Genomic DNA, 64,072 nt, shown 5'->3' with positions numbered 1-64,072 from the left:
ATACCGTTTATGAACATTGTTTACGTGTTTTTGTACTTTGACTGGTCCATGAACAGTGCCATAGGACCAGCTAAAAAAACGTAAACGCAGTTTCAACGCAGACACAGTGCTAAATGAACGCACACTATAATCAATTTTTGCTTCTCTTACAATATTAATGGGTTTCATTTTAACAAAAGAGTCACCAATAATGATAAAATGTTGTTGCACTATTTGCCTCATAAACTTGAGATTTATGATTATTCTATTGTTACAGAACCACCTAAATATATCATAAAAAGTGTTTAAAAAAAAGAAAATAAATGACAAATTTTAATGTGTTATTTATATGATTGTTCATTCATGATCAAGGATTTCAGAAAATCTCTCTTCATTTGAAGAATATCCAATTCAGTTGTGTAAAAATCATTTTCTTCCTCCCAACTATATGCAAGTGTTGTGTTTTCTGGATCACAACTCTTCACTTGAATGTGACCTCATATATTACTGCGCTTTTTTGGACATCAAAGTCTCAATTAGTTCACATTATGGGTCTGTTTAGATACTGTTTATTTGCTGAAAACTAAAAACACTGTAGCAAAATATTTTTAAAAAAAAACAAAATACCGTTTACGAACATTTACTCACATGTTTTTGTACTTTGACTAGTCCATGAATAGTGCCATAGGACCAGCTAAAAAAACGCAAACGCAATTTCAACGCAAACACAGTGCTAAATGAACGCACACTATAATCAATTTTTGCTTCTGTTACAATATTAATGGGTTTCATTTTAACAAAAGAGTCACCAATAATGATAAAATGTTGTTGCACTATTTGCCTCATAAACTTGAGATTTATGATTATTCTATTGTTACAGAACCACCTAAATATATCATAAAAAGTGTTTAAAAACAAAGAAAATAAATGAAAAATTTTAATGTGTTATTTATATGATTGTTCATTCATGATTAAGGATTTTAGAAAATCTCTCTTCATTTGAAGAATATCCAATTTAGTTGTGTAAAAATCATTTTCTTCCTCCCAACTATATGCAAGTGCTGTGTTTTCTAGATCACAACTCTTCACTTGAATGTGACCTCATATATTACTATACTTTTTTGGACATTAAAGTCCCAATCAGTTCACATTATAGGTCTGTTTAGATACCGTTTATTTATTAAAAACTAAAAACATGGTAGCAAAATATTTTTAAAAAAAACAAACGCAGACGTAGTTTCAACGCAGACACAGTGCTAAATGAACGCACACTATAATCAAATTTTTTTTCTTATTCGGCAAAGGAATCACAAATCCCAAAAAACTTTGAATTCTTCCAAATAGTCCCATTAAAATTTGAATAGGACACTATTTTGTTAACCCTACGATTCTTCGAGCAGTTCAACCTAGAATGGCTACAACTTGACTTGCACTACAATGCCAAAACTCCCAAAAGCATGGATTATTTCATCCTTGAAGTCCATATACTAACTTAATTCCTAGATGCTCGCCAGTGATGGAGCAACAGGCCATTAAAGATTACTGTCAACCTAAAATTCACACTATAAGTTATTTTCTTATGAGTCCAAGACTTTCAAATAGCATGTTTCACGAAAACCATTCAAAAATTATTAATCTTGCAGGTAAAACGATACGTATATATTTAGTTTCTTACCACTAATCTACTATAGTGAAAGTGTAATAAGCAATAGTTTATTAATAATTTAATACCATTGTCAATCAAATTCCTCAATATCCATAGTGATACTTCAGTTTGAAGACTTTCAAATAGCATGTTTCACGTTATAAACCAAACATGAATGATTGGTCATTGCTTTAAGCAATGACAGAGAAATTTTGGAGCACAAAATTTCTTCTCCTTTTTTGTGTCTTTAAGATGAACTTTCATTCTTTCTTCTCCTGATTCAGGAAAACCAGCTGCAAGAAATACTACCAGCTGAAGACTTTTGAAAATAGCATGATTCACGTCATGTACGATACAAGAACAATTATTAGTCTTTGTTTAAGATTATATAACATGGAAATTAGGACCCCGAATCTTTCTCCCTGATTTAGGAAGGAGACATGATGGTACCCCATAACGGGACAATTCCAAATGAGAAAGAGTAATGTCAAGAGATTAAACAATAAAAAAAATCGCAATCACTTGTTACAGCATTATGAGATGATTAGGTTTTGTTACTATAGACACGATGATAATTGTTCATCAAATCACAACATATTCAATAGTTGTAAAAAAAATAAAAATAAAATAAAAAACTGTTTTACCGAACTGGTAGACCGACTAGGTTAACAGAGAACTGGTCCAAATAAGGCCAGTTTTCAATCTCCTATTTGTTCAATTAAAAATAGCTAAATTTCGTTGTTGGCAAGACTAGAGGGTCCATAACATGTCCTAGTTGATATCAATTGGCCTACACAATTTTATTTGTCAAGATAGACAATTAATATATTTATATACAATTAAGACTAGATTTACTAAAGATTATTTATAATATCATCACAGTTCGTCTTCGATTGAACTTTAGTTCGACCTCAAAAACTTTAAATTTTTCTCTTTTTTCGGTTATTTGAATTGTCAGGTTTCAAAACCATGGAAAAAAAACATTGTGAAATGTTTGTGCAACTAAACTTATTAAGTTGCAAACTTCAGAATTACTAGTTTGTGTTGTGGTTCTTTTGAAACTTGATCAGATATAATCTCATGTAGCAGTGTGGTCCAAAACTTATGGAATGAAATATTATTGACCACAAATAATAGCAATACCTTCTCATTTATAGTACATGGCCTCATGTGTGTTTGTGCTTGGTATCCAAAGTCCAAACTAAGATCAAATCAGTGGATTTCAAGTTAGCTTAATTGGTAAAATCTCTTATTCTTGAATAAAAGACTTAGATTCAAATCTCACTTATACAAGAAATCAATTAATATATTGTTATAATGATAAAGATTAATCATTATGGATCACATACAATGCATTCAAATCTATATTATCTATAAAAAATAAATGAATAAAAACTGGATCAAACCCACCCAGAATTATCATAGCAACATTTTGGGTTTAAACCCAATAGTAATGGACATGATCATGAGAATGAGTACAACACTATTTTATTGCCATTTTAAATGCAATATTAAAGAAAATGCACATTAAAGCAATGCGTATTCTATTAAGAGTATGTTTGAATACTGCTTATTTGTTAAAAACTGAAAACTTATTACTGAAAACATTGTAAAAAAATAATTTTTAAAGATATGAATAGTGCTGAGGGGCCCAAAAATGCATAAGTATGGTTTTGCTAAGTTTGGTGGACCCCAAAATAACGCCAAATGCAAAGCTGATTCAGCTAGGCAAACGCACACTAAATCCACTAAAGGATTTCTTCCTACCTAGCCAACCAAAGACGCTAAAATTCTTTGGTCCCTGATGAATGCACCTTAATCAAAAAAATTTACACATCAGATTAGTTGAATTAGAAGAATTCTAGAATCTTATTGTTCCACTTTTGCCAAACCAAAAAGCAGTCTCGCCCATTCTAGAAATGTAATTTCTTGCTGGCTTAGCCATTTTTATTTAGGTCATGCAAGTGGTGAATCTACGTTAGTCTATGACTGAAAATGAATTGAGACCAATGATAAAAGACGCAACCTTTTTAAAAAATTATTCACTACTTTTTGGGGTGTAAAATGGTAAGTTACAACATTATTTTTACATAGTTTCGCCACTAATATTAGTGTAGATACACTAATCATAACATTTCAACTAGTAGATTTGTATAAAAATATATATATGAATTTTTTCATGTAATTTATATATATATATATATATATATATAATTAAAGTCAGGACTAGGTTCTAAATTGGATTTTAGTTTATGTCTAATTTTGCGTCATGTGTCCTATTTAAGTTTTTTCAATTTTTGTTATAGTTGAGTTAATATTGTGTAAAAGACAAAGAGTTTAATATAATTAAACCATAAAAAAATCAATTAAAAAAAAAGTAAACTCATGTGTATATCATAAAAAACTAAAGTAAAAAAATAAAAGAAAAAGAGAGTAAAACTCATTTATAACTTAAAAAATGTGTTAACTCTTACTCTAGGTATAATTTAAACCTATTTATATTTAATTATGATTATTTTTAATTGTACCGTTGATATCCACACAAGTTAGGCCTAATGAGAGAGAAAAAATATACCCACGGCCATCAAAGTAAGGTCATTGTTTTCTCAACAGAACACTCATGAAATTACGAAAAATTGTTTCCTTTTCTGCGGCCAAAGAAGAAAAACTTTAACTTACTTTCTAGTTTCGGATGATTACTTTTTGGTTTTCTTACAAACTTTTTTTTTTTTAATGAATTTTCTTATATACTATTGAGCTCAGAAACATGTGTGCCAATTAATTATTCTAGTCATTATGATTTTTTGTCTGTTTAACTTTAGTGTGGCAATGTCCAAGCATGCACTTAATTAATTACCATTATTAATTTCAGGAACCACGTTTTCCTCATTAAAATATTTTTTTATAATGTTTAAGATAAACCTCAAACTTCTTTATTGAATAATCCGCATGCAATTTTTATAATGTTTCAATTAGACAACCAAGAGGAATTTACAAAAAGGTATAAAGTATGTAAAAAGTTTATAAGTGGACACGTATTATTCTTCCAAATAAAATTTTCTCTATTTATTTCAAGTTAATGTTAAACGTTAGGCTGTTACTCAGACAAGATTATTCAAATCGAAATAGACTTCAGTTAACTCAAATTAATATAATATTTTGTTATTAAATATAATATTTGAGTTCAAATCTTACTTATACCAAGGAGAAACTCATTGATCATTGATGTATTAACCAAATGATAAAAGATAATTACTATAAAACAAACACTATAATTTTCAAATTATATTGTATCAGTCAAAAAATGATTGTTCAAACACTAGAAGGAGCATTATGATCATAACTCCATGAAGCATTTAATTGAACCATAAGAGTAATTCCCACTCTTCAATTCCATCATTCATTAGGGGCTTCTTTCCTCACTATAATATCACAAGGGATGTTCACAAAACTTCAAAAAACCAAAACTATTTTATTTCTCCTATTGTCCTAGATACAAAAATCTCAAGATTCTTGAGTAGAAGTCACTTCTTTTTTCTTCTTTTTTTGGATAATCTTGAGTGAAAGTTACTTTCTTTCTCGAAATGGACAAATTTAAATATCTTATGCTTCTACTTTGTCCAACAAAAAGGACAGACTTCCCTATCCAAATATTTATCATGGTTTGGAAATAGATTAGCCAGATTAATTTGCCGTCAATGAAAAGCAATTCAATTAGGACCCAAGAAAACAAAAACAATGTTTATCAAATTTTATTGGGCTTCATCTTAGTTTGGGTTCTCTAAAGCCATGTTCTTGTTAAGACTGTACGGCCTACTAGTGCTCATTGTTTCAGCCACTTTAAATCTAAAAGCCCAACATGATGGGCTCTTGGAAAGTGAAAGCCGTGTTCACTTCTGAAGAATGGACTATGGATAGGATTCACAGATTTAAGTCAAATAAGTTGTTGTAATGTTAGTCAACTAAGTAATTTTCAACCTCTATTGGGTGTGTTTGTATGAGCAGTAAGAAAACTGTGTTTCAGTTTAAGTCAAATAATATTACCGTGTTTAAGTTTAAGTCAAATATTTTTTTTAATGTTTGTCAACCAAATAATTTTCATCCTCCTATTGGGCATGTTTGTATAAGCTATAAGAAAACTATGTTTTGAGTTTAAAATGAAAGTTTGTAAAAAAATTACGAAATTATGGTTGTAAAGCAGAGTTTGGGTTTTAAAAAAGCTATTTTAAACTCTCAAAATGCCTAACCAAATAAACCCATTATGTGAAGTAAATCAAGGATTGGTGTTTAAATAATTAGGTTCTCCATATAAAAAAATCGAACCCACTTATAATATATGCCAATTTTCAAACCTCTCTGTCTCCATGCTTAAACAGAAGGCATATGCACATAGAGACTATCATGGCTAACGAGAGACTGATTTTAAATTCGTATAATCATGCTCCTAATCTGTCAAAGTGACCCAGTTTACAACAACAATACAGAGCAGCACGTGGTTGCAATTTTTCAACATATAGAAATTGTAAGCTCTATGTCATGGAAAGGTGGGTGTGCATAAGTAAATGTGTAAACTGATTACCATTTGTGGGCAAATTTTGGTAAATATCCTGTTTTCTAAGGCACACAACAATTTTGGTTCTTAAAAACTTTGACCATTTTCCAATTCAATCTCTAGAGTTTCAAAAGTAGAAATTAAATTCTTAAAGTTTGTAAATTGATTCAATTTGATCCTTAAAATTTACCTCATTTCCTCATTTTCCAAGTGCAGTAGGCCTTCCTAATCACCCATAAATTATGACCTAAACAACGGGCCTTGATAATCCATTGACTCTGTCCAAGTTAATGAGTAAACGTCCTTTACTGAGTATGCTTTCAAGTCTTGTCTATGGTGAATTTTGATGGAGCTATCAAAGAACGAAATAGCTTTGTGGCTGTGGTGAGTAGAGACCATAGAGAGAATCTTATTGAGGCATGGACAGAGCAAATTAGCCCTAAAAGTTCTATTCTTGGTGAAGAAGCAACTAGATGTTCTATCCATAGAGCAGCAGCCAGGGGATTTAACAGCATAATTATTGAAACATCAAAACTACAATTGAGGATATTCTTAATTTGGCGAAATCTTTTTTAAATGTAAATATCTCTTTTGTATATAAAGAAAGAAGATACGTAATGTGTCTGCCTATCTTTTAGTCCAGTGAGTTGTACTTTTATTCTAGACTGGGCCGATTCTCATCTCCACCCTTTTGTCTCAAATTGTCCAGACGTTCGATAGAGATGGTCGTAAGCCCAGTTTCTTTGGTTCTCTCTACATTTGCTTGATCAATAAAGTTTTATTCAGAAAATTTATAAAAAATAAAAATCAGCCTACACAAATTATTGCAACTTTGAAGGTAGTATCCGGTGCTGTAGGCCCAAATAAGAAGTCAATGGGCAGTGGCAGTAAAACCAATAATTTTGGGCCTGTCGTTTTACTTTGTTTGCAAATAATTTTTGGCTTGACTAGTTTGATCTAGCCAAAGAAGTGGAAGAGCCCCAAGTCATTACAGATGAAAGTTTAAAAGAAAGAAGAAAATAGCATTCTCAAGCTAAACCATTGGCTAAAACAGGAAGAAACCATAAATAAGCTCAGCTCATTCTTTTGATTTAACCAAATTCGAGCCAATTTTGACTAAAATTAATCCTGTTCCTACTGATTATCTAGTGGGCAATCCATATGTTTGAAAGCCAAAAAATTTTACCCAAATTGCCATGCATTCTTACCTAAAGTTGGATTGAGTGGATCCATTTTCACTTTGAGCCCATAACTTCTTTTGTTTCCAAGGAGAAAAAAAAATGAGAACTGAATGATCAGACTCTTTATTGAATTGAAACTATGGTCACCTTGTATTTTCTAAAGAAAAAACTATGGGATAGAAAAAAATTTAATATAAAAGTTATAAGTCGATGTGTTTGAAAAGTTATGTAAAGTCACAAGTATTACATTTTCCAATTCCATGGGTTTGATATCCAAAACTTAGAACCAATAGATATCATACATTACATTTGACATAAGCATGTATAGTCACATCAATATTTATTGCCAAATTGATAGTCAAATTTGTAGTATTTTGTTACTCGTGCATAAATAATATATATATATATATATATATATATATATTTATTTATTTATTTATTTATTTATTGTGGGGATAAAGGAACCGAGTATGAGTATTGGGTTGTAGGCCATGTCCAAGGATGTCAAGGAACCCAAGAATGATCAAACAATAAGATAAGCATGTGAGTTAACGAACCGAGGACAAAGACAAATAGTGATGAGCAAGTAATATCTCTTGAGGAGCCAAGCCTCCTTGGTAAGAGTTGTAGAGGGTTGGAGCCCGGCCACCTAGAAAATACTGTGTAAGAGGCAACCATGCTTTTAAGGATAAGTTTCAGATAAATGAATCAATGGTGAACTAAGAAACATCTTAGAAGAATGTTGCTACCACCACATTAAATATTTTGCACCTAATCATCCGGTCGCATTTATGTGGAAATAACACTAGAACATGGATATTTAGTCTTACAACTACGCACAACGCTTCTAGGCTAGTTCGATGGAACAAGCAGCCAAGAAATCATCTACATAATCAACAAGTGGAAGGCTAGGATAAAGTGAAAGAAGAAGATTATATAAGGGGATGGCCTCCATGAAAGAAGGGGCATGTAATCTGCAAAGAAAAAAAAAACTCTTTGTACTTAGAAAAAGTTGAAACAAATATAAGAACGCATCTTCCTCAGATTTGACCAAAGAGTGTTTTTCTCTTCAAATTGAATTTCTTAATCATTCTAGCATGAAACCAATTTACTATGACCCATGCTTGATTCATTAAGTCTTCACCTGTAAAATTCATTCTCTGACAAATCTATTATTATGGGCTTGTTGGGCCATCACTCACTTCTTTTGGGCTGAGTGTTTAATTTTGGTCCATATATATATCCTCTATGCATATATCTATAAAAATACATAGATACATATTAAGAGGAACGTTAAATTCATAAGCGGTATTAGCCTTTTGGAGTCAGTGATATAGTTTTGTATATTAACTATTAGAAATGGTTATCTCATATATTGTTTGTATGAATAACTTGAGCAGTCCAAATAGGTCCTTCATTATGTATATCAATCACCAAATTAACTGAATATATCCGAATGAATAGTTAGATACTTGAAGAAATTTGAACACTTTTGCTTGTCAAAAAAAAAAATATATTCATTATTTCCAAGTAATATTCACCACTCTTACCTAAATAATAAGTTTTATTATTGAGCCGTACTATTATATGAAAGAAAGAAATATTATGTTAAAAATATTGAATAACTTTCCCTTTTGGAAGATATATCAAATTCAGATTTCAACTTGTGGAAAAGCATTTAATTTGAACCGATCGAATTTAAATATGTCAGTGTGATAATTATTTAAATATGTCAGTGTGATAATTATAACTTTAGTTCGAGGCTTCGAGCTTGGTTTTTTTTTTTTCCTCTCTCTCTCTCTCTGTGGGAGAACTCGGTAATTGTGAACAATGTTTTATAGTATATGTTTTTTGGAACTTATAATTTTTAAGATATTTTATAGGATGGAGATAAAGCTTAAAGGAATATTTAACTAGCCTCATCTCTGAATGAGTCATGGCCAAGAATAATAGACTTGTATATAACATGATATTATGATCTTGCTTGTCTAACCAGAAAAAAAAAAAAAATATATATATATATATATATAATATTATATATATACCAGGATCTTTCATGACGGAAGAATTTAATTATCATCAATATTCTTATTGATTGATTCATTAAAAATCATTATTATTTTATTGTACGTGTCTACCTAATAGTTCCTGGTCCGAATTCATTGTTCCTTTTAAAAAGGGTAGGGATAGTGGTTGATTAAAGAAATAAGCAGTTTGGAATTTATATATGATATCAAATCTAGAGCATAAACGAAGACAAGTTCAAAACAACGGATTTGAATTTGGAATTCCTAATGATGGACTTGGGTCACAGACTCACAGAGACTATAATCACAGCACTGTCAAAAAGTTTCCTCATTCCTCCTTTTCATCAAAAAGTTAAATGAGGTTGCTTTTGCTTGCATACCAACTTTCCTGGTTGACTCTCAATTAGAAGTTAGAACAAGTCTCTTAACCAATAAAAAATTTAGAACTGGTCTTCTTCCAGGGAAAATGATTCAATATTTGGAGAATAATGCTCACTCTTTACATTTCATTGGTAATGTTTATAATGAATTTAATTAGTGAGATTATTTAAGAGAAAAAAATATTAATATTATTCTTAGAAGTGTCCCAAGGACACATATTAAGACGTAATAGATTTTTTTATTTTGAAAAAGTTTTAACTTATAGTGTCCCAACGACACATATAATGAGGTTGCTTTTGCTTGCATACCAACTTTGGTGGTTGACTCTCAATTAGAAGTTAGAACAAGCCTCTTAACCAATAAAAAATTAAGAACCGGTCTTCATCCAGGGAAATAATTCAATATTTGGAGAATAATGCTCACTCTTTACATTTCAATGGTAATGTTTATAATGAATTTAATTAGTGAGATTATGTGAGTGAAAAAAATATTAGTATTATTCTTAGAAGGGTCCCAAGGACACATATTAAGATGTAATGGATTTTTTTTTTTTTTTTTTCAATTTCAACTTTTAGTTTTTGCTCCTGATGATAGTTCTTTATCATCAAACCAAGATATCAATCAGTTTTTTAGTGTAAGCGGTGATTGAACCATAAATCTTTTATTTAATTATTAGAAACTTTACCAATTAAGCTAATCGAAACTCGCAAAAAATAATTAATTTTCAATTATGAGTTGCAATGCATCTTTTTCAAAAAGAAAAATACACTTGTCAATAATTCACTAAATTGCATACTTTTTTCTTTTTTTTTTGTGTGGAGAAAGTTTGCATGCACAAATTCATTACGGAAATTTGTGTTTTTTGCTTTTATTTTATACTATATGTTCAAATTTTAGCCTTCTTTTTTTTGTTGAGAAATTGTATAAAAATCAGTATTTAATAGACTAATAAATGCACCTAACTAGTTTGCTGATAACATCTGTTAGCAGATAGCCTTCTTTTTTGTGAACGACAAATAGCCTTCTTTAGACTTAAGGGAATATGGAATATGACACTTACTTCATGCATTTAATTATGGCCCCAACTGGCGTCTCAAAAGTCAAAACTCAGAAGTAGTTGATGTAAAAGCTAATTAGTGCTCTTTCAAAAACAAAACCAAAAAAAGCTAATTAGTGCAGTACTAACTACTAACTACTAACCAATAAATTAAGCTTCCCAAAGTAAATGTAGAACACAAAAAAAATATAAGGATGATGTATAGGTTTTAACTTATAAGCTGTACCATAAGTGATGCCAACTTGCATGCCTAGATGATGATCTAGAAGCCAGTTTGAACTTTGAATTGGAATATGTGATATCTTTTCCCCATTTTAAGCTTTGTTACCTTACCTACAGCACATGATAATGCTAAAAAATTGTAATATATATAGATGATTGTGACTTGAGTATATATATGACCTTGTAACTTGGATCAGCAGTAAAAATAATATATTCATCTATAACCTAAATTGTAAATAATTTTAGATTATTTTTTAATAGTTTGAAGTTGAAAATTTATTGATAGATGCTAAGAAAAATATAAATTATTTCACATAAAGTTTACAAATTGATGTGGTAATTAAAAAAAAAAAGTTAATAAGGAACTTGATTACCAAGTCCTTTTGTGATCTTTTTGTAATCAAATTTATACAGTAGTTAATAAGAAAATTCCAATGATCCAACCGCATTAATTAGACTTCATAGCAACATGTTGTGGTTAATAAGAAATCTGCGAGAGAGAGAGAGAGAATTACAAAAGTTCCTTTAATTTCCCAGCCATGGCCTATTATAAGATTCTCCATAAGTAAGATTTACATTTCTCTTCCTATATATAATTCTCCACCAACATTATTGTTCGTACATGCATACAAAAAATTGATACTTTTAACATATATATATATATAGTTGGTAGCTGGGAAAGGCATTATTGTACATGCTCATTTCACTGTCATACATATTAATTCAAAATGACTTAATATTAAAGCAAACAAAAGAAGGTTGTAGAGAAAGCAACAGAAGTAAATGAACCTTGGAGATTTTCACATGGTGAGTGTTCGAGGGCGATCTGAACCAGGCAAATAAGGATAGCTATTGAAAGAAACTCCCATGACTGGCACAGCAAGTGAGGCTTCCAAGAGAACCCTATGGTGGAAAATCTCAAGGGTTGCACTGGCTTCCTTCATATCTTTAATCATATTCTTATAGTACTCCTTGAGTTTCTTCAACATTATCCTGTACCGCAACTTGAGCCACCTTAGTCTCATCCTCCTGAATATTTTGGCTAGGTTAAGCACTCTCCTAGGCTTCTTATTCCCTCCTAGGCGGACCGTCGGTAGTTTCCGTCGCCGGAGGGGGATCCGGGCACGCGGCCGGAACCGCCAAATTGGGTTGAGATGGGTTTGGCTTGGGTTTGGATTGAGAGGTTCATGATCTTGAGCCATGTGACACTATGTGTTTGAGAGAGAGAGAGAGAGAGAGAGGGAGAACAAAAGATGGGGGTGATAACTTATGGAGAATTAAAGATGGTTACGTTGACAATTTAAATGAGAACAAAAGAGCATCTTTGGGTATGTGGGCCAGTTGAGAGGGGATTGAGATTATATATTATGGAATTAATTAAGTTGTGTAGTTATTTTGTGCTTTACAGGTTACAAGAACATGTAAGGGGAAGAGTAGGATCAGTAGATTGCTCGTGGAATTTGGGCTAGCAAGGTGCCTAGTTTATAGTGGAAAAAGAATCCCAATTTTTTCAATATTTTTTTTCACTATTATTTGTTGTGATTAGCACATAATAAAATTGGTGTTAATGTTCAGCACAAATGAAAGTGATATTATTTTAATCATAATCTAAAGATTCTTAAGTGTTAATCTAAAGATTCTTTATGAAAATTTGTGTACATGGCATGCATCATACTCCCAAAATAACAGCAAAACTAATTTCCCCCCCCCCCCCCCCCTTAGGTTTTTGGATTGCCTTTGAGGCAAATTTTCAAAAAAATAAAAAATAAAAAGACCTCTTCTTGTTTTGAATCTAATTCTATGAAGTGGTCAAAAATTCTTATCCAAAAACCAACAAGAAAAGGAAAGAAATAATCTAGGAGTATCCATGATTACAAAATGATATATATATATATATATATAATTTTAATAGATACAATACAATTTCAACCTATGCTGTTCACTCCAAAATGAATGCTTTCTATCATCATGCCATAACATGAATCAATTTTTTGGGATTTTATTCGACAAAAAAAAAAATAGAAATCACTAATTGAGTGACTTGGAACTTACCATATCATTTTCATATAATGATTAGAAAACCCACTAATTGAGATGATTGGTATTTATTAGTAAGTAGATAATGCTAATGATTAGCAAATATTATAACAAGGTTTTTTAACTTAGTATATGTATAATCAAGACTATCCTGGTCAAGTGACATTATTTAGTTTTTTCAATGTAGGAAATTTGGATTCAAATCCTCATTCCTCGCAGTTTTGAAAACATTGGAATAAATAGGAATAGGTGACTCTGTGCCCATGCTATTAACCCTTTACATTGTATTAACACAATTAAAATGTGACTAGTAACAGAGTATTTTTATCCTTTTTTTGTGTCACAGTGTATTTTGCTTTAAGTTCCAAACAATTGACTAGTAGATTTACAATTGTTATTTTCTCTTTAAGGTTTGAGAATGTATCCCCTACAGTTAATATATGCATCCAGCCAGTATATAATAATTGGTGAAAAACTCACGTGGTGAGGCTCCCGTGCATATATACTCATTGTATGAGATAACTCTTCCTAAGGTTTAGAGTTTTGAAATCACATGTCAAAGTTTGTCCAAGGTTTAGAGATACATTGGCCTATTAGCATATGTTTAAGAATGATCCTTTTATTTATATGTGTAAGTCAAGTCTCCAACTTGTATTATTATTAGTAGGGTTTAGCCTACTATATATATACATGTTAAGGTTCAATGTAATAGGATTTGTAATACATTTTTATATATTAAAGATGTATAGTAGTGGATTCCAGTTAGTTTAACTGGTAAAGTCTTTCATGGTTGAATAAAAAATCTGAAGTTCAACTCCCGCCTACATCAAAAACCGACTGGAGTTCATCCTAGCCATAGGTTGAAACTCTCTAAAAAAAAAGTGTAGTAAACTAAACCCTAAACTAATAAATTTTTCGTACAAGTAGGAGAGTTAACTTGTACATATAAAAGGTGAGTCTAGACCTATACTAATAAGCTAATATATCTTTAACAATATATAACTTGATATTACCATACCATAGCTATTAATGATACTTTATTTTAGAAGCTTCAGGCTATTCTACACATAAGATATGAAGAAAACAAACAGGAAATAATCATGGTTCTCACATGTGCACATACACAAAAAAAAACAGTTAATTAAAATACTATGCCATGAGATTAGATAGACACAGATAAATCTAATATATAGCCTCCGTTTAGATACCAATGAAAAATGAAAATTATTTCACTATTCAGCTTATTTTTTGTACTATTTATGGACCCACTGTACTTTTTGGTACTATTTATGAGTCCACTGTACTATTTCAGCAAATTTTTACATTTATTTACAGTACTTACAATAATAAATTTTTAATTTCAACAAAATAAACGATATCTAATCAGACCCATAATGTTTAATTACTGCCAAATTATTGAATGGCCATTTAACATTTACTTAGTCCACGTAAGTCTTTTTTCCTGTTGGAAGTGTAAAATCTATTGCTTTCAGTCAATAAGTACAAGAATGTACACACAAACATAACCCTCAAATTCCCATTGTTACATCACTCTCTTTTGGGTTTTTTTTATTAATTATTCTTCTTCTATAGGCTATGATTCAATATACAACGTACATCCAGACAAAAATATTGATTAAGAAATGAGAAAGGACCTATTGATTAATATTGTAATGTGTATTACGTATACAATGATGACAGATTTGGTGTTTTGTTGTATGCTTTTTATTGCTGTAATATCTAATTAACTAATGGGGCTTACTGTGTCTGACTATATACCTGCCTTGTCCTCTGTGTATATCGTATATTACGCATGACCGTACAAACTCTTTTAGAAACTCCATGCTAGCCATGTGTGCCAAGTTTGGATTTAACAAAATAAACAAGATTTCTTTTTGTCTCCCCCAGAATGAATCAAAGCCAAATATTAATAAGTATTTGCCGACTAGCTTTTGAGGAGGTGGTCTGACTCAGAAAACTGATTATTAAAAAAGATGATAAGATTTTGGTACAAAATAGATTGAAACCTAATGCTAGCTGCACCTGCAAGTTTGTCTAATCATGCTGTGGTTCAAGTATGCATATATGGGAATAAATCCATTTGAATAAAATTTTCAGGAGTGTTGGATTGGTAAGATTTTTTTGATTTTTTAAGAATTTTAAGATTCTCATGAGTTTAAACTTTCGATTGTTTGAATTCTTGTGTAATTAGATCATGGAGTTTGGTAGTTCCAAACAAACTAGTTTAGAAATCATGATAAGGTTACCATTAAGTGCAAGACACCGGAGATATAAATTCCTAAATTTCATGTGAGACTTTAGAATCTCATAAATTATAAGAATGGAGATATCTGATATTTTTAAACTCTCACGCGCAATATTAATCAGCAGAACACCCATAATTTCAGTAACTTCCAAGAAATTAAATTTTCACCTTAAATTCATGCCAACCAAATCCAAACACATGCATTTTTCTTGTTTAGAAGATTCTTCTCTAATTTTTATTTTAATGGAAAATCTTCTCTAATTTTTTTGAGTGACAATAAGTCACAATAAGTCAATAAGTCCTTTAGAAAAGTCACAATAATGTTTCTTGTTATTAGGAATTGGGTAAGTAGATATAGTACCAATGAATTTTTTTTTTCTTTTTTCTTTTTTGAGAAACAATGAATTGTTAAGTCTGTTGTGTTAGTCATAGAATATATATATATATATATATATATATATATATATATATATATGGAGAGAGAGAGAGAGAGAGAGAGAGAGAGAGAGAGGTATGAATTTCTCTTTGATATAAGAATATATGTACGCTAAAATCTTGTTATTTTAGTGAAAGTTCTCATATAAAGCTGCTTTTTTGTTTTTTATTTTTATTTTAATAATGAATCTCATTTAAGGGTGTTGGCCCACCAAAATAAGGTTGATTAATGAAGTGGGGACAACGAATGATTTTTAGAATTTAGAGGACAGGAACTGTTTACGTGTGGATACATTGCCCAAAAAATATGATAAGTGTACGTTACACTAACCAAGGCAAGTGAGAGTGTTGGCGTCGCTAGATTCGGACCATACACATGTAGCAATTGTAAACAAAGGAAAGGAAATGCTGGCTAAAGGAGAGGATCTTTGGCCCGTACTAACGGCGTGACCATCTTAAGAAATAGTGAGATTTTTGCATCTAACATGGACAACCAACACTTGCACAAAAGGAAGATCGCAACCCCCTACGATTAAATGCTGAAAAACACCCCTTATCGGCTAAAGCTCGTTCTGGACCACTATTAAAAACAAGTGTATCACTTCTAGCATCCCTAATGTCCCTTTCCTTGTCTAAAGTTTGCCCTAAACGTAGTAGCAAAGCCACCCTCTGTTCCACTATCATGACATTGGCGTGCTTCTCTCTCCTCTAGCTGTTATATAATACAATAGCTATATTAGGATTCAAATGGAGGAATTACGGTTTGACATTTGTCCTTATGTACCTGGTAACATTCCTTGTACTATAAAATGAACATGTTGCTAAACCATTAGGGCAAGAACCTAGGGAGAAACTAAGGGAAAAGCCAGAAAGTTTGGGTAGAAAAGTGAGGTAGAGAAGAAATGAATTCTTTGGGAAAGAACATCACCATTGTACAAAGGCCTTCATTTTTACATAATAGAAAGCTCAAGAAAGTGAGGGACATTCCCCCTTGCTCACCCATGGTTTTTCAATTCTTTCAAAGGGTTTCCCACGTACTTCCCATGTCTTCTTTACTTTCCATGTTATTCTTTCTATTTCTCTAGAATTTAAAGCCTTAAAAGTTTCATTTTTAGTGTTCTTAGGCTTTTTCACTTAAATGTACTGTTAGATCTATCACTTATTCTCTTACATAGTTTTGATAGTCTAAATTGCACGTACAATAAGTAGGGGTGTTCACCAAACCGCACCAAAACCGCTGGCAAAATGACATAATCGCATCACACCATGTGATATAGTGTGGTTTGAGATTTTATAATAAGAAAACCGCACAGCACCCTCTCATATTAATATATTATTAATAGTTTAATAACTCTAGCAAGTGTTGACTAGTAAAGTCAACCCAAAATAAAGAAAAACAACCTCAATAGTTTAAAACAACTTCAAGGGAAAAATTAGTTTTGGCCTAGGTAGGAAAAACCTAAAATTTGAAAAATATATCAACTTCAAACCGCTCAAACTGCATCTTATATACTACACCACACATGTGACTGCAAAAATGAGGTGAGGTGCAATGCGGCTATAGTTTTGGCTAAACTTTAAACCGCATCGCACAGCACATGTAACCAAAAAAATAAGGTGTGCTACAGTTATGGTTTTGACTAAACCGTACCGCAAAATACAGTGCTAAAAATGGTCTAAAACCGTACTACACCACAAGCACTCCTAATGATAAGTATACCTTGGGGACAAGGAGTTTGGTTCTACAATTTTTTTTTTTTTTTGGAATAACAAGCTAAGTGTCTTATCACTTATTAGCTGGTTTAGTTATTACGTTTGGAGGGTCATTTGATTTTAAGTGTTTTACTTTTATCATTTTTGTTGTGTTTTTTAGATTTTTTTTTGTTGGGGGGGGGGGGGGGGAGGGGGGAGGTTTATTTGGTGAGTCCTATAAATATTTACTAGCTTTGTAATCTCATACATACACATGAACACATTTAAAATAAATTTAAGTAGATACATATGAAATTCCGTACCTAAGTTGAACATTGCCGACGTTAGAATTGAAAATTTTGTTAACTTGTGAAAAAACCTGGCCATAATATTATTTGGTAGAGTATACAAAAAAATTATTCTTGAGTGATCTGTTTAGATATTTTTTAGATTAAAAAAAAAAAAAAGGTCATTTGCTAATTTTTACTATTGTGATACAATTAATTTATTTAATGTTTAAGTCAAAAGCCTTGTAGCTCATTTAATTTGCAATTCCTATTGTTTTTAATAGAGACATTCGGTAAATCTCCTCTTTCCCAATTATTGAATTATGTGTGTGTGTGTGTGTGTGAGGACGAGGATCCTTAATCCAATTCAAATGGGCAGTCAAGATTATTTCTAAGGCTACACCTCGGACCTCGGGGACAAGCATTAGCTGTGTGAGACGCATAAAGTTAAAACATTACAAATGAAAGAAAGCAGAATAGGCACAAAATACAAGAAGGATGAAGGAAGAAAGGTGTAGAAGCCATCCCCTCCTCATTAAATACAAGACAACCACTCCCCCAGCCGCATTAATAAGAAAATGACCTTGAACAGTGGTGGCACAACTAAGGTTGCAAGGTAAAAGCTTACTAATATGATCTAGATAAGATAGAAGTCCTAGGAACGCAATCTCAGCCCTCCAAGTGTAGGATTAGGATGATTTGTGTTTAAATATAAAAGGAAAATTAAGATCCCTATATAGGAAGGGGGGACTTGGTAACCAGAGAGGAAAATATTTGTATAAGGAAGAAAGAAACACACATATATTAAAAAAAAAATAGACATTTCTCAGGCCAGACTGAGGAGCCTTTTTTTCTTCATAATTTGCCGCCCTAGTCATTCCATTTGCTTCTTATCTTATTGTGATTAACTTTAACTTATTGAGTGATCAATATCCAACCCATTCTCTAACAAATTTATTGTGGTGGGCTTATTGGGCCACTGTTTGAATCATTTTTGGGTTATGGGTTAAGTTCAACCCTTAATATATATATAATTATTGTAAAAATATATGGCAAAAATGCAAAACTAACCCTCTAACTTTCACCTTTTTTCATTTCAGTCCTCTAGCTTTCAGTTTTGTCAATTCAGTCCTCTAACTTTCAATTTTTGTCAATGTAGGGCTCCGTTACATTTTTGTTAGTGGCTACTGTTAGACCTACTAAAATGACGTTGTTTTGCATTTTATTTTATTTTTTTTAATTCAAAATTAAGAGATAATATGAAAAAAAAAAAAAAAAAAAACATGGGGAAGACCCAAATCCCTAACCCATCACCGATTCAGAATCCTACACCTATTGCTGCTACCACTCCTCCACACAATCCCAATCTTCTCCTCCTCGCCTCAACAACAACAACAACGCCATTTGACCCCACCGCTCACCTCAGCAACCTCATTGTCCTCTCCTAGTTCCACCGCTTCGGCCACCAGAGCGCCATCCTCATTGGCGGGGCCACCGCTCGCGTCGGCAACCCTTCCTGCAAGTCCCTCGAGCGTCCCGACCTCGACCTCGACTCTCTCTGCCGCATCACCGAGTTCACGTACCAACTATTGCAAGGCTATGATTTCTGAATCGATGATGGGTTAGAGATTTGGTTCTTTTTGTTTTGTTTTGATTCCTTTTTTTTTTTTTCTAGATTTTTTTTTTAAAATTTCCGAATTAAAAAAATAAAATGCAAAACGACTCCGTTTTAGTGGGTCTAAAGGCAACCACTAACATAAATGTAATGGAGCCCTACATTGACAAAAATTGAAAGTTAGAGAATTGAATTGACAAAACTGAAAGTTAGAGAACTGAAATGAAAAAAGGTGAAAGTTAGAGGATCAGTTTTGCATTTTTGCCAAAATATATTGAAAGCAAACAACCAATTTGTTTAGAGCATGGATTTTAATTTCCAAATTTATATTTTAATTAATAATAAGTTTTGGTAAGAAAATTAGCATTAGTTTCAAATTGATTGGAAGTGGTTTTAAATAGAATTTGTCATCCCCTCCACTCATTGTATGTTTTATTCCTTTTTCCTTACACAATTCCACATATTTTATTTTTCATAGTGGCGGCTGTAGGATTTTTTAACAATTCAACTCAACTTTGCTAATAATTATTTTTTGCAATTGTATTATGTGTGCGTTTGGGTCTGAATTATAAGCCAGCATATTATTTCTTTTTTCCTAATATTTGTGGATCCCATGTGAGTCTTTATTTATTTTATACTTTTAGCAAAAAGTTAAATAAGATAATCTCAATGTGTTCAAAATTTTATTATAGAAGGTCAAAACATATATATATATATATATATATATATATATATATATATATATATATATATATATAAAGAATCAATTTTATTAATCCATAATGTACATAAAATGAATGTATGTGACATTTTGTTAACTTCGTCCAATGTTGCCGCATAGACTTTTAAAAACTCCCATTTTCCATGTATCATCATAAAATATATTTTGATTTGCTTTTTGGAGTTACAAAATATTTTTTGGTATATAAGTTTAAATTACTTAGGGCTCGCCGTCTTTTTGGATAAAACAACCCAATAACATTAAACAAATTTTGATTAAATTATGGTTGATATTATTTGTGGGGAGTAAAAAGACCCTAATGGGGATGTGGGCCTTTGGGCCATGCTAAGGAAGGCCGACCTGCTCTTGGGTTTAGAGCTTGTTAGTATTACGGATCGGCCCATACGCCGAGGATCCGAGGATCCAGCCGAAGATGAATTTCCCTTCGGACGGACACCGGAGAACCCGGGACTTCATGGTAAAGGTTAGGGAAAGACACGGTCAAGACCAATGGTTAAAGGGGGTGAACCCTTGAATGTCCTAGAAGCATCGATGTTAGAGAAATACCAAAGATAAAGGCTGCCACCTCCACATTAAAGACCCTGCACCTACCACCCTGGCCGCATTAATGGGGAAGTGACACCTGAACAGTGGAAAGGAAACTTCTGGTTACTATTCTAAGGCACTGAGAAAAGAAATATCTAGGCTAAGGGGGAGTTGGGGCAACACGTGTACAAAGTGTCACAAAGAGGAGTATTTAAGGAGAAACCTAGAACCGGAAAGGGGGACTCTCTTTTTTGGTAATCGAAAGAAAAAGAAAAAAGGGAAAGAGATAATATGAGAACAGCTCTCGGCTTACGTCCGAGCAGGTTGATTTATAATATTCCTTGTTGTTTCCAAGTGTTTGCAATCTTTGGCTTGTCATTTAATCCTCAAACACTTCTAACCTGAGTTTCAAGCCCACACTCTACAAATTCATATTGTTTAAGGCTCATTGAGCCTAAGCCCATAACTGTTCTTGGGGCCAGGTGCAATTGTGCACTTACATTATTTAAACAAATTCAAATTAAATTAGGCAAGATTTTTCCTTCTTTTTAAAATTCATTAACTCTTGTAATATACGAAAATTCTAATTAAATTTTGGTTGATCTTCTCTAAACATATGGTTAAATTTCCGTATATTACAAGAGTTAATGACTACTAATATAAATAAAATGAAACTTTTTTACTTTTGTTTTCTACTTATATTTCTACAAAATATTTAAAAGCTCACTTTTTGTTTAAATTAGTTTTCTAAAAATAGACACAAAAATCTCAGTACTAAAATTCAGCTAGCTGGGCCTTGATGTCGCTACGAAGTCCTTGTGTTGACAAATGGGCTTTTGCACACCCACTTGAGAACAAAGAAAAATGGATACAGTACCATCTGCTTTTACAAAAGCAGTGCATGGGCTTACATTATGGGCCGAAAAGAATTGTATTTCTATAAATAGACACAAAATCCCAGTAGTACCAAAATTCTGCTAGCTGGGCCTTGATATCCCTAAGAAGTCCTTGTATTGACAAATGGGTTTTGCAAACCCACTTACGAATAGAGAAAATGGATACAGTACCATTTGCTTTTACAAAAGGCAGTGCATGGGCTTACATTATGGGCCGAAAAGAATTGTGTTTCCAAAAAAAAAAATGACACAAAACCCCTACACAAAAATGTTCAAGTACCCAACTATTTTCACAGCTTTTAGTTTATAAACTCAGCTTTAGCTTTTAGTTTTTTTTGTATAATTTTTTAAAACCTCACATTTTTTTTTCACTTTTTCAATTTTCAAATTTTGTTAAGGTAAAAGAATACTTTAGCACACTTTCAACAAAACGTTTTTAACAAAAAATTAAATAAATTGTTCTCAAACGAACATTTAGATGATACATTGTTATTGATTTTCATCCCATTATTACTATTTAACTCAATGATGTGAACTTTTAGTTGAATTGATTTTTTGTGCCAACTTGGTAACTGGGCTTATATCCCCAAGGATTCCTTGTATGCATTGAGTCTATTAAGTATTAGCCAAGGACATCCTTTTCCTCCTTCATAAATATCTATTGGTAATAGTTATCATTCCACTTTCTTGACAGAAAACCTCATGATGATGACATCTATACCCCAACCATGAAAGCAAACACAAAAAGTAATTGTTAATGGACCTATAAAGGCCACACCCTGTTCAACCATTGAAGACATAATGGCAACATGATACCTAACCATTAGCTCATATATTCTAAGATGAACACATTGACAATCTTTATTTGGAAACAAATTAAAACATTATTATATATATGCTCCCTCCTTAATTATTCTCTTTTTTTTTTATGAAATTTGAAACCCCCCCCCCCCCCTAATTATTCACTGAATTAATATTCTGACAATTCTATGATTAAGTTACGAGTCCTTTTTTTTAAACATATATTGTAAATTTTTTGTGAGTAGAATATTATTTACTGTTCATAAATTCGTGCTTTATCTATAATTTTAATAAAATACATTAAAATTTAAATTTAAAATTTTTTTAAGGGAAAATACACAAAATATTTGTTTAATTTCTTTGTAAAATACATATTCTTTGAAGTTTTGAGTGTAATACTTAACTTTTCTTTGCTTTTTATATTTTTATTAATAGCTCATTAAAAATCCTTGAAAATAAACACAAGTGCTAATATGATTACAAGTATCCACAATTACATATTAAATTAGTAATTAACACAACCTTTTTTATTCTTTTCATAACTTGTTAAAATAATATATCATGATTAATTTGCAATTAAAAAAATTATATTAGTAATCAACTCAGCTCTTATAAAAGTAATGTTCCTCACTAAAATATTACGAATTTTTTCATAACGAGCAGATATAACATATTATAATTGTTGTATGATAAAAACAATGTCAATAATTTTTTTTTAAATAGCCATTTTTGTGTTCTATTAATTAAATCAGCATTCAATTCCCCTCAATTAAAGAGTCTCTTTAAAAAAAAAATACACCTAGACATGGCAAACGGTTGGGTCGGATCAAGTTGAGTCAATCGAGTTGTGGTTCAAAACGGGCTGGGTAAAAAATTGGTCATTTTAAACGGGTTGAAAACATTTTGGGTCAATCAGGTTGCGAGTTGGGTCGGGTTGGGTTGGCACATATTTTTCACATTAAAAAAAAAATGCCAAGTTTTTAGAGAGAATGAATCAAATCAAATAGTTAAACTATTTGTTACTAACTTACTATTATACATGTGAAGGGGGAAAAACATAAGGCTTTTAATATCCTTGCAGTTTTGACTTTTGAGCATGATTAAAATTCTTTACATACTTCAAATTCAAAGTTCACTATTGATATTATTCTCATAAAAGAACAAAAAAAAAAAAAAAATACAAAACTAAATGTCATGGACCATGTCAAATTATTTGCCTTATTAAGTGCACAAATTCCTGTTGCATTTAAAATAATAATGAAGTTGGATTATATAGAAAGATAAACTAAATAATAATAAAAAAGCTTTAAAAATAAACATAACAATTTAAGTAAAGAAAAACAAGTAAATATTTTATAAGAATTATACCTCAATCTACTCGGTGTTGGCAGTAGATTCAACAATACAAATATTTATACTTGCAAATTGTAGTTCAAGTTGGCCAATCTCATCAATATCTTCATCTACGATACAATATTTTAATATAACTTATGTGTACCATGAAAGCTAATCAAAACTTATCAATAAAGAGTTAAAAATGCATAACTTCTATGACTCTATTAATAAATTAAAATACCACAAATTTATATAATCGACTTTTAGTGCACAACATAGCTTCTACGTTCTCAAGTAAAAAACGTGATCAATACGGAGTAAGAATTTTTTTTTTCTTGTACTAAAACTTGATTCAAATACAACAATAGTTATAGGAATGCTCATGAGATTTTGTGCCATTAAAGAGAGCTTTGAAACCAATTATAATTTTCTTTCCACCAAGAGGGAACTTCCAACTTTAGATTTTGCTTTTTCTAAGTCTAAGCTCTTCTAAATTCAAGTCCAATTGAGGAGTTTTTTTTTTTTTTTGGCACTCCAAGAACTTTCATAATACTCAAATTCCTAATCATAAAAAAATTGCAATTAAAAAAATACGACACAACATTATAATTTCATTATTAAAAAAAATCCCACTTCATTTGTTTTGTCACTTTGTGCTAGTTAGACAAACTTGGACTTTAGTGTGTTAGTAATTGACTAATAGTTACTTACTAAGGGTCTGTTTGGTATTTACTTATTTTGCTGAAATTGAAAATTTTTTGTTGAAAATAATGTAAATAAAGGTCAAAGTTAGCTAAAATAGTACAGTGAGACTCATGAATAATATCAAAAAGTACAGTAGGACCCATGAGTAGTACAAAAAATAATCTAAATAGTAAAATAAGTTGGCAAAAATAATTTTTGCCAAACGGACACTTAGGGGGTGTTTAGCAGCTTTGTTTAAACACATTTCCATACATTTTAAACAACATTACACATATTTCTACACTTTTTCACCCACACATTTATCAAAAACACTCAAATAACATAACTTAAACTACTCTCCCAAACACCTCTTAGTAGTCTTAACTTAGTGTTATGTTACTCTGTTATGAGGTTAGTGCTAAATGCTTAGTAGTGTAGACACTAAACAATTCAATAGATGCTTTAGTTCTTCCTTTTGTTTTTTTATTTTTTATTTTTTCCTTTCATTTAACTCTTTATTTTTTTTAATAAATAGGGGCACACACACACAAGTTTATTGTGCCTTTGTGATAATGTTATGCACCTAGTAATCTAGTACACCTTCCTATGTAGCTTTTAAATAAAGTTTTAGGGAAGAAAAAGTTTAAAAAACAGATCGGGTCACATATTAGCCAGTTTGGATTGAGTTGGCCTAAAAAAAAAAAGGCAAAACTAGGTTGGCTCAGAATGAGGGTGTTTGATACTACATTTTAGACAACAGTTTCTAGTATTTAAACCATATTATATGTATTTTTATACATTCTTTTAGCTACAAGTATTTCCAAAAAAGATAAACATAGTTATTAAAACAACATTACCAAACGCGCGTTAAGGGTCTGTTTGGGTCCGTCCGTATTGCCATGTATAACCGACTTTTGCTTTTTCCCTATAATGGTCATCAGCGAGCGTTGTATGCACACTACTCCTCAGTACCAAGAATTTTCTCTCTCCCACTTTACCTGGGAAAACCGAACCCCACACCTTCTTCTCTCTCTCTCTCTGTCTCACAGCGAAAAAGCAATGGAAACAGACGCAGCAGACACAGACGTGACCATGGTTCCAGCCAACCCCGAACCCGAGGCCGAGGCCGCACCCGCCTCCTCAAGCTCAGCCCTTCTGGCTGCTGCTTCCTCTTCCTCTTCTTTTAGGAAAAACAACAAACGCTTCGAAATCAAAAAGTGGAACGCCGTTTCTCTCTGGGCTTGGGGTTAATTTCTCTTATATCAATTTTCCCTTCTTATCTCTCTTTCATTTTTGTCTGAATTTTTGGGTTGCTTAATTTTGTTGGGTTTTTGTTTGATTGCAGATATTGTGGTGGATAACTGTGCCATCTGTAGGAACCACATCATGGATCTCTGTATGTACCCTCTAATTTTGAGCTTTCTTTTTTGTTTTTTAATTTCTGGGTTTTTTTTTTTTTTTTTTTTCTTTCTTTCTAATATGGGGTTTTGATTAGGCATTGAGTGCCAGGCGAATCAGGCTAGTGCTACTAGCGAGGAATGCACTGTTGCTTGGGGTAATAAGAACTAACCTTAATTCTTTTTTTTCTTTTTTTTTTCTTATGAATATTTGTGTAATCTTACCCAAGAAAATCAAAGTGAGAGATGAAAAATAATGGGAATATGTGATTAATAAATGGGTTTTTGTTTGTCTGCTAACTTGGTTGTTTTTTAATGTAATAACCACAATGGAGTGATGTTTTGTTTTGGGAAGTATTAATATGTGTGAACTGTGTTGCAATCACCATATGGGGTGTTTCTTTTTTACTTTTTCTTGCGTTTCATTTGATATGTTGGCGTGTATTGGGTCTTGAATTGGTTAATGTGTCTTGCTGAAAGTTAATATATAGCCCCATTTGGATTAGTGGGTTAAATTGGTCTCCTTTTTTTTTTTCTTTTTGTTGGGATATTAGTATTACTTAGCCATGTGTGATTAGGATTTTGGGCTTTGATAACATCTTGCAAAGTGGATATGGTGGGATATTAAAACTGTCCAATGATGTAGCGTGGTTTTTTTTTTGCTTAAATTTGTCGGTCCATTACACACTTTGCATGTCATCGGCTTTTATTCTGTGAATTGTTGAGTTTTTAAATTAGATTATGGGAAATTTTGTTTACTCTTCGAAGTTGGAGTTGGGGTGAATAACGGGAGCTCCAAGGTGTATATATTCAGTTTATTTTATAAGCTAATTTGAAGATTATCACTTAAGGATCTGGTGAAATTTCTAGTAATGGTTGAGGTTTAAACATCTTAGAAATTTGAGTGTTAACACTTGAAAATTTGCTTCTTTATACCTCAGATAATATTGAGGTGTTGCGAAATGAGCGAAGTTTATGAATTTGAGGACATGACAATAAATAATCATACTCTAAAAGTCTGAAAGTCATGTACTATTATCTTTCTAGCTTTGGTAATCATACTTTAGGAGTGTGAATGCTTGATATGTATTGTAACCATGCACTATCAATCAGATATGGCCCATTTAATTTGATAACTTTGTTTCATATGCAGTGGCTCAACCAGGGTTGATACTTTAATTATCACTTTCTGTTAGTGCATATGCCTAGATAAGGCACTTGGGATCTGAAATTTAGGATTAGAATTTAGTCTTATTTTTGGAATCTTTTTGTTCTATGTATCGGCGAGGCGGTAGCCAAATAGGCATAGAATCACAGATTCCTTATGAGTGTCCATCGCCAAATTTTGTGATCAGTATTAACTATTGAGGAATTCGACACTTGTATATATATAGTCTACTAGAAGAAAGTAATTTTTATTTTCTTCACCATGTTTAAGTGCTTTGAGGGAAGTCCTTTTTATCAGCGGTTTTCTTCATGGATGAGCCTCATTTACTAGTTTAAAAAATAAATAAATACGACTCCAAGCATAGGGGAGGGAAAAGTGGTTTCATGGTCAGGACTTTTTGGTTTCTTGAATCATGGCAAGGATTTTAATATATTTTTTTTTAGGACAATGGTATTTTACATATGCTGCTGCATTTTCATTAATTGACTCTATTCAAACTGAGGATTGTTAAATATCCTCTTCATCTTGTTTTTCCAGTGTATCTTTCCATAGCCCACTGTATTCATAATTAACTGTGTCCAAACTGAGGATGGCCTAAACACCCTCTTCAACTTTAAGGACACACTGGAGTCTGAGTTGGCGGTTTGATTGAGAAGAGAAGACCCTTATAGTGGGTTGTTGATAGTTTTTTACTTTGTTTGTGCAGGTGTCACTCTGTAGTTTTGAGGAAGAACTTCTGTTCTATTGGTTAATTTTAGTATCTGTCAACATTAGGATCCCAATTATGACCCATGTCTTCCCATAGATATATATTCTCAAGCTTTGTGTCTAAGTTTGACAGTAAATTGTGCATTACTCGTTGAAGTTTTGATTCAAAGTTTAATAACTTGGGAGTTTTACTTTGAGAAGGATCTTCCTTGTCATCATGTGCCTGATGATGACCAATTGATTTTCTTAATGTGAAAATTGATTTGTTAATATGTGCCTTGGTTTTTCAATGATTAGTTTTATTTACAAACATGGTTTATTTTTCTGCAGGTGTTTGCAACCATGCCTTCCACTTCCACTGCATCAGTCGATGGTTGAAAACTCGCCAAGTTTGCCCATTGGGTATGTGCTATGTTTTATGGCAATCTATTAATGTATTTATTTATGCTTACAACATTAGTTCATGAGCCTCAGGGCGTTCAAACCATGGCTCTCTCCGATAGGAGGAACTGGACATTCCACTAGTCCATGGGCATGTGGTGCAATCTAATATTTCATTCGATGGCTTAATCCTTATCTGCTCTGCATACTTCAGATATTGTGAGTTGTAACTTCTCATTAAGTGTTTTTTTTTTTCCCTTGCAGACAATAGCGAGTGGGAGTTCCAAAAGTATGGTCACTAGAACTGTTGACAACAAGAACACTGCATACTGTTTCTTTTGCCCCGCTCCTCAGTTTCTTTTTAGCCAGCAGTTCAAAGTGCATAACCTGAAATTTAGTACTTTTTAGTGCTTTGATGTTATTTGATAGTATTTACCCTATTGTTTTTTTGGCCAACATGTTATTGAGGCTTTGAAAATGGCATTTTGGACCCAAATTTAGGGATGAGAATGTATTAAGTACTCCATGAGATTAATGAAAGTATTAATTTGCCTATTTGTAGACTTTGTGGTCATTTTTATTTTGTTAGCGGTGAAGTTATGATGGTTTTTTTTATCTCGTTTATTATGTTCTTTTGATTTTTTAATGGCTATTTTCCTTTGCTCTTTTGGAACAGGCTTGTGCTTCTAATGGTTTTGACTGACCGTACAAACTCATTGAATCAATAAATCCACTAACATAATTTTTTCATAATTTCGATTGGAACTAATAAAAGTTGTTATTTATTGATGTGTAGGTAATGTTGTAATCACTACTTGTAATGTTAATGATAAAAATTGTGAAGCTAACGTTAGTCTTGTTGAAAATATGTTTCCAATCTGAATATTTCTATGAAAAGTAGTCCATAGAATTCTGATCACACACACACACACACACACACACACACTTTTGGGATTTATTGATTAATTCACTTGATTTCTTAACCATTCAATGGGGAAAAAAAAATCATAAATTACAACTTCAAACTCTAAATTTATTTGTTCCTAAGTTTTTGCAAAGGAGAAAAAGACTAAAGCAACGCTACAAATCTCATAGTATGTCTTCTCCTTTTGATTTGCATTTTTTTTTTCAGCTTTGAATTAATCATCACTCTAGAATCTCATATTCAATCTACTTTGGTCCTATTCGGTCTTACACGGTCCAATTCAGTCTTACACGGTCCATTATGCTTTTATTTGGTCTAATTTAGTCTTATTAGGTCCTATTTGGTCTAGAATTTCCAATTTGGTATTAATCGGTCTACTTTAGTCTTGCTCAGTCCTATTCGCTCCATTCGGTCTTATTTGGTCCAAATGCAATTTGTCCCATTCGGTCCACTTTGGTCATATTCGGTCTTATTTGGTCCAATTTGGTTATATTCGGTCCATTCAGTCTTATTCGATCCACTTCAGTTCTATTCGGTCCAATATTTCCACTTTGGTCTTATTCGGTCCTATTTGATCCAATTTGGTCTTATTCGGTCCAATTTAGTCTAATTCGGTTGACTTTGGTTTTATTCGGTCCACGTTGGTCTTATTTGTTCCACTTCGGTTCTATTCAGTCCACTTTATTCTTATTCGGTCCACTTTAGTCCTATTCGGTTTAATTTGGTCCTACACAGTCCACTTTAGTCCTATACTGTCCTATTCGGTCCATTGGGTCTTACTCAGTCTTATTCACTCCAATCAGTCATATTTGGTCCACTTCGCTCCTATTCAATCCATTTTGGTTCCATTTAGTTCTATTTGGTCCACTTTGGTTCATTTGGTGCATTCAGTTCATATTTGAGCACTTACATAATGGGAAAAGACAAGTTTGGGTTGAAAGTACCTATTCTAAATCCAAATTTATTAAAAAATATATAGATCTTAAACTTGTATCTAAAATCTTAAGTATAGTATGTGTTGTTGGTACTTTCCTGTTGAGTTATATTAACGTAGCATTTTAGTTTAGCTAAAATTGAGTGAAATTCTTTCTAAATATGAAGGCTATGAATATACAAATGTAATCTTTAGCTTTGCAAGGCTAATAGGTGATGGGCGAGAGATCAATATTTAGGGCAACGCGTGGCTGCCAAGTTCATTGCTTATTAATATTTCTCAAAGAAGAGACCTTCCTGAGGAGGCCATAGTTCATAATTTGGTCGATGAGACATCCCATTCTTGTTACACGCTAATGTATTAATTCTCAACAAATGCTTTTCTTCCAAGATTTCACATGTAAAAAGACAATGTAATTGAGTGTCACACACTTTAGCTAGGAAAACTAAGGATTTTAAGGGCTCTCAAGTTTGGTTTGGCTCTTCCCCTCCCAAACATTGCTTTATGTATTGCTTAGTGAGTAGTTAACTGACTTGTCTCAACAATTCTACCTACTTACCTAATTTCACGAATACGAATCTTTTGTACTTGTGTACCATTTTTTGTATTCCACTTTATATTCCACTAATTACAATTTATCATGTGTTTATTTAAGGGCTCTCAAGTTTGGTTTGGCTCCCCCCCCCCCTCCCCCCCAAAACATCTCTTTATGTATTGCTTAGTGAGTAGTTGTTTGACTTGTCTCTCATTAAAATACAACAATTCTACCCACTTACCTAATTTCACGACTACAAATCTTTTGTACTTGTGTACCATTTTTTTGTGTTCCACTTTATATTCCACTAATTATAATTTTTCATGTGTTTATATTTTTTTTTTCCATTTAAACTTTGACTATTTTATAAGGGAAATTAAATAAACATATGACAAGTTGTGATTGGTAGAACATAAAGCAAAACACAAAAAGTGGTACATAGATACAAAGGATTTGTATTCCAATTTCACAACATGATTAAATTGTCAATTATGAGTGATAAAGGAAAAAAAATCGTAAGTCCATCTAAAAAATAGTGGGCAGAAAATATCAACCTATGTTGCGAAAATAATTAGGGCTGTAAATGAACCAAGTCAATCATGAACAACTCGGGCTCGGCTCGATAAAAAGTTTGTTCATATTTGTTTATTTACAAATAAACCAAGCTTGAGCTTTAGTTTTATGCTCGTTTAATAAACAAGATGAGCCCAAGCAAAAAAATGTGTTCATGAATAAATTGATATACATCAATTTAAGTATAGACTCATTTATAAGTTTACATGTGTTAGCTAAATATACTCATTAAACATATCTTAATAATGACATGGCCAACATGAGACCACTACCTATATTACCTTAATTTTTTTTTCCTTCCTTTAAATAGATCAAGAACCACTTTAGACTATAGTTACATTTAAAAATAAATAAATAATTAAGTAGGCCACATATGCATGGTTGTCAAAATCGTGATCCGGATCGTAAAATCGCACGATTTTACGATCCCACCTCACCAAAAAGTTTAAAATTGTAGCAGGATCGTAAAAATGTTAGAATCATAGGTAGGATCGTGTAGGATCGTAGGCAAGATCGTGTAGGATCGTATAGGATCATAGGATCGTATGGGATCATAGGATCGTATGGGATCCTACCGATCCTACCATTTGGCTTGAATTTTTTTCTTGTTTTTTTTTAAGTGGGATTCATTTGGGTAAACCTAAACCCATAAGCCCAACGGGTTTTAGAAGCCCAATAATGAATTGAAGTCCCAAATTTACCCCTATGTCAACATAAAATCTCAAAAAAAACCTATGATATATGTTTAACGTTTTCAAAAACAAAACCTAATCTATTTAGAAACACAAAGCTCCAATACGCACCTCTATCTCACGCCTCCTCAGCCCTCTGTCAAAAACCCAGCATCTCTCAGCCCTGTTAATGGTGAGTCACCACTGCCTTTAAGCTTTCTTAACTTAGGTTTAACGTTAAAAAAATTAAATAAAAAAAAACCTAGTCAAAAACCCAGCACCTCAGTCCTACGCCTTCTCACTCCTCAGTCAAAAACTCAGCACCTCTCAGCCCTCTCAATGATGTTGCCATGAGTCATCGCTGCCTTTAAGCTTTCTGGTAATTTGCTTTGGTAGTTGGTACTTAGTAGTTTATCATTTATTTGTACTTTGATAGCTTGATTCCATATTGTTGTGTTGTGTATATGATTTTGACAAAGCTTTTAAGGTTTTTATTTTTCTATTTTGTTAACTAAATTATGTAAAATTTGAAAAATTATGAAATAGGATCTTCATTATTTAATTAGCTAGTTTACCTTTGATTGAAAATTCTCTTATGGATTACATATTGTAAATTTGTAGTTAGCTAGTTTTTATATGCTAACTAGCCTAACTTATTTTGGATTTGGAACTTAGAATCTGGAAAACATTTTCCATATGTGTAGATAATATTTTGGTACTTAGTTGCTAATTAAACATGTACTGAACTTTTTAGATATATTATGTCAAAAGTTAAATATATTTTTCTTCGTTAGAATGACATAAGAACGATGTAGTGCGTGCAAATTACATTTTATGATGCAATTTTTTTTAATGGATGGATTCATATTTTAAGTGATTATACAACATACAAAGTCACTATCAATAAGTTTTTTGCTTAAAATCTGAAAATAGGTAGGATCTTATGATCCACAATCCGATCCTACGATGTCCAATCCTACCTACCTCCCACGATCCTACGTAGGATCCCGATTTTGACAACCTTGCACGCATGATCATTCCCTATCAATCATCTAAAGTAAACTTATGAAACTTGTTAGTATTTTCTCATTCATAATAGTTATAAACAAGTATTTTTCTAGTCCTTCACCATCTAACGTGAATGTAAAAATTGTATTTTGAACAATTGCTGAAACTGTAGACAAGAAATGATGAATGAATTTAATTATGTAAATTATTAATTTGAATAATAGATAATCATATGTAAGACTAGATGCATGATAAAATGAGTACACTATCTTCTTTTTTCTTAATTTTAGAGATTTAAGCATTTAATAATGTAATTTTTTTAGGCTCAAAAACTTGACATGAGCTCAAGTTTGAGCTTGATATTAAGTTTGAGTTTGGTTTGACTAATTAATCAAGGCAAGCCAAGTCAAACTCAAGCTTTTTGGCATTCTCACGAGCTCAAGCTCTAACACTGTTTTTAAGCTTGTCACAAGCTCAAACTCGAGTTTTTTATTTTTCCTGACAAGCCAAGCTTGAACATGTACTACTCAACAAAACTCAGCTTGTTTACAGCCCTATGCGAAATTATGTATGAAATTAAATATACTCCTATATTTAGTCTTTTTTTTTTTATGCATATATTTAGTTTTTTTTTTTTTTGGTTGAGAAGAAATACAATGCATTCCGATTAACGAAAGCTGGTAAAATCAACCTAAAGTACAACAACAATATTTGGTGGTACATCTCTTCCATCAAAACTTGTAAATAAGGAGAAGAATGTTTTCCTATATTAGTGATTGAAAATAAAACTTCTACTTTGTAAAAATAAAAATAAAAAAAATTATTATTATTATTTTAAATATAGAAACTGTCCGCAACCACAATAATGGTAGTGGAAGTGTGAAAAATGTTTCTACATTCTAGTTTCTACCATTCTAACTTTACAAATTAATGAGGATCGAAAGAAGAAGCAAAATAATAGAGAAACGTCGCCCGAGAGATTCGAACTCTCGCGGGGAAACCCCATGTACTTAGCAGGCACACGCCTTAACCACTCGGCCAAAGCGACTATTTGATACCTAATCGATTAAATAAACTTACTTGACCTTTCGTTTCCTTTTCCCAAAACGCCCTGTTCTTCGTTATTGACAGAAACTTATTAAACTCTTTATCCCTTCTCCATAATGACTTTCTTATACTAAGGGTCCGTTTGGATAGAATTTATTCCTAAAAACACTGTAGCAAAATAATTTTTAAATGGGTGAATAGTGTTGCGGGACCCATTTTTAATAAAAAATTGCTAAAAAAAGTACATGAACAGTGCACGCACAGTGCGTGCACAGTACACGCACAGTGCGTGCACAGTACACGCACAGTGCGTGCACAGTCACGCACAGTGCGTGCACAGTACACGCACAGTGCATTTGTCCCCCACCGCAGCAGCAAACGAAGAAAAAAAAAAAGAAAAGCAAAACGCAAAAAAAATAATCTCTATCCAAACCCTCTCTAATAGTCATGAAATTCCGTGATTATTGGGCTGTGATGACGGAAAATTCTTAGGTAGTCCCGGAGTATAATGAAATAGTGCTCCCTGCTCTCACATTTATGGTGGACCCCACCATGAATTTAATGAGCGGACCTCACCATGAATGTGAGAGGAGGGAACACCATTCTCCGTACTCCGAGAGTACCTAAGAATTACTCTCATGCATGTCAACATTCTTTAATTTTTCATTTTGTTTCTTTATAAAAGGGCAATATATTACTTGAACTCGTTAAATTTGAAGCTTCATCTATAATCAATCCTTTAATTATAAAAACTTGAAACTTACACTCGCAAATATTGTAACAATTTCAATTTATTCCTTTTGTCATTATCAACATATGTTAGAATCGTATACCATTAACCAACCTAAAAAATAAGGGAAAATGTAGTTTTTGGTGGGGTTAACATTGAAAGTATGATAAATCATAATAAATGAGGTATATTGACATCATTGTAATAATCGAAGGTATAAATTAAAGGTTTTGAAAGCCCCTAAATCAATTTAGAAACAGCCCCAAACTAAGAGGATTTGAAGTACAGTTTAGCCTAAAAATTAGAATTTGCAACACTATAATAATAATAATAATAATAATAATAATAATAATAAAATCCTGTACTAGTTTATTTCTAGATTGATCTTCAATTTTCACAAGAGAACACTACCTATTTGGCTGTATGCCTTTTTCTTAGTTATATGTATTAGCCAGACTATGCAAATAGTTACTGAAATAGCCTATGGGCTATGGCACGAGGGCCAAGAATGCGAAGCTGCACATATTTTTGGTTTTTAGAAGAGTTTAAGGCAGGCACAAGTAAATATTTCTACGTGCTTCCTTTATGCAACTTCATACTGCCTCATTTCAGGTAAACAATCTGACTTATTGTTCCAAAACAATCAAACACTGTTCTCTTGATTTCCAAGATACAAGCAACTCATAAAACTCAAAAATTCAGTTTGAATATGCACGTGAGATTGTATTAACATCACACTATCATTTCTCAATTTGCAATAGTTGGAGTTTGAGTTTCATTAGAGCTTGCAGTGTTGCAATCAATGCTGGATCATACTCATAAATATTACAGATTTATGCAAGAACATTAAATTACAGTGCCTCATTGGCTAATTCCATTCTGTACAAGAGGCTGATAAGTTACAAATACGATAGAAAACAAAGACCATGACCATGAAATATGCATTAAACACCTCCACTTGCAATGCTCCATCCTCCCTTCCCTTCTTGGGTGGTGACAAACCAATTCCTAAATGCAAACTCACATGTCAGTTGCAAAACCACTTCCCCTCCTAACAGCAATCGGACTCCTCACACTGTGAGTTCCATCAGTCCACTCAATTGAACCATAGCTAGCAGAACTGTACCCAATACCCTTTGCAAATGTAATCTCATATGTTTGAGTCTGATTTTCTGCATTGAACACAAGCTTACTTGGTGAAACACTAATTTCAACATCTGTTGGAGCATTCACTTTCACCTCATAAACTGCATCAACTGAACTTCCAACATTAGTCACAACTCTCCTATACTTAACCAAATCTTGATCAGACTTGAAAACCACTGAGAATGATGGATAATTCAAATCGCCCGCACTAGCCAATTTTCCTGTAGTAGCTAATTGTCTTGCACATATATCAGAACCAGTCGGCTGTCTCAAGAACACCGCAATTCTCTTAGTATCATACCCAATGGCACAAAGGAATGCAACATAGTCATTAACATCCATATCATACACCAACCCCGGATTAAGAGCTCTATTCGGATCAACATGTCCAGCCCCATGAATGAATGGCGTTGATTCTTTACCAGTAGCAAGATCATTGATATTCTTCCCGGAATTATCCACATTATAAGCTGTTGTCATCAGGGCAGATTTTATTGCAGCAGGTGACCAATTCGGATAAGACTTTCGAAGTAAGGCTGCTATGCCACTTACATGAGGGCAAGACATAGAAGTCCCTGAAATGATATTGAATTCCACACGCCTAGGATCAATGTCCAAATCAGTTGGACTAGCAAACCCAGTCCATCCAGCCAAAATGTTAACACCAGGAGCTATAACATCTGGCTTGAGAATCTCTTCTGTCAGATGGTTTGGACCCCGGCTTGAAAAGGCTGCAACCTTTGGAGCCGCTGGTGAAGTCCCAATTACAGTCCCACGGAACACAATTGTCGCAGTTGGGAACTGGCTTAATTTGATATATTCCTTTATCTTATCACCAGCAGTCTGACCCACCATAGTAGCTGGTATAAGATGTGAATCCGCAATAAGCTCTTCACCACTATCAGCTGTATTGGCCAGAATCATTCCAATCCCACCTGCAAGCTTCACCGCACTTCCTTTCTCTACTCTTGCATTCCCTCCTCGATCACAAACAACAATTTTCCCAGTCACTTTCAAAGGCGGAATACTACCCACATAGCAATACCTATTTCCAATGTCTCCAGCATAGACTAATGGAAGCTTGAAATCAACAAGAGCTTCCCCTGAGTACAATGATACACCCCCAAAAACTCTTTCATCGCCAAGAACCACATCAGCAGGAAACTCTCTATCAATAGTAGAAGCACCAACAGTCAAAATCCAAGGAGCAATGTTCACAGCAGTATATGGATTAGGTCCAGAATTCCCAGCAGAACATGAAACAACCACACCATGTTGTACTGCAGCGAATGCTCCAATTGCAATAGAATCATGATCATAAGGAGGAGCATGACCATTAGCCCCAACAGAAAGAGAAATCACATTGACCCCATCAGCAATAGCTTGGTCCATAGCAGCAAGTATATCCGAATCAAAACAACCATATTTCCAACAAATTTTATACACTGCTATCCTGGCTTTAGTTGCCATCCCTCTAGCTTCACCATTAGCATATTCAAAGAAACCAGAATCAGAAACCACTGACCCTGCAGCTGTGGATGCTGTGTGAGTCCCATGACCCTCTGTATCCCTTGGAGATTTAGATTCCGTTGTTTCATCCATTGGTCCCTCCAAATAAGACTCATATCTATAAATAAAGAAAAAAGAAAACCAAACATTTAGTGACAATGTCAAAGAATTGACGTGGTTTAGCCTAATGGCCTATGTCCATGTAGGAAAGCCATTGATGACTACATGTTTGCCATACAAATCATGTTTTGCAATGAACCATAGTAATGCATTTATAGCAAGGTAAATTCTAGACTAATACAAATTACAGGATTTAATACAGGTCATTTATCTTTCGATCACAACCTTTAAAATTATTTGATTTCTCAAAGCAAAGCATTACATTTTTGTTATATGAATCGCGTTTTACAATGGACTGTATTACTATTAGGGTATTTATAATAGGCTAACACAAATTACAAGACTTGAAATACAAGTATAATTATGATTTCTTTAGTTGTGAACCAAATAAGATTGGACTTAACTACATCTTTGCTATATGAACAGCTGTAGTAGATTTTCAATTTAGCAATATTGGTAAAAAAAATAGAGAGAAAAACAATATGAAGATTTACTTAGTCCGCCAACTGTGCCTTATTCACAGAACAAGAAACCCCAAATTGAAATTTTTAAATACCCTATGAGACCTCGAGATTAGAGACCAATGTTACTTTCAATTTAGAATATTAGCTATTTAGCCACTATCTCTAATAAACCATCATTTACAATAAAGCATAGTGGGCAATTATATAACGAAGTCTTATAGCAATTTACAACAAGTAAAATTATAATTTTCTTTGCTTGCGCACCAAGACTAACATAGATTACAAGACTTAAAATACAAGTATAATTATGATTTCTTTAGTTGTAAACCAAATAAGATTGGACTTGACTACATCTTTGTTATAAGCACAGTAGATTTTCGATCTAGCAATAATAGTGAACAATACAGTGAGAAACAATACGGAGATATACTTGGTTCGCCAATATGCCTATATTCAAGAAACAAAAGACCCCAAATTAAAAAATTGAAAACTTTAAATACCCCATAAGACCTATAGACTAGAGATCAATGTTACTTTTAATTCAGAATAATTAGCCACTATCTCTAATAAACCATCATTTACAATGAAGCATAGTAGGCAATTATACAACAAAACTGCAATACAACAAGTAAAATTATAATTTTCTTTTGCTTGCGCACCAAGTAAGATTGGACTTACCCTTTGTAAAACGCTCTAGCACCGATGATCTTTCCATTACAAACTGAATCCTTGAAATCCTCTGACGTCTCACATGTTCCTTTCCAACCAGGAGGAACAGAAGAAGACACAGACGAGTTGGTAAAGCTATGGCGTTCGGGCCAAATCCCGGTATCCAACACGCCGATTACGATGTTTTCGGCATCATCGGAGGTAGACAAGAGGGGAGATATCTCAGTCAGGCCTAAGAACTGAGGGGTGTGTGTGGTGTGGAGGTGAGAGATCCTGTCAGGTGTGATGGAGAGAATGGAAGATGGGTTTTTGTGAAGGAGGGCTGAGGCTTGAGAAGGCGTGAGGAGAGCAGAGAAGCCATTGGAGGCGTGTTGGTATGTGTAGAGGAGCTTTGTTGGGTGAGGTGAAGGAGGGAGGGAGTTGAGGATGGAGGTGTACCAGCTGTGGTGGGAGGTGAAGAGGGAAGGCTTGTGGGGTTTCGACACGTGGACTATGAAGGTTTGTGGACGGTCTGATTGGGCTGAGAGTGTGAGAGGGAGGAAGAGGAGGGAGAGGAAGAATAGGAGAGAGGAAATGGCCATTGGTTTGTGTCTTTGTTCTGACTGAATCCTGAGAGATTGGAGAGAATAGGAAATGGCCTGAAATCTGAATCTTTTTGATGATAAAGAGAGTAGATAAAGGGTAGCTGGGTATCTTTTTTTGTGTGTATCTATACTCTATACACACCTATTTGTTTTTATATATATATATATATATATATATGGACAAGTGATTGGTGTTGCTTTACAGGAATGGCTTTCCTGCATTATTTCATTTTGGTTGTCTGTGGCCAATGAATGAATGGATTGACCATATTTTGAGATTTTTGTTTAGGAAAATTATTAAATACTCGAGGAAGTATAAACGTGTACTCTTTCTTCTTACATGAATTATGGGTCATACCATAAATTTAATTAGTGAGACATACAGTTATGTAAGAGGAGAGAATATACATTTATGGTATTTCGAGAGTACCCAATATTTACCATTTTAGAAAAATTATTGTGTAGTCTCAGAGTTCCATAAATGTGCACTCCCTCCTCTCACATAAATGGTAGGTTCCACTAATTAAATTCATGGTGAGACCCATCATTCATGTGAGAGGAGGAAGTACGCATTTATGGTACTCCAGGAGTAACTAATAATTTTTCTTACATTATATATCACAACTTCTATCACAATTGTTAACGGTTCATTTGAAGTAAAATATTTTCTAGAGATGCTCTCCCATTTTTAGTAGTTTGTTTCCATGTAAAACGTGATTAAACTTATAAATTACTTTCTATTGACCGTAAAATTATTTTGTAAATTAAAAAGTTGTAAAATGTTTTGCCTTTAAAAACTTGGTAAATTTTTTTACAAAAGTACATAGTGGGCCACCCGTAATTTGACTAAGTCACTAGTCTGATCGCTAGAGTTGTCCTTCTAGTTGTTGGTTCTGGCAATGTGGTTGCCAGAGAAGGCAGCTCCGTCAGTTAATAGTTGATTTTGGTGATTTAGTCGTTAGAGTTGTTATTCAGGCAACCGATGTCGGCAATCAAGTTGCTGGAAATGCCGAAACGACAATCCATTCACTTGACCTCCAACACCCGCAAGTGAGTTACTAGTTTTGGCGGTTTGTACATGAAAATTTTTACATATCACACCAAAAACCTGAAAATGTTTTACTTTAAAATGTTTTACATGTAAAATTCTTTATATTTAAAACATTTTACTTCGAAACAAACATAACATGACATTGTAAATGGTGAATCATTACTTTTATATGGATTCATCAATTTTTCTCTATTAAGCACGTATGTACATGTTAAGATTGCAACAAAAATCATGGATAAAAGTTTCACAAAATTTATTTATTTTTGGTGGAGGAAGGATTTGAAGATTTTCAATCAAATACACTTGTCCCATATTTTTGGCGTATGAAAGGCTTGAAATGTAATAATTGGCCCATTGGCGTATGAAAGGATTGAAGTGTATCAATCAAAATACAATGGACCCATATTTTTGGTGGGGCCAATTCACCAAGCTTATTGACAAAACGACAACACAAGGGGCATGGCACAGCCGTTAATCAATAAGCAAGGCGATACACTATACAGTGATGTGCATATTTGCACATGGACTTCTTTCCGGGTGAAGTTCACTTGGAGTGATGTGCTCCCCACGTTAGTAGGTTGCTTAATTCTATTGATTAGCAATGAAAAATTAGGCCAACATGGAAATTGTTTATTGCCATATTGGTAATTTCAAGACTCTTTTAGTGGAATTTGTATTCCAGATCCAATCCATCTACCTCACACTAATAAAAAATTATTAATAATAATCAAAAATCAAAAATCAAAATCATTGAATGCTAAGAAAATTTCTATGTTGTTACTCTAGATATACACTAATGCATGAGTTTCAATTAGCTTAATTGGTAAAAAAATTTGTCATTAAATAAAGGACAAAGTTTAGTTACGAAATTGGTTGTAATCTAATACTACAGTTTTACTCAAAATTTTTTATTTGAGGTGAATTTTGACAAATCAACTAATAGATTACATTTTCTTTTTATATCCTTCATGCTTGCAAAATTTCTAGAAAAATAAAAATCAATAGCTATGTCATCAATAAATTATTTAAAATTGTAAGTTTTTATAATTTAAAATTATTTATAAGATATAAACTTATAGATTATATTGTACATAATATCCGATTGACACAAAATTTGATATGTGTGTTGAGAACGTAAAGAATGTGCAATTTAATTGTTAAATTTTCAAAATATGTAGTAATTTTTATTTTATTGAGTAAGGATGTAACCTAAGGTTTCAACCAATTTTGTAACTAAATTTTGTCCTTAAATAAAAGATCTAGGATTCAATTCATATCTACACAAAAAACTAATTGATATCTTATCTAATAATAAAATAAAAATCATTATGAGCCGACGCCAAAGATTGAAACTATGTAATAAAAAAAAAGTATGTACTAATGCCGGTCCAAAATGTTATTCGGTGATTTAATTCATGGTTGATTTTTTGTATGGCTGAAATACAAACAAAAGCTGAACCTAGCTTAAACTCTAAGTAATACCAAAAGTCTGACTCCGCTTGTGACAAAGGGAATGCTACCAATTACATTTTTATTTTGTCTCTTTATCCACTACTTTCCAATACCCACACCTAATTGGTTCAAGGATCCTTCCTACATAATGTTATGTTTTTGTTGTGTATACTATGCACCAATATATAGTTGGAATTTAGTATCATGGTCAATTAGTGATGATTATCTCTTGTTTTAAGTTGGCTTATTTGGGATATTTCTTTCTCTTTTAGTCTTTCCTCTCTGATTTGATCCCTTCAAGATAAACACACCTGAGTTGGGTGTTGGTAGAAGAAACAAGCATTGAGACCTATATACAATTTACCAACCTATCTTTTATGTTCAAATCTTCAAATTCACTTTCCTATTAGGTGGCATGTAAATCTAGTACCTAAAAAATGCCCTTAATGACCAATCATTTAAGGAATCACCATGTTGAAACCAAGTTTCTGGCATCTCATGGCGTGTACACTTTGCATTATGCCTCATTAATCATGACTAAGAAATAAAGTAGCATTACAAAATCCAACCCATTTGTCTCTGTGGGACCAAAACGGGTCTGGCCATTTGATGATTGCTTTGGTAAAACAATGTGTAAAACATTTGCAGATACCTATTCACTTAGCCAGAAGAGGACATTTTACCAACCGAATTCTTTGATCCACTTTTGGAAAAAGAGGCATGCCTGGTTTAATGTATATCACTAATGGCAGACTTTCATAAAGGTGCCCAATCTGGTCCTACATGGCTAGGGTGAAAAGACTTTGCCAGAAACCTCAAAAACTCAGCGCAACACAATCAAATAAGGCGCGTATAAAGCAAATAGAAAACATCATGTTTTGCCAATCTAGATGGTAAACTACCAATTATGCCACAAACCTTTCTCTTTTTACTTTTTACTTTTTACTTTTTTTTTTCTTTTTATATATATAAATAAGATAGTCTTTCAAACCTATTGCATTCTTAATGATTGATTTTTATCATTAGGTTCAAACATTAATCGATTTTTTGTATAGGCTAAGATTAGAGATCAAATCACTTATTCGCCAACTAAAGACTTTATTAATTGAACTAACTAAAATCTACTATTATATCAAAAATTTAAACTATTAGAAAATTGTGAGTTTAATAATTTAACTGTTATTCTAAAGTTACGCTCATGTGTGAGTAAATTAACTCCCTTTTAACTCCCATATAATTTTTTTAAAACTCCATTTTAATAAGTAATAAAGTTAGGGATACAACAAAAATTCATGGACAAATTTACAATATTCTTAAATTAGCCTACCACCTCATACGTGGGCTCACCACAATCTACCATTTTTTTTTTCTTTTAATGTCCCATGTTTTAGATAATGGGCTAATTTAAAAATATTGTGAATTTTTGTTACTCTTTAAAAGTAGGAATTAATACTTGTGACTTTTAACTTTTTAAATTAGAGGAAAAGTAAAGACAAGATTCAAACTCAAATCACCTACTCTAATTAATGCCATGATAAATTATCACTATTCCAAATTTAAACCGTTAAGAAATGATGAATGTAACCAATGAGGAGGGTCATTATTTAAGTTTGAATATAAACCGTAATATAGTGAACTAGTCAAGACTATGTGGAGAAAGGTTAAACTCGTAGTCCTGAACTATATATTCTCAAAATAGGATGTTTTCCATTTTATGGTTAAAATTTTATTTCTTGAACAAAATATCAGGCCATTTAAAATTTTAAACAACGTAGCATTGGATGCACTTTTAGATTTGTGTAATATTTAATCTAAACCATAAAATAGATAGGATTCCAAATAGATAGGATTCTAATACTATTTGAAATAATAATAAGGGGTTGAAGAAGGCGCTGCAATATATATATACAATGTGTTAACAACAACAACATAGATTACATGGATTACAACATCCAAGATTACATGGATTACAACAACAAAGATTACGTGGATTACAAGAGTATGTTGGACAACCAGAACAAAGATTTACCTTTCTACATTTACATGAACACCTTTTGAAACTGCAGCAGGAACAAGGTAAGCATGAATTTTTCAGGCAACCAGAACAAAGATTTACCTTGCTACATTTACATGAACACCTTTTGAAACTGCAGCAGGAACAAGGTAAGCATGAATTTTTCAGGCAACCAGAACAAAGATTTACCTTGCTACATTTACATGAACACCTTTTGAAACAGCAGCAGGACCAAGGTAAGCATAAATTTTTCAGACAATTGCAACACGTTTGACAACTTATCTTCTTAAAGCAGCAGCATCTTTGACAACTTATCTTCTTAAAGCAGCAGCATCCAGGCCATTGGAACTTACATGGCCGACAGCTGACACATAAGTTTGGCAATTTTAGACGAATCTGGCAGCCGCTAAAACAGCAAACCCATGGAAGTTTGAGACAACATTTGGCCCTGGTCAACAATAGTATATAATTTAAGATGTGCATATAGTTCATTTCAACATTCATTATCCCAATAAATTGATTATTGAGATTAAGACTTTCATCATTTACCTCTCTACTTTATTTGTAAAGTCATGAATAAATTGTATAATAAGGCAAACATTAGCAATTACAACATATGGTTAACAACTAAGAAGTTCAATTTCGCAATGCTCAATGCAACAACAAGGCCTTAGTCCCACAACATAAAAAATGATCAACAAATTGTTACCCAACTAGTCTAACATATTTGTCTCTTTTTTAACATACCTTTAGCTGCCTCTATCAAGTAGGTTCATTTTACAAATAGATGAATAAATTGATCTTATGCATGAACATTTTCCAATTAAATAAAGTCTTTTGACTATAAATGCAAATATAAACCACAACTAATTCAAGGAAGGAGCAGATATTTCATGAAGTAGAAACAAAGAGAAGACTATCGAAAGGTACCAGATTCTCTTCCAGAAATGATGGGGCTTTTGGATATCCTGATTCCTGTTAGAAAGAGAGAGATCATCCAACTTAGAAACGTAAAATTAACTTATATTAAAGTTGAAGAAATGTTAAGCTTAAGAGTTATACTTTGCAATAAAAGGATCTGGTTTAGCCACTATAAAGGTGTCTAGCCTGAAAATAGAGAGTTAGAGGTCAAATGAAGCCATATTGTAACATAAATTTGCATGGATAATAGCATACTTTGTTGACAAAACCAGACAGAAATTTATACTAATAAAGGATCCACACATACTCTTGGCAACAAATGGAAGCAGGTTGCATGCCATCAAGTGATTTTAATTCCTCCTGCTTGCAATCAAATCTTCTGTAAGCACATTATCATCTCTAATAATATTTCAAACAATAAATATTCTTACTCTAGAAAGACAATAGATGTTTTATCTTCTACTTGATGGGAAAAAATGCCCTTTATAGTGGAAAATTATTTAATACTTCGAAAGTAATGTTCCCATCTCTCATATAAATGGTAGATTCTGTTGTCATTTTAATGTGTGAGATGTACTATTTTGTGAAAGAAGGAAGTATTACTCCAGCCTTCCTGAATAATTACTCCTTTATAGTTATTTGAATATGCTAAAAACAAGGGGTTAACACGTAAATTACTAAACAACTAATTGCTAAGGGAAAAAAAGAAGAATGAAAGGGAGAGATGGACACCCCAATTTTCCATTCTCTTAGCTCCATAATTCAAATATTATAGAATAAAAATAAGTTTATTGACACACATTGTTCACAATTTGCTAAAGTGACATGTTGTGAGTACTGAAAATGAAAATGATATTAAAGATGGGTCTATGCAAAAGTGATTGACCCCCCACTCATAAGCTGTGGAAAAGTTGTTTGCAACAAAGTTGATACAATAATTGTCATTAAGAAAGAGTACGATTCATGGGATCCCCAAGGCTAAACATTATACGTGTGATAAAAAAAAAAATAGCCTAGCATATAAAAATCAAATTAACGCTAAAAAGCAGTCCTTTGTGTATGTTCCCAGAAAAAAGCACTTTTGTTGAGCGTGTGTCTATCCATGTCCATGTACGCAAGTTTTTAATTACTTTTTTCGCACCTTATGAAATTGATATATTATGATCAAAGGAACCTTCCTTTTAAATGAATTCATTACTAACCCTACTTTCAATATGTGACAATTAGAGCATTTACATCGCATCAAATGTGCTAAAACAGCTAAACTATTATTTTAGCACCAAAAACACTAAAAAGATCCACTACATTAAAGGTCTCAAAAGGTAAATTTTCTAACACCTAAAGTGCCAACAATATGAAGTGCTTCAGCCCTTCCTTTTTTTTTTCTTTTTTTTTTAGGAACAAGTACTTTAGCACTTTACTATAGCTAGATGGTAAACATTAAAAAAAAAAAAATATATATATATATATATATATATAAAAGTTAAAGAGAGAGACCTACGTGGTAAAATAAAGAATATTTAAATGAAAGTAAAATAATAGAGTATTTAGATATTGGATGTATTGTAAAGTAGAATGTTAAAATAGATAAAATAACTTTTTGAGTTATTAAAAGTTAAATTATTTTAACACATTTGATGTGAATGCTCTAGATTATAACTTCAGTATAATTTTCTAGATACAACGTATTAAATTCTTCAATTGAACGTAAACACATTGCTGCAACGAATTAATAGTCACTGAAAAAGATAATATTATTTATGGTTCATTAGTCAATGCAAATATATATTCAAATTTAATATATAAATAAAAATCTAATATATTGCAACTTAAAAACTGTACTTAATTAATTTTTATTATTACAATGGGTCTGGTTAACGAGTAGTCTTACGACAATTATTAACAAACTACTTTTTTTTTTTAAAGTTATGAAACTACTTTTATAGAAAATATAAAAACTCATAAACAATTAAATGTTTTTTTCTTTTTTCCAAAACAATTTTTAAAAATATTTTATAAATTAATGCCTTAGACATTCATTAACTTTTTCCTATTACAATATATCGTATAGGTAGTGAAAAATAATTACGAAATCAGGTGATTGGATGGGAAAGATTGGCTACAAAGATGAAAACTTGGGAGCCACACAAGTGACATAAAAGAGAGAAATAAGAGGGGGCATATCACATGAAACCTGGGTAATGTTCTTTCCCCAAAACTTCTTGTCAAGCAGTAACATAGATATACCACAGGATCACAGCAAGAATATTCATGAAGTCAACAAAATCTATCACTGAATTTGTATGCTTCGTGATCTAAACAATTAACTGAATGTTAATTTTGAGCAAAAAATTAACTGAATGTTTCTGTTCATCCCTACAAATTGAAGTAGTACTTAAAATCAACTATTGGGACCCATATTAATCCAAAGAAGAAAAACCTATTGGGTCCCCAAGATTTCGCTCATTAAAATCCAAAACAGAAAGGACATCACAATTTATTCAACTGTTCTTTCAAAACCCAGAAATCCATACTCAAAAATATGGTAGCATTATACATCAATGTTATATCCAAAAATAACAACAACAACAATAAAGAACATAGCAGAAAGCCTATCATTCAAATTTCAAAGTGTCAATTTATTACTTCAAAGTTCAAATCCACGATTTCTAGGTCACCACACGTAGCATATTAGTGCAAATCATCAAGCTTGAACAAGAAAAATACAAATAAATAAATCTGACCTCAAGCAAACCAATCTCTCTTTCCAAGGCATGAACCTTGAGCACTAGCCTACGCTTCCCATACAAATCAAAGCCCCCATGAGACGGTGATTCTGGTCTCATAGTCATAGGCTTCGCCACTGAAGAACCAAGAGAAGATGAAGGAGAAAGAGAATCATGAGACGGGACTATCTCCATGATAACCTGCACCCAATGCTCTCCAAAAACCAAGTTTTTTGCTTCCCTTATTTCTTTTTATGAATCAAACTAAAGCCTTAGTAGTAGTATAAGCTATAAGACCATGCAGTCTATAGGTAAAAAACGATGTCAGTAGAAGAGATATGAGTGTCTGCGAGAGAGAGAGAGAGAGAGAGAGCTCAGAACAACAAAGGCTTTGGTATATGAAAAGTTTGCACACATATAAAGACACAGAGGAAGAGGTCAGAGAGGTGAAAAGTACGACTGAGCAGAGATCACACGTGAGCGGTCACGTATGATGAGCTCGTTGGTCATCTCTAAAATTCATGGGAGTTGAATAGTTTTACCAACTGACCCCCTTGGAACACAGCAAAATTTGGTGTGAAATTAACAGGTTTGCTTGCCAAGTGCCAATGAATTGGCCTTGTAGTTCTGCATGCCAGTTCAAATTAACTTTAGTCTTTATTGAAAGCAAAAATGACAAAAAGTACTTAATTTTTTTGGCGAAAGTTGATTATTTAGCAAATGGAAGTGACAAAAGTTGATATCTTTAATCACTGAGATTAGTGCAATGAACCGCAATTGTTGACATAAGACAATCACTCATTACTCATGCACCGTGATAAATATGCTTTGAATATATATCACTTCTTATTGAACGGATCATAAGTTTGAATATTTCTAAAATCTTACCTGATCTCTATTTAGTCGGTGATTCATTCTTGTCTACAAAAAAGATATATTACAAGCTTTAGCTATTTTTTTCCCCTCAAAATAATGGAGTGTTTATTAGTACATATGTTTGTAGATCTTGTAATGGAATCTTTGTTTAAGAATAGTTATTTCTTAAATTAGAGAATAATTTATCAATTTTTATCTTTCTCCAAAAAAAAAAATTATCAATTTTGATAATAGTTATAATAGATATTTCTTAATGCACATAATAGAAATAACTTTAGAAATTAATATATTATCAAAAATATAATGCTTAAAAATTTTATAAAAGATAATCTTCTCTCTCTTTTTATATATATATATTCTTTTTTTTTTTTTGGTTATGCTATAGGGATGTAGAAATTCCTTTTGTAATTTTTTTAATCTAAATTTTGATATGTTATGAGAGATAATACTAGTGTCTGTTTGGATACCCACAACTTATGGTAGCTTATTTGCAACGTTTATTAAAATATATACTTTTTGCTAATTTTTATTTTTGATGTGTGAGAAAAAAACCTAATAGTTAGCTTCTTCTTCTTTTTTAAGTGCATTTGAGATTAGATTATAAACTAGCTTTTAGCTTTATTTTTTTTTCTTCTATTGTTTGTGGGTCTCGCAATAAATGAGCTTTTTTATTTTTTGCCTTGGTAGCTTATTTTTTGTGTGACCCACTATTATGTTTTTGATAAAAAAAAAAGTAAATACAATGAACTAAATGGGGTTTTACACCTTTTTTTTTTTTTTTAATGTCAAGTACTTTTTGCTTATTGTGGGTCTCACTCTACTTTTTTTGCTAAAGTACTTTCAACAAAAAAGAAATCAACTTATTTATTTATCTTTTAATTTTTATTTACTGTACTTTCAGCAAAATATTAGATAAGTTATTTTCAAATTGACACTTAAAATTAAATTATTTGCAAAAGAAAAAAGCTTTTCAAACACTCTTAATTTCAAAATATTCAATGCTTTTAGTATAATTTAGTTCCATGAAAAATGTAAATATATTTTAGATTAGAATCCTATGTCCCATTTTTTTTTTTAATTCCACTTTATATTACATCATTCACAACTTTTTTCTGTATGAATAACAAATGTTACAACCCAACCTATAAATAGCAATTTTTTTTAGAGAAAAATAAATAAAATAATTTAGAAGAACCAAGTGTATTACACACAACATTAATCATTGAACTTATGGCAACTTTATTTTTTTACCCAAAACAAAATTATTAGATATTAATTACAAAAATGGGATGAGAGTGTAAAATTGAATATTGAAAAGGGGCAAGGAAGAGAACATGGTATAAGTTTCCTCGAGGTTTCAAAAGTCAAAGTGACGAGACCTTACGATTTACAACCGAAACATGCGCTCGTGCCGATGCCTTTGCTGACGTGTGCATCGCTGGAGGAGCATGTTAGCAAATCTAGGTGCAGACAACTAAACGTGCTCCTGTGACGTCATGTAGTACAGGAAGACAACTATTCTCAACTCCACCTATGAATGAATATCTCTTCTCACATCACATCTCTCTCCATGTGTTATGTTGTGTAGTGTAGATACTAGGTTTTTACCTATTTATTTAAGTTAATCATTAAAAAAAAGGTAAATTTGACCTACTTTAATGTTAACCAAATTCAAAACTAATCAATTTAATTTCTAAAACTTACTCAGTTTAGACAAATGACCAACAAGACTAACAGTTTTTCTACTTTTTAGAGACTAATTAGCTTTAAAGTTGAAATTTGTCAATTTTGAAAAGTCTTAAACATGGTTGATGTAGGGATAGAAGGCCCAAGAATGTATATTAGGCCGTGGACCTTATCCGAGGACATTTAGTAGTCCGAGGACAAGTAGCTGTTAGTGAAGAAGCACAAATCCATGAATTATTGAAGGTTCTAGCCATGAAGGTTTGGGAAAGTAGTCCGCTCAGCTTAGCAAAGCAGAGATCAAAAAGTTTGATCTGTCATCAAGAGCAACACTCTGGACGATTCTAATGGTAAGGATAAATATCAGGAAGGAATAGGACAAAGGGAAGTTAAGAAATATCTAAGAGAAAGCTGTTACCACCACATTAAATACCCTGTAACTAACTCTCTAATTGTATTAATGTGGAGGTGATATATGAACAGTGATATTCAGCCTTACAGCTACCTCCAAAGACTTTAGGAAGGTGCTGATGGGATAGGGATCAAAGCAAACAACTTGACCTACACGTGGAGGGTGAAGATGAAGCAAAAAAAAGGAATATAAGGAAGAAAGACACCATTATAGTAGATCCATATGAGAATCTTTTTTTTTTTTTTTAAAGAACTGTAGCAATAAGAACTGGACTTATAACCAAATTCAAGAGAAATATACACAAGAACTATTCTCTTCGAATTTTGCTGAGAAAGATTTTCTTTGAATAAAATCTGTTTATCTTTGTTTTCTTGTTATCTAGACCCACTATAATTATTGTCCAACTTATTAAAGCCTAGTTTCTAACTCGCTCTCTACTAGTTCATTGTATTGGGCTCTTTGGACCTTAATCCTTTTTCTTTTTGGGCTTAGGATCCAAGCTGCGCCCTTACAACTGACATTAGATCAATTTTCAAAGTAATTTAACGATTTTTTAATTACTTTTAGACAAAGTTTAATTTCAAACCAATTTGGGTTATCTTTATTAACTCACAGTGTGATAGTTTATAAGACTATTTATCTATATTATTCAAACAAGTCATATAACTTAATAAAAAAAGTTATGTGACTAAAACTAAATATGTATTTTCTCTTTAATCACCACAATGAGTTGAAAGAAAATAAATCCAAATCAATTTGAAGCTAAATTTGTTCCCTTATTTTTTATTTGAAATTTTTGTTACAAATATGAGAATATATCAATTGATTTATAAAGCTGTGCTTGTGAGGTGTGGGGGGCAAGGGCTAGGTTTAAGTCTCTAGGAGGGAGTTTCACACACATATACACTTAGATTAGGTTAGAGTAGAAATTCTATCATGTATAAAAAAAATGGCATAACAAATTGGAACTCATAAAGAAATAACCAAACAAATTTGGGTTTGGCTTACCTCCAATACTTTTAAAAATGAATTTTTTTTATTTTAATGAGAGATTACCATAACACCCACTAACTAAATGAAATATGGGGACTAAAACACATTACCAATTACTATTGTACATTTAAAACAAAAAGGATATGTCTAGTTAAAAAAGTACCAAAAGTAAGCCAAACCCAAGAAATTTAAATCTAAGCTTTGATCAACTCTAAAACAGAGGGACAGGGCGGGGAACTCAAAACTCCACACAAAGTACACCAGTTGCTAAACAACCAGATCCAAAACTTTACAACTCAATTGCTTCTTTTTTATGTTTTTAACAAAAATACCTAGAATTCAAATTTTCCTCCTCCAAGTATCAAATTATAATTTTTCTTTTTATATAAATCTAAAAAGCTACTTTATAATTAGAGAGACAAGCTCCAACTAGAGCATCAAGAGAAAAAGCGACAAAGACTCCGTATCTAAAGTAGTGCTTTAAAGTCACAATGAGATAGAGATCCTCAAGAAAAAGCGAAGTGTGGCCACCTGAGAAGGCTAGAGACGGCTAAACAACCCATGATCTAGGCTAGGGAAGGCTCCAAAAATAAGTTGTGCAATAGCCAATAGGCATTAGGATTTAGGAGTCATATTTTCTTAAGCCATTAATAGCATGTATTTGAATTGAGTTATTTATATCCAGCCCAACTTGAGCTTTAAATAAAAAAATAAAAAACCAAGACCCAACCCATGCAATCCAATCCATGGTGTTGGGCTAACTTAAATTAATGGGGCTCCTAACTCTAACTCTAGCTCTACCTCTACGACATTCAAAAAGTCACATTAAGGATCTATTTGGATACCGCTTATTTTATTGAAAATTAAAAACTTATTACTGAAAACATTGTAGCAAAATAAATTTTAAGCTAGTTGATTTTTTTGGATGAAACTACCGTAACTTCAACTAAAAGTACTGTAACATTTTTTTTTTTGCTTTTTTTTCCCCCTACTATTGTTGATACCCGTGTGATTTCTCCCACACTCTCCATTAGCATTTCACTTCTCTCCCACCCTAATGCCTGTCTTCCAGAACAAAGGCAAGCCCATGCCTAGAAGAGAAATCCACAACTCAAAACTCCTAATCCGACGTCGGTGAAGATCGGGTTCAAGTTTAGTTTCTTTACTCTTCCTTCCATGCCATTAACACCTCTCTTCCCATAAACCCATTTCACGCCTCTCCCTTGTTTGTCCTCAAATTGTCGATGACTATGCCGATGAAGATCAATCTTGGAGTTCACTATAATTTCCTCCAAACTTGCTGACCCACTGTTGAAGGTAACTTGATGACCCATCTATTGAAGGTAATTTGGTCAAGACCCGTCCTCTCTCTCACACATTTTCTCAAACATATGAAGTACATTATTTCCTCTTTATAAAAACCTTCTTCTTCTTCTTCTTTGAGTAATTTTCTCTACGTGTGATTATCGATTATTTGAATCTTGACTGGAACTGAAAAATTTTAAGACTAATTTTTCAACTATTGCCTTTGAGATTTAATTTCATTGTGTTTTGTCATTCTCATCAACACTCTTGATTTCTTTGAAGAATAACAAGTGAAGTGCATGATTTTATAATTCTAGGAGATTTAGTCCCACGACCTGCCATTCACCCCTGCTTTGCTAATTCAATATAAAGCATTCAGCTCAAATAATTGAAATTAGTTAAGAAACTATAGAAGCAACTGCTCTATAAGAGCATCCACAGCAGTGGAGCTAAAAATTTAGCAATTTAGCTCCACCAAAAGTTACTTTATCTATTTTACCTACACACATGCTGCAGCAGTGGATCTATTTTAGCTTTCAACACAATAAAATAATATAAACATCACAATAAAATAATATATCTACCACAAAAAAATAATACATCTCACTACAATAAAAACACCACAATAAAAAGGTAATGTGAACACAAAATAAAAAATTAATTTTTTTTAGCTCTCATGAACAGTGCACATCTATAGATAGATGTGCACTGTAACAATGAGCTAAAAAAATATAGATTTAGCTCCACTGCTGCATGCTTCTTTTTGGTATTTTGGTGGAGCTAAAATAGCTATATAGCTGTTTAGCTCCACTGCTGCAAGTGCTCTAATAGTGCTTACGTTTTTAATCTTTTCTTAGGCCATGTTGAATAATTCTAGTGACATAATTAATCATACACAGATAGTGTATTTTATCTAGAAATTATTGGTTTGAGAACTATGCATCATGTTGACATATCATGGAAACTTTGACTATGCATCATGTTGACATATCACGGAAACTTTATTATTTTTCTTTATGAATACCTATCTGCAGAAAACATATGTAACCAAGTAAGGAAATTACATGAGTATTTGGGGGGTCTTCAAGTCTGGTTGGTTCAACTCAAATTTTGCTAATATCATTATCTATTATCATTATTCTTCACCATGTCACTTTCAAACTATACAAGAGGCTGTGGAAGCACTTATCCACATTTTCACTCTTCTAGGGCAGCTAGACCAATTTTTGAGTGTCATAGTCCAAGAAACAAAAATTACAAAGATGGCTCAATGCATTATTTATTATTCTTTAAGTAGAAGGGAAAATAGAATTGCACCTAATGAAATCAAACGTTGATGGTTATTAAACAATTACAAACCAACTGTTGCTAAAGAGGCAAGAAGAGCAATATCTACATAAGAAAATCTCCTGGAATTATAAAACTCGAAAATTCTTTCCTTGGGTGTATTTGATTCCATTTATTCAAAATAGTTGACAATGGTGTATGTGCCTCCATTTAAACTTCCAATGCCCATACAATTCTAATCTAAACATAAAATACTAATGAAAGTTCCATTAACACTATCAAATTTGAGCAAAATGTACAAAATAATTGACACAAACAACTTCAGCTACCTAGAAATAATTTTCGAGTTACCAATATGAATTGTTGCAGCACCAACAAGTTCAAGTAGATTCCAACTAATGTAGTAGAAGCCACTACGGAAGGCCTTAGTCTTGAACTAGACTGCAAAATGAAATTGCCTAATTCAATAGAAATCTAAGAATCAAATGGGGAGGAAATTTATCAGAACTAGAGTTTCTTCATGATTTTAAATGCCCGCCCATCATTCTTCATATAAAATTGACAATCTGCACAAGTTACTTTCCCATGAAATTATAAGTCTGCATGTCTGTTTCCATTCATAAGAACCTGATTTTATTCAGAATTTCTAACACACCATGTTTTTCATTTTTTGATAGGTATTTTTTTCTTTGATAGGTTTTTTTTTTTTTTTTTTTTTTTTTTTTTTTAGGAAAGAAGTCAATTTGTAACAAACCATGTTTTTCAAGGGGTAATTACTAAAACACCTCAAAAAGAGCCCAAAAGAATATACAATTAGCCTCCAAGCTCCCAACTCTCTGTGATCTAAATAATTTTCAGTATGTTCATTTCATAGTCTGGTTCATAAATCCATCTACAATAGAAGTCAAAGTTGAAATTTCACATGGAATGCAGCTTCACACCTCTTCAATGTAAACTTTTTTCAGTTTACAAATATTGGAAAGAAACATACTAGTGCATAAAAAACATCTAAACAAAAGACCATCACAAAGGAACTTTAAAAGAACACAAATCTAGGGAAAATTGGATGTTACATTACTTAACACCATTTTTAATTACTACTAGAATAGAAAGAGTACCCAACAGTTACTTACACACCCATGGTAAGCATAGATTCTGGCAATAAAATTTATAAAAAAAAAAAAAAAAAAAAAGAGCAACAATTACATAGAGAAAATCCTATTACTACAACACCATTCCAAGCAACCCCTATCAAAACAATCCCTTTTCCTTCACCAAAGCTCGGGTTTTTTTTGGTACTGTTTCTCTAGCCACTTCAACTGGAACTCTTTAGAATGACTATGTGCTACAAACATGCGCCTAGCCTCTTGGTTTCCCATGAAAAAGCAGGAGTTGAACTTATGAAGACAATCACCCGGTTGCACCCCAGTAAAACTCAACACCATGTCCATAATTGCTTGAACCTCAGCAGCTACTGCGGAAGCAAATGGTGTACGAATACTTACACTTCTACTTTCAATGATAACATCTGTCATGTTATTCAAAGAGTCAGATATCTCTTGCACAATTGAACGCTTTTTAACACGCTTCTTGTGAATTCCCCTAAAGAGGTGGACACTTCTTACCATGCCTTTTCCCTTATCTATTGTTGGTCCTGTCCTCGACAACAATGGGCCTTCAACATCCATTGGGTCAACATCTGAATGGGGTGACATTGGGGGTCAACAAATTCTTTGCTATCAGTGGAGTCCCCAGACCCTTCGGTGCTTTTCTTTGGTATTTGACCACTTGAGGTCCATGCATTTATTCCTGTTGCAACTATGCCTTCAAACATGATTTCCATGGAAGTGATATTTGGCAAACCTTTTTTGAGAATGATTGTTGCCTGGGGACATTCCTAAATGTGAACAAACAATAGTTACGACACAATATAGTTGTAGATAGTTGAGGTTATCACAATTATGTAAAGTAAACTAACCTTAAGCTTTCATTCCCACCATTCATCAATGGCATCAATCCTCCTAGTGTCATGATCATAACCCAACCTAGTCTCACGCTCAATAAGCTGCTTCCATATCCTCCAAGATTTTCGCAAATGATCTCATTTGTTTTTAAACTGCAGGTGAGACACCACTTTGGCCATTTCACTCAATTGCTTAATTACTGCATCAACCCCTTCCTTTCTCAAAAATCCTCCGCTCCTATTGCCTTCTAGGACTTGAGCAGCTCACAAATCACAAAAAGCTTTTAGTTCCATTAGATCTTTCCACTCAGTTCTCACATCATTTCCAACGTCCTTCGATTTCCCCTTAACCATTTTTGCTACAACAAAATTCTATGCTCATTAAGGCATTTCAACAAATAGTTCATATGTATATCATAATCGATTACATGCCCACATGAAAAAATGCAAATTAAACTCACATGATCCAAATACAAACATAGGCAAGAAGAAAAACACACAAAATTACAAGAAGGAGAGAGAAACCCACAGATAAATTTCACGGACAAAATACAAAAACCATACACAAAATTGAACACAAGAATAGGGTGATATTGGATTAATGGCAATTTCTACCAAAATGATGTTTGAAGAACACACCAACACATCAGAGAGTATGAGAAGTTTAGATACAACTTACAGATAAATGTAGCGTCTCTTGCCCATAGTGGTGGCAACAATGTTCACGGCCAAGAGAAGGTGGACTCGAGTGAAGGAAGAATAGAGGGGTACTCGTGTGTTTGTTCTGCTTAAAGGAAGAACCAGTTGCTTTCCTCTGTTTTGATGATTTCGAATTTGGTGGGTAGCGGCAGTTCATTGAAGAGGAAGAGGACAGAGCATTTACAAAGTGCATTGAAGACACTGATATCGCGTATCTCGCACAGCAGAAAGAAAGAAGAAAGTAGGAGAAATATATTCGTTGTTCAATGCACCGTATTTGGAACAGATGGTTGCTCAAAACGCACCGTAGCAAGAAATATAAAAATAGATCCATTGTCGTATCTCACTTGCTGCAAAACGCACCGTATAGCAAAAATAATCTGTGTTTTTCACAAGTTTATGGGGTTCATGAACAGTGCCGTGGGACCCAGGTGATAAAACGCAAAACGTAACATGTAAACGCATTAGCCAAACGCACACTAAGAAAAAATGATGATAATGATTTTCACGTAAAGAGGAGGTTTGGTTTACAAGTTTATAGTCATCGAAGTTAGAGGGTGATCATATTAGGAACCAACGCATAAGAGGCTAGCAAGAGACACTAGGCTCATGGTAGTATCAATTAATGGGCACTGGTCATCCTTTTTTAATGAACCAATATGGTTCCCTCAAGGTCAAGGGTTTGAACTCAGAAGTTAGGACTTAAGAACCCAACTAATCCTTACAATTGGGTCACTCACGCATAGTGGTTTGTGCCATACAATATCTCAAGTTAGAATAGTAATAAGCCCTAACTGAAAACTGAAAACACTGTAACAAATAATTAAAAAACGCAGATTGTAATTTTTTACTGTAGCTTAGCTTTTTGTATTTAAGGGTTGCATTTTTTACTGTTCTCTTTTTTTTGTGCCTTCTCTCCTCACCCACCGTAGCTCAGCAAGCAAGACCTTGGTAGAGAATGCCTTTGGTGAGGGATAAGAATGGTGGTGACGGGTCAGATTCCCAAGAAGGACAACGATACAAATCGATTAGGGAGGTGAGGAGTGGATCGGAGCTGCGCAAATGGTTTAGGGGAAGATCGATTTCGCCATCGACGATACAAGCAAAGATCTGCAACTCTCTCTCTCTCTCTCTCTCTGTCTCTATCTAAGAGCGCGACTGCAAAGCACGTGGCGGCTCTCTCACGCATCGCCTTCAGCTGAAAATAAAGATCAATGAAGATTATTGATGAAGAGCAATGAAGATCTGCCACGGTAGTTGGGAGAGAGAGGGGCTGTGCGAAATTAGCCGTTGGGAGAGAGGGGGCTGTGTGTTTGGTAAGATCAGTAATAAATTCGAAGAAGAGAAGAAAGAAATATCCTTGCTACTGACTCAAAACATACAACAGTGAAGAAAAAAAAGCACAGACCAATGAAGAAAAAACAAAACAAGAAAAGGAAAAGGCCAACGCGTTAGAAACAATGACCAACACGTTTTCTCTGCTTTTGGTGTCCATCTACAGTACACGCAAGTACTGTGCACTTGCGTTTAAAAATATTTCAACTGAAGTCCTTGCGTTTTCTATCTTGCGCACTGTAGCCATGGGACCCATGCTGTGCTGGACGCAAACGCCAAACGCAAGCCACCAGACGCTATCCAAACACTACCTTAAACTTGGAAAAAAAAAATACAAAAATTATTCCAAAATTTGGGCTAAATACAAACCTTACTTAACATCGTTTGAAAATTCATTTGCTCCTCTTCCTTCCTTCTCCATCTCTAACTGCTTTTTATCTACTATTAACTACCTAGACACTCTTTTGCGAATAATTGTCAGAATGCAGTTACTGTGAGACTTGTGCAGTCAAGGCAAATTGTTGGAAAGAAACAAAAGACTTGGAGGAGTTGGGAACTTTCAAACATTGTTAAGTGTCGCTTGTGCTTAGAGAGCAAGTTAAATATTTTTGAAGAGTCTCAATATTACCTAGTATTAGCCCAAACACCTTTTTTGTATTTTATCCTTGAAATTATGACCCATCACCTAAGAAACACACGCATGGAGAACCATTTTTGAGAACTGTTTTGGGGATAAATACCATTTAGACATTATATAAAAATAAATTTGCAAATTTGGGTAGCCTCTGTATATCAATACTCATACCATTATATCTGCACCAAAGGTTTTGGTTAAACTGGTCCCTTCAATTACAACATAACTCAAATGTCAACTTAAAATTGCAAATGAGAAAAGTCCCAAAGCACTGGCCAGCCTCAAAGAAAGAAATATCAAATAGAGGGTAATAAGGCCCACTCCTAATGTCCTAGTAGGGCGCATGTCACACAAAGGTAAAACAACAAATGCCCAAATTAGTGCTGTTATGAGAAACCCCATGGTGTAAACCAAGCTACTGTCTAGAGGAACTGTGTATGAACCAGGACTCTCTGACCAGGCCGCAAGCAGCAAGGGGAACCCCAAACCAATAAGTGTGTTGAACATGGGACCGGCATAGCATCCAGATAAAGCAATCTGCACACCATCCTTGCCATGTATTGCCAATGTAACATCCGATATCAAGTCACCTACTGAATTGCCCCAAGCTAAAACAGTCACTCCAAGGATGGATGTATTAACACCTACAATTAGACCAAATGCCACCAATATAGCAACAAGCTCATTAGCAATCATATAGAACCATACAATACTCATAACAAATCCACCTAAAACCCAGAGAATTAATAACTTCTGGGGTGGATGATCAGGTACAGTATACCAGTACGCAAGAATACCAAGTGTGCAACCAACCGCTATACCAATACAATACGTAATTATTCTAATTTCAGAACCCAAGTTATCTTGGGTATTCCACAGAAATGCCAGAAGAATGGGATCCAATGTAGCACTCGAAACAGCATATGCCTTCGACCATGTTTCATCGTCGACTAATGGAATTGTTAACCGTCTTAGCACTGTCAATGGCATCTCAATCAGTAAAAAAAGCTTAGAACAAAACAGCTTACAACATGAGCATGAGCAATTGCTCTCCATGCTCTCACCATTCCACCCCCACGGAGGGATTTCGTTATCTGATGCAGGCATTGTCTGGTTTGAATATATTTCCCCATTTGAAGGGCACATCAATTGAGGCAACGAATTGTGGAGAGGCATTGGATCACTTTTGGTCTCAATCTCAAACAAGGGGCTATGTATAGGCACATCCTCTTCACTTTGTTGGACAGGAAGCAATGGTGTAATAATATCCAATTTCAACCTCCAAGCATGTTTCCTCAAAATCTCATTTGCAGCAATGGAAATTGCATAAACCACATAAATCATTACAAAGGCAATGGCTCCCCCTACACTCAACTTACCAATGATCAAAATCAACAAAAGTGACAAAAGAGTTACTAGAAAGAAACTCATATCCCTTATGAAGCATTTCCAATCAATCTGAATCCTCTTATCTGCAACACATAAAGAAATAGTCCCAACAACAATACAAGTAACAAACACCGCACCACCCAACACACTGTTTAGACCCACGTCACCTGTATCTGTACCTGCAAAAGCAGCAATACTGGAAAACACATCCGGTGCTCCATTCCCAAGAGGCAGAAGCACAACCCCAGCAACAGTTGGAGGCAGCTTCAACAGGCTTGAGAGCTGCTCAAGCGAAAAACAAAAGTAATCGGCTGCAGTGGTAACCGATAGATAGAACAACAAGGCAACCCACGCACCCAACACTGCATACCCCAATACACTGAAATCTTGACAATCACAATAAAAGAACCTTAAGTAATCAAATAACCCATCCAAAGAACATTCTGTATTTGCTTTCAAGTACTCACATTGGTTGGCATAACCATCATGCTTATGCAATCCACTGCACTCTGAAGAACTGCTCACACCATTATTTTCACCAGACTCATCACCTAAACCCGATGCATTAGCACGGATTTCACCAAATCCACGATGAATTACTGTAATGTGACCCGAACTATCATCGAAAACAGCTTGAGGAGTCGAATTTGGATTGAAAAACAAGGAAGATTGCTTAAGAAGAGGGGTTTTAATTATATCCACTTTCTTGCAGAAGAAGAAAAATAGGAGAACAGCACTAAATCCATTGAAAATTCCGTGGAATTTTGAGTGTCTTGCACTATTTAACCTATAAAAAACCTTCATTACCTCTATATCTCTCACTAAAGATCTCAAATTTCGTGCAACAGAGCCAACTAAACTTCAAAGAAACCAAACCCCAGATATAAAATCACTCTAAAGCTTTACTTAATGAGCAAAGAAACAAAACCCAGATACAAAATCACTCTAAAAGCTTAAATTTACGAGCAAATAAACAAAACCCAGATACCAAATCACTCCAAGGCCTTAATTAATGATCAACAAAACCCCAAACCTTGCATTGGACACAATTTGAAGCAAAATGAATCATAATTGGATGCTTTTATCTTCAATCAGAAAGCAAACAAATAGGACAGTGAAAATGAAAGAGAAAACCCAAGTACCTTATCAATATCTTTTCCAAAGAATGAGAGAACGCCTTTGAACAAAGCAAGACCTAGCTTGGGTTTCAGGTTTCCTTTGATTCCATTTAAAAAGTTTCAAATGTGAAAAGACTTGAAGGCTTTGTTTGTTGGCTTTTTAAAAATGGAAAATATCTAAATAAAAGTTACTCGGATCTTTCCACGTTTACATGTTCTCGTACAAATCCGAACTCGCGGTTTTTTAAGTACTTTTGATTAGAATATAGACTTTTGGGTTTTTATTTTAATAATTCTTTTAGGAAAAAATAGAAAAGACAGATACCTTTTGATGTCGGTTTAATGTTCTTTCCTTTTTTTTATTTTAGCAAAGACCATAGTGGTTTAGGACTGTTTGGTACGTGGGTAAAAAAGCAGTTTTCAGTTTTTTAGAAATATGTGGAGGTAAAAAGGTGTGTGAAAAACGTATAATATTTAAAAATTAAAAATATGTGTTTAAATTTGCGTACCAAACGGAGCCAATGTTCTATTATTAGTGTTTTTTTTTTTTTGGATAAGTATTATTAGTGGTGTTGAATGGGCTAAAAGTGGTTTAATGGTCTTTGGATAAGTATCATTACAGGACAACCTATTAAGGTTCTCTAGAGATTTTAGATGGATTTGTTAAGTCATTTTCATTCATTTTGAAATGAATTGGTTAACTTTTGCAATATCAACCAATTAAGTTCCTTTAGAGTTTTTAGAATAATTTTATATGAATTTTCTAAAAACCTTTAATTTATTTGAAATGAATTGATTCGTTTATTTCAATATCTTAAACAATTTAAATATCAAAACAGTATTAATTAGTAATTATTGAGGGATATTTTTATAAGATAATCGTATTTGCTTTGGTAGATTTGCTCTTCAGGCACTTGAACTCGTGTGGATTACGTCAAAGACAAATAGAAGCAAGGCGGCAATCAATGACTTGAACTCGTGTGGATTACGTCAAAGACAAATAGAAGCAAGGCAGCAATCAATGACACTAAATGTATGCCATAGCAGAAAAATATGGGTACGTATATTTCCAGACAAGCTAGTTATAGTAAAACCTGCGGAAACACGCATGTATTCCGGGAAATGATCTTCCAAACATTGGATAGTAATAGAAGAATTACAATAATCCATTGAGATATAGTATGCTATAAGTGAATATTTGCAACAAAAAATGAATTCTAATTTTAGGATGAATATCATGATAAAATCCAGTTCACTCGTCTCAAAATAGATGAAGAGTGTTTTATGAACTCCATGGTAAAAAAAAATTAGAAATGTAAGAGTAACTTAATTTAGGAGACCACCATTATTGGTTTGATGCTTAGTTGTGATAATTGAAATATGAAGGCTGAAGCTAATTACTGCTTCAAATAATTAAAAAAGAAAATTTAACTGAAACAAGATAAAAATAACAGAGATTTAGTAACAAAAAAAAAAAAAAGAAGAAGATAATAATAGCAGGGCATTAAAACAAAATTAGTTGTGATAATGTGGGTATCCATTCTATATGTTAAATTAAAGTTCAATATATTTAATACTTTTGATTTCTAGTGTCATCCAGTTTTTTTTTTTTTTAACCCTACGTTTGGACAAGGGTAGTAACATTTCCTCTTTACTTCTACTCTTCTTTACTCCTCATTTATCTCTCTTCATTCCAAACATATCCTTCGAAATTCAACAAAGAGTTCTTGTTTAGTTAATAAACAAGCAAGTATTATGCCATTTTGATCCTCCCTCAAGGGCCTGCTCTTTGTTAAGTTAACTGGTGAGAAATTTATTAGTAAATAAACCATGTGTGATTTCAATAATCTCATAATTCCTTTTTTTTATTAAAATTTTCTTCCATGATTTTCTTGTTCAATAAATAAAAAAGAATACCTGGATCAGTATCCCTAGTAATTTTACCATATGAAAAATCAAGCATACAAATGATACAATGAATCTGTAAACTGCAAACCATCCTTCATAAGTGTGATTAGTTGCAATTTACTGAAACATAAAGCATAAATCATTTCTAATATTTATTGGGCCTTTATAAGGAAACAAAAACCAGACACAAGATACGAAAATACAAAGGACTAGATCCTTTTCAAGTTTGTGCTTCTAAGGGCCTATCCCAAAAAAAAAGGGCCTAGGGCCTAAGGGGCTCCCCCATAAGACTTTGTAGTGACCAATACAATCTCAACCCGTTAATTTGGCATACAAAAAATACCCATCCTCCTATAAAAAAATGTCAAGCATACGACATACCCAAACAATTTTTTTTCCCTCCAATTAAAACCACACCCTTTGAAATTTCTCTCGCAATTCCAATTGCTACAACAATTCCTTGTTTTATAAAATTTCATGATGCATATTGCTAAAAAAAATTTGTTTGAAAAAATTTCATGATCACACACAAACTTGACGAAATGTTCAATTTCCCTACATACTGCACTCAAGGCCAATACTGCAGTTTCATATTTCTTGAGTAGCATTGTTCTGAGTTTTTGTAACTATTTCTTGATTGTTTTTTCATATTCATTTTGCTAGTGGTATTTGCATGCGAAATGCTGTGTATGAAAATGAAGGAAATCTGCTTGTTAGACCACTCATATAGGTATACTAGTCTTAATTATTGTAGGATTTTTTGTCTATATCTATAGGTCTCTCTCTGTAGAATTTAGATACTAAACAAATCCTCAAAACTCTTATCATGCATAGGAGATTTGTTGGGGATTTTACCAAATTGTAACAATGAAAGAACAAAAAAACACATCTAGTATATAGAAATTAGTGATTGACTTGGAGGCATAATTGAATGTTATTCTTTTGCAATATCAACCAAAAAAAAGGGCCTAGGGCCTAGGGCCTAAAGGGTTTCTACAAACTTGTCCTCATGATATAACCAAGTTTATTAGGTTCTACAAATAGCAATTTTGGAGAATACCCACAAAATTTCTTGTGTTTAATTGTCCCCACATTTTCAAGTGAACATTAACCTCTATTTATACCCATAGGGTTATAACCCTTCAAAAGGTACGTATTGAAAGTTTAAATATTTCATAAAACCGTTCACAAGGCTTGAAACGTTCTCAAACTTTCAGAACAGTCACTTGAAGATTCTGCAAAAAAATTCGTTCTGAGATTTCAATCAATCGAGAGTTACTTTCAATCGATCAAATGCTCTTTTCAATCGATCAAATGCTCTTTTCAATCGATCGACCAGGAATCGAATACCGATTGAATCTTGCAGAAACTCTAGGAT

At 33.0% G+C, this 64,072-nt stretch overlaps 5 protein-coding genes and 1 non-coding gene across 6 annotated transcripts; 1 reads left to right on the top strand and 5 right to left on the bottom strand.

Annotated features, from left to right (window-relative positions):
- Positions 1–11,538: 11,538 nt before the first annotated feature.
- Positions 11,539–12,297, bottom strand: LOC142637325 (uncharacterized). Its single transcript, XM_075811599.1, has one exon. It carries the CDS (start codon positions 12,244–12,246, stop codon positions 11,845–11,847), a length of 402 nt encoding a protein of 133 aa, XP_075667714.1. The 5' UTR covers positions 12,247–12,297; the 3' UTR covers positions 11,539–11,844.
- A 13,003-nt stretch (positions 12,298–25,300) lies between these two features.
- LOC142636697 (uncharacterized) lies at positions 25,301–28,568 on the top strand. The gene is made up of 5 exons (XM_075810984.1): positions 25,301–25,605; positions 25,705–25,755; positions 25,855–25,914; positions 27,963–28,034; positions 28,278–28,568. The coding sequence occupies exons 1-5, from the start codon at positions 25,311–25,313 to the stop codon at positions 28,313–28,315; spliced, it is 516 nt and encodes a 171-aa protein (XP_075667099.1). The 5' UTR covers positions 25,301–25,310; the 3' UTR covers positions 28,316–28,568.
- A 5,057-nt stretch (positions 28,569–33,625) lies between these two features.
- TRNAS-GCU (transfer RNA serine (anticodon GCU)) lies at positions 33,626–33,707 on the bottom strand. The gene has a single exon. It is a non-coding gene; the product is annotated as a tRNA-Ser (tRNA).
- A 1,450-nt stretch (positions 33,708–35,157) lies between these two features.
- Positions 35,158–39,034, bottom strand: LOC142636093 (subtilisin-like protease SBT1.4). The gene is made up of 2 exons (XM_075810169.1): positions 38,354–39,034; positions 35,158–37,209 (listed from the first exon to the last, which is right to left on the bottom strand). The coding sequence occupies exons 1-2, from the start codon at positions 38,923–38,925 to the stop codon at positions 35,457–35,459; spliced, it is 2,325 nt and encodes a 774-aa protein (XP_075666284.1). The 5' UTR covers positions 38,926–39,034; the 3' UTR covers positions 35,158–35,456.
- A 4,264-nt stretch (positions 39,035–43,298) lies between these two features.
- LOC142633281 (uncharacterized) lies at positions 43,299–47,722 on the bottom strand. The gene is made up of 5 exons (XM_075807497.1): positions 47,111–47,722; positions 44,674–44,726; positions 44,508–44,552; positions 44,376–44,420; positions 43,299–43,893 (listed from the first exon to the last, which is right to left on the bottom strand). Exons 1-5 carry the CDS (start codon positions 47,285–47,287, stop codon positions 43,347–43,349), a joined length of 867 nt encoding a protein of 288 aa, XP_075663612.1. The 5' UTR covers positions 47,288–47,722; the 3' UTR covers positions 43,299–43,346.
- Positions 47,723–58,424: 10,702 nt separating this feature from the next.
- LOC142633689 (cation/calcium exchanger 4-like) lies at positions 58,425–60,925 on the bottom strand. The gene has a single exon (XM_075807931.1). It carries the CDS (start codon positions 60,470–60,472, stop codon positions 58,514–58,516), a length of 1,959 nt encoding a protein of 652 aa, XP_075664046.1. The 5' UTR covers positions 60,473–60,925; the 3' UTR covers positions 58,425–58,513.
- Between the last annotated feature and the right edge of the window lie 3,147 nt (positions 60,926–64,072).

Source organism: Castanea sativa, chromosome 5 (assembly GCF_040712315.1).
Source record: "Castanea sativa cultivar Marrone di Chiusa Pesio chromosome 5, ASM4071231v1".
NCBI classification, from domain to species: domain Eukaryota; kingdom Viridiplantae; phylum Streptophyta; class Magnoliopsida; order Fagales; family Fagaceae; genus Castanea; species Castanea sativa.
This window is presented reverse-complemented; position numbering and strand designations above follow the sequence as displayed.

What these genes read in the sequence shown, in the direction of transcription:
- LOC142633689 (XM_075807931.1), bottom strand. Translation starts at nt 60,472, where the DNA reads ATGAAGGTTTTTTATAGGTTAAATAGTGCAAGACACTCAAAATTCCAC.
- LOC142636093 (XM_075810169.1), bottom strand. Translation starts at nt 38,925, where the DNA reads ATGGCCATTTCCTCTCTCCTATTCTTCCTCTCCCTCCTCTTCCTCCCT. An exon ending in GCTAGAGCGTTTTACAAAGG is followed by an intron (nt 37,210 to 38,353) that starts GTAAGTCCAATC and finishes CTTTATTTATAG; the next exon opens with ATATGAGTCTTATTTGGAGG.
- LOC142633281 (XM_075807497.1), bottom strand. Translation starts at nt 47,287, where the DNA reads ATGGAGATAGTCCCGTCTCATGATTCTCTTTCTCCTTCATCTTCTCTT. An exon ending in GAGAGATTGGTTTGCTTGAG is followed by an intron (nt 44,727 to 47,110) that starts GTCAGATTTATT and finishes GATTGCAAGCAG; the next exon opens with GAGGAATTAAAATCACTTGA. An exon ending in CCAGATCCTTTTATTGCAAA is followed by an intron (nt 44,421 to 44,507) that starts GTATAACTCTTA and finishes TCTTTCTAACAG; the next exon opens with GAATCAGGATATCCAAAAGC.
- LOC142637325 (XM_075811599.1), bottom strand. Translation starts at nt 12,246, where the DNA reads ATGGCTCAAGATCATGAACCTCTCAATCCAAACCCAAGCCAAACCCAT.
- LOC142636697 (XM_075810984.1), top strand. Translation starts at nt 25,311, where the DNA reads ATGCACACTACTCCTCAGTACCAAGAATTTTCTCTCTCCCACTTTACC. An exon ending in GAACCACATCATGGATCTCT is followed by an intron (nt 25,756 to 25,854) that starts GTATGTACCCTC and finishes GGTTTTGATTAG; the next exon opens with GCATTGAGTGCCAGGCGAAT. An exon ending in TCGCCAAGTTTGCCCATTGG is followed by an intron (nt 28,035 to 28,277) that starts GTATGTGCTATG and finishes TTTCCCTTGCAG; the next exon opens with ACAATAGCGAGTGGGAGTTC.